This window comes from Vitis vinifera, chromosome 4 (assembly GCF_030704535.1).
Source record: "Vitis vinifera cultivar Pinot Noir 40024 chromosome 4, ASM3070453v1".
Lineage (NCBI taxonomy): Eukaryota > Viridiplantae > Streptophyta > Magnoliopsida > Vitales > Vitaceae > Vitis > Vitis vinifera.
In genome coordinates this window covers 23,425,434-23,497,243 of record NC_081808.1, presented here as the reverse complement: position 1 = coordinate 23,497,243, position 71,810 = coordinate 23,425,434, and the positions used below count along the sequence as shown (strand labels likewise).

The 71,810-nt window shown below is 36.6% G+C and overlaps 6 protein-coding genes across 8 annotated transcripts; 2 read left to right on the top strand and 4 right to left on the bottom strand.

Moving 5' to 3' along the window:
* Positions 1-2,508: 2,508 nt before the first annotated feature.
* Positions 2,509-3,270, bottom strand: LOC132253689 (secreted RxLR effector protein 161-like). Its single transcript, XM_059736607.1, has one exon. The coding sequence runs from the start codon at positions 3,268-3,270 to the stop codon at positions 2,509-2,511; it is 762 nt and encodes a 253-aa protein (XP_059592590.1).
* Positions 3,271-29,687: 26,417 nt separating this feature from the next.
* Positions 29,688-30,454, top strand: LOC100260775 (histone H3-like). Its single transcript, XM_002282570.4, has one exon. It carries the CDS (start codon positions 29,773-29,775, stop codon positions 30,181-30,183), a length of 411 nt encoding a protein of 136 aa, XP_002282606.1. The 5' UTR covers positions 29,688-29,772; the 3' UTR covers positions 30,184-30,454.
* Positions 30,455-30,990: 536 nt separating this feature from the next.
* Positions 30,991-38,180, bottom strand: LOC100255702 (anthranilate synthase 02). 2 transcript variants are annotated; one of them, NM_001281252.1, is given in 10 exon segments: positions 31,248-31,297; positions 31,546-31,711; positions 33,167-33,514; positions 33,620-33,729; positions 33,814-33,942; positions 34,053-34,120; positions 34,207-34,267; positions 34,352-34,440; positions 36,353-36,485; positions 37,804-37,930. In NM_001281252.1, coding segments are annotated over 10 exon segments (1,281 nt in total).
* A 9,909-nt stretch (positions 38,181-48,089) lies between these two features.
* LOC100250525 (pre-mRNA-splicing factor ISY1 homolog-like) lies at positions 48,090-52,124 on the top strand. 2 transcript variants are annotated; one of them, XM_003631871.4, is made up of 2 exons: positions 48,090-49,152; positions 51,570-52,124. In XM_003631871.4, the coding sequence occupies exon 1, from the start codon at positions 48,247-48,249 to the stop codon at positions 49,141-49,143; it is 897 nt and encodes a 298-aa protein (XP_003631919.1). In that variant the 5' UTR covers positions 48,090-48,246; the 3' UTR covers positions 49,144-49,152; positions 51,570-52,124. The 2 variants fall into 2 exon arrangements, with proteins under 2 accessions (XP_003631919.1, XP_019075124.1); XM_019219579.2 differs by lacking the exon at positions 51,570-52,124 and adding an exon at positions 49,728-50,116.
* Positions 52,125-53,628: 1,504 nt separating this feature from the next.
* On the bottom strand, positions 53,629-55,625 carry LOC100267799 (fibrillin-5, chloroplastic). The gene is made up of 7 exons (XM_002276796.5): positions 55,143-55,625; positions 54,933-55,048; positions 54,725-54,847; positions 54,389-54,487; positions 54,244-54,288; positions 54,056-54,129; positions 53,629-53,900 (listed from the first exon to the last, which is right to left on the bottom strand). The coding sequence occupies exons 1-7, from the start codon at positions 55,462-55,464 to the stop codon at positions 53,822-53,824; spliced, it is 858 nt and encodes a 285-aa protein (XP_002276832.1). The 5' UTR covers positions 55,465-55,625; the 3' UTR covers positions 53,629-53,821.
* Positions 55,626-63,749: 8,124 nt separating this feature from the next.
* LOC100245396 (protein BOLA2) lies at positions 63,750-67,894 on the bottom strand. Its single transcript, XM_002282693.4, has 3 exons — positions 67,756-67,894; positions 64,279-64,397; positions 63,750-64,178 (listed from the first exon to the last, which is right to left on the bottom strand). Exons 1-3 carry the CDS (start codon positions 67,816-67,818, stop codon positions 63,983-63,985), a joined length of 378 nt encoding a protein of 125 aa, XP_002282729.1. The 5' UTR covers positions 67,819-67,894; the 3' UTR covers positions 63,750-63,982.
* Between the last annotated feature and the right edge of the window lie 3,916 nt (positions 67,895-71,810).

Below are 71,810 nucleotides of genomic sequence, written 5' to 3'. Positions count from 1 at the left end.
AAATGTGAGCAACAAATGAAATCATTTGTCTTGACGGTTACATGATATATATGTTTTGTATTGGAAGAGGCATTTTATTATTTTAAGGTGGAATTTACTTATTTGTTTTATTAAAATAATGAAAAGCAAGCGACATTAATGTATGATGAATAAAACGTGTGTTGGTATGTGATGTGAAGAGGTCACAAAGGTTGCCTTGTGTATGAAGGTAGAGCCAAATTCAGTTGGTAGTGGTTATAAAATTGATAATGAATGAGATTGTTGGCACAGCTGTGCGCATGCAAACCTTAAAAGTGCTAAAAGATGGTATAACGGAAACTTAAATGGCAAGTGATTTATTATGATAAGTTGGTGTTATGTTATGCATGCCCCCCCACCTCTCTCCATCTCTCAGTGATTTTTTGTCCTTTTCAAAATCCACACAAAACTCGGACTCGAAATCCTCTGTTTCTCTTTCAATGCCAAACCCGCTTCTTTAATTTTTGCTCTTTTCCTTCTCTGGAAAGGATTCCTCTTTATTTTGTTTTAAATTGTTATTGTCATTAGTTGGAAAATGGGTTATTGGAGCAGTTTAGGGAACATGAATAAAAGTTAAAGCCTGTTTTTAGGAAAGGGAAAAGTCTAAAGATTAACCAGTATAAAATGGTAGATATGTGTGATGATATATTTATATGGTTTGTGATGAAATTCACCAAAATAAAAAATAAAAAAAATCACTTAATTTATTTAGACAAAAAAAAAACGGGGGAGAGATTTTGCTTATAACTTAAAACTAAACACGAAAAATGAATTTTCAAATTTTATGATTTTTTTTTATTTCATGTTTATTCTTTTAATAAAACATTTTTTAAATTATTAAATTATTCTATGCCAATACTTATCTTCTTTTTTTTTTCAAATGAAATTTTTTGTTACTAGTTTCTTTATAAAGTAAAAATGTAATTTTGAAAAAATATTCCATTTTAATTTATTTATGAAAATTATGTACGACTATATTTCTTCAAATGGTTTTAATTTATTAATTGCAAAATGCAAGATTCTTCTCTTTCTTATTGTAATTTCTTACTTTAAAATTTACTTTAATCGATTCTTTTTATTAAAATTAACATTACATTTGGTTGTTGAAAAGTTTAAAGAAAAGAAATTAGAAGGAAAAAAATATTAAAGAAAAGTTTTCTTGTTTGGTTATTTGTGGAAGCTTTGCGTGAAAAAGTTAAATGGTTAATAAATGTATTTTTTTTATATTTAAAATTTTGGGTTATTTGATTAAATGGGTCGCTCAAAACCTAATTTTTAATATTTAACATTCCATCTTTTTTTGGTATTATTTGGACAAAAATATCATCATTATTTTCTTGTGAAAATAACTATTTATTTTAAAACCTATATGTAAATATTTAAAATAGAAAAAGACATTTATGTTAAAAATTGGTTATTTTTCTAAAAAAAACATAAGAAGAGTTAAATTTTCGATTTGGGGATTATTTCATCCCTTTCAATCAAATATTTTTAAAAAAAAATTCATAATATATTTTGTTTTCTATCTTATTTTTCATGTCATCTAAGCATAGGAAAACTTTTTAACATTTTCTTTTCCATTTTCGTAACATTTTCCAAACACCAAAGATACCCTAAAAGATTTTTATTATTAACCATTTAGGAGATATTTTCAGTTATGATTATAAATATATAAATTATTTATTATTCATAATTAAATGATATTAATTAATGTGCATAACATAATGCTAAAAGTGATATATTTATAAAAATGCCCGGTTGAATATACAAAAAGAAATATAAAAAGAATAAAATATATTGAAAATTACATTAAAGTTATATGTTATCTTTTCTCATTCATATACAACAATTTTTTTTAATGCTATAAGCAAGTGGTAATAAAGAAAAAATTATAAAAAGTTGTAAGGCTGATAAAACTTAATACTTATTACTTAATAATTTAAGTTGATTTTAAGTTAAACTGTTTTTAAATTATTAACTTAAAACTTATTATTTATTTTTTATAATACTTATTTGATAAAACTAACTTAAAATTTATTTTAAGCTATTGAATTGACATATTTACCCTTACTTGTGATTAATATTTATTATTAAAAATTTGAAATAATATTTATTTTTATTAATTTTAGGTAATAAACTTGTTTATTAAACATTTATAGTTAAAGTAATTGTAAATTTATAAAATAATCTTAAAATATTTACTAGAAAAAATGAATCATGAATATGAAGTTGTTAAATATATTTTTATTAGATGTGTGAAGAAATCTTATTATTGAATAAGAAACTTATCGACTTAAAAATAGCCTTACAAGATAACTCAAATAGAACTGAAAGTAATCCACATTTAATAGTCCTATAAATGTGGTTTATAACTAAAGAATAGATCAACCTAAACAACACATCCCTTATCAATAGGAAATACTAACAAATTAGTAACAAATTACTTAAAACGAATACTTACATCCTCCTTTAAATTGAATGCTTTAGCAATCAGTTTACTCCATGATCCAAACAAACACCCAACAAATCAAGTATTTTCAAAAATGCATCAAGCTTTAGAGGTTTAGTCATTATATTAGCAACTTGTTCCCGCATATGACAATGAACCATCTTTACAATTTCATCTTTTGTAAGCTCACGAAGAAAATGAAAACAAACATCAATGTGTTTGCAGCGACCATGCATCACTAGATTCTTAGAAAGCTTGAATGTTGAACTGTTATCACAATAAACTGTTGTAGAATCATGTTGAGCATGACTGAAACCTTCCAATATCCTTCTTAACCATATTGCTTGACATACACATGAAGTTGTAGCAATAAACTCAGCTTCAGTAGTGGACAAGGAGACCATAGGTTGTTTATTTGAGGACCAAGACAATGCTCCTAAGCCCAACATAAACACATAACTTGAAGTGCTTTTCCTATCGTCTAAATCCCTAGCATAATCACTATCTGTGTAGCCAATCAACTCCTCATTTCCTTCCTTCTTGTAGAACACACCAAAATCAATGGTACCTTTCAAGTACCTTAGTAGTCTCTTTGCTAATTGCAAATGAAGTTCGGTAGGGCAGTCCATAAATCTGCTGATGAGACTCACCACAAACATAACATCCGATTGAGTGGCAGTCAAATACATAAGACTTCCCACAATCTTCTTATAGAAAGTATTGTCAATCCTCATTCCTTCTCCATTTTTTGTAAGCTTGAATCTAGGAACCATAGGGTTGTGAACTGGATTGCACTTGTCCATGCTGAACCTTTCCAACACCTCATGTGTGTATTTCTTCTGACTAATAAAGATGCCATCTTATCTTTGCATCACCTCAATGCCAAGAAAGTATCTCATTTTTCCAAGATTAGTCATATCAAATTCAAGCATCATGGATTTCTTAAACTCAATGAACATAATTTCATCATTCCAAGTAAAAATAAGATCATCCACATAGAAACACACAATCAAGATCTTACCTCATTTTCCAATCTTGATGAATAAAGTATGTTCATAGTGGCATTTTTAAAATCATTCCTTCATAAAATAGGACTCTATACGACTATACCAAGCTTGTGGAGCTTGTTTAAGTCCATACAAAGCCTTTTTCAGTCTGTACACCTTCTGCTCATTGCCCTTCTGTTCATAGCTAGGAGGTTGTTCGAAAAAGACTTCTTCACTTAGTTCATCATGTAAGAAGGCTGACTTTATGTCTAACTAGTAGATTGTCCATTCCTTTAGAGCTGCAAGAGAAATCACCACTCAAATTGTATCTAACCGAGCTACAAGTGCAAAAACCTTAGTATAATCCACCCCATGTTCTTAACTGTAACCCTTTGCTACCAACTGGGCCTTGTATTTATCCACTTCTCCATTCTCATTGAACTTTGTTTTGTAAACCCATTTTACCCCAACTTTCTTTGCTTTAATAGGTAAATCTGTCAACTCCCATGTATTATTCCTCTCTATGGCTTTTATCTCTACATCCATTGTTTTTCTCCATTTCATAATTTTCACAACATCGCCAAATGAGATTGGATCATTGTCGGCAAACAAAGCTTCGTATGCAGCATCTTCTTCCTCAAATAAACCTTTTCCACTTTCGTAATCTCTCATCCAAGTTGGTGGCCTTCTGATTCTTCCTTCATTAGGATTAAGTGGATTTTCTTCATTTGACTCATCTGAATCATTACCCTTCATATTTTCAATTGTGTTGTCATGGTGATTAGCTTCAATATTTCCTCTATTGGTATAAATTGGGACTGCTTCTTTGTCACTTTCTCCCTAGTCTAGATCAGCTATAATGGCTTCTTCATGACTTTTGTTCCAATCCCAACTGTTTTCTTCTTCAAACTTCACATCTTTGCTTACTATTATCTTCTAAGAGACTGGATCATACAATCTATATGCCTTCGACTCCTCATTAACTCCGAGTAGAACACATCTCACACTCTTGTCATCAAGCTTTGTCCTCTTACTATCAGGAATATAAACATGTGATATGCAGCCAAACACCCTTAAGTGATCAACTGATGGTTTAGATCCATTCCAAGCTTTTTCTGGAGTCATGTCTTTTACTACCAAAGTTGGACTTCTATTCAAAACATAGACTGTCACGCCCCAAGACCCACTCCAAGGGAGTGACAGTCATTTCACACCTCAAACCCGAAGGCTTAAAGTATAACTTGACCCAAACAATCATATTGTAACTGGAAGTAACCAATTACCAAATACCTGTTCAGAATAGCGGAACAAAATTCTAAAATCTTCAAACTTAACTATAAAACTAAGCATCCATCAACCAAAATCCATTATCCAAATAGATTGCAAACTTAAAAAAATCAAGTGCTAACAAATTTTCATAATCTCCAAATCTCAACTTCAAACTATCATAAAAAAAATTTGCAAGTTCAAATCTAAATAGCTTCCAAAAACCAAATAATCCAAATGAACATAAACTTATAAGCTAACAATGTCCAAAAATAACATCCTAAGCAAAATCCTAATGATGACCATTCCCTGACCTAGCCATCACTCATCGCCTAAACTAAGGGTACCTGAAAAAAATTATCAACAAGGGGAATGAGCTCAAAGCCCAATAAGGAACATTAATGCAGTTCATGGATCAAATATTTCAAGTTCACTTACAAAATAGGAGATATTATAACCAATTATTTTTATAAACCTTTGAGTCGGTTTTGCCAATACATTCAAAACTTTTAATTGTACACTTTCATTTCTAATTCAAGCATTTTCATATCAAATTCAATCAAAACATTCAAATTATTTATTTACTCTGTCATCAACATCAAATGGTGCCCAATTAGGTGGGACTTTTCAAATAGGTGACTAGCTTCAAATTATTCCTTTAACGTGGACAAAACCAAACATTACTAGTATTAGTAACCTCTAACCAAACCCCTAGAGGCTGGGGGCCAAATCAATTACATTCCCCACCAAGAAATGTAAAGGTCAACTATTATATCCCGTTGACAAGGGTTAAAAAGTCATAAGTCAACTATTAAATCTCATTGACAAGGGCCAAACAAACCAGAGTCAAACACTTATTTCAATTATTCAAAATTTCAAAACATAATATCTCCACATTTCTCTATTGTAAGCAAAATATAAGGTTCTAACATACTTTTCATGCAAAATATATTTGATCCATGCATAAAACGAATAATAACTCAAAATGTTTCCAAATGATGTATATAAAAATTTGTTTCTAAAAAAAATAATAACTGCAGTAATTTCCCTTACCTCAAAAGAAGTCCTCAAAAACTTTGGAGAAAAATAATCCTGAAAATCTACTCTTCACCTAACAAAATATAAAATAAATAATCATTACTATTTATCTAAAATTATAGGTTTGACAATCCTAAAATTTTAGGTATTCAAATTAATGTTTTTTTTTTTTTTAATTATGAAAGATAATTTAATCTATTCCTATTTTAGAAAATTTAATAAATTTCTAATTCATATAAAACTTAAATTTTATTTTCAATTTATTTCTTGGGACACAACATAATTTAATTAAATTGTAATTTATTTCAGTAATTAAATTCTATGCTATTTATTTACTTACACCCATCATTAATATAATTATAATACCAAAAACTTTACTTTCTTTTATTTATAAATTATATTTTCTCACTTTCAAGTTTTTTTTTCATCAAACATAGCCTATACACAACAACTCTTCATCATTGCTAATATATATATATATATATTAACCACCCCAATACCATCTGCATATCTTCTTTTATTAAATAACACAGTACTCAAGTACCCATCAAAGTCTAATAATACGGAGTCCTGCTACTATTAAATATTTCATATCCAAGTATCCATCAAAGTCTAATAATAGAGTATGTGAAAATCCACCAACTAGATTTCAACCATGAAATCCTTACATAATGCTACAAAAAGTGGATGCATAGTTCCACACGCATGCAACCAGTGCACACGCGTTCTTTTTTTTTTTTTTCCTAATCCCTTAAGCCACAATTAATAATATATTTATTTACTTTAAAAAAATAAATAAATTAACCCTAGCCTAAATCGAAATCTTTCAGATAATCTTTTTTTTTTTTTTTCATCTAAAAACTTAAGATTTCCCAATTTCCAACAATAAATCAAAATCTTAAATTTTCACTATTTTGATATTAAAACGAATTAAAAAAAATAAACTAACCCTAATCTAAATTGGGTTTTCCAAAAAAATATCTAATGTGCTTGAAATTAACTAATGAATCTAAAATATTAATTTAGGGGTTAGAATCTTACCAATAGAGATATGTTCTTCAAACCTTGAAATCCGACTCCAACCTTACGTTCTCTGGAATTCTGCGAAGCTATTCAGAAAAGAACAGGAAGAATAAAATTTCTAATTTATACCTAGGGTATTTATTCATAAAATTACATTTTTACCCCTCTTCCATTTTATTAAATTAATTAATTAATTAATTTAATTATTATTAATAATTTCCTAAATTACCCCTAAAAAAAAACTTGGGCGTTACATAAACAGTCCAATTAACAACTTTAGGCCAGGAAGTTTTTGGAATTTTTCTTCCTGAAAGCATGCTTCACACCATATTCATAATAGTTTGGTTCTTTCTCTCTGCAACACCATTTTGTTGTGGAGTATATGCAACTGTCAATTGTCTACGTATGCCATTTTCCTTACAAAAATTTGTGAACTTGTGTGATGTGAATTCTCCTCCACGATCAGTGCGAATGCATCTTATATATGAACTAGTTTCTTTCTCAACACAACTCTTATAATTCTTGAAAGTGATGAAAGCTTTTGACTTCTCTACCAAGAAATAAACCTAAGTTTTTAAGCTAAAATCATCAATGAAAGTGATCAGGTACCTTTTCTTGCTATTTGAAGTGAAGTTGATTGGTCCACAACTGCATGCACCAGTTGAAGAATCTGAGAAGCCCTCCATGTGCTTTCTTTTGGAAATGGATTTCTTCATTGTTTTCCTACCAAGCAGTCTTCACACACCTTAGAAGGAGCTTGAAATTGTGGCAATCCATTCACCAGTCTTTTCTGCTGAAGAGTCTTCAAGCCATTGAAACTTAAATGTCCATATCTAAGGTGCCAAAGCCGAGCTTGATCCACTATAAGAGAAGAAAGACATATTTATTTTTTTAGCAGTTTCTAAGCAAGAAAGATAAACATTCTATTTGAGGACATTACAATCTCCATGATTAATCCTCTCTCTGGATGATGAATCTTACATTTCTCATATTATATGAGAATTGCAAGCCCCTTCTCTTGTAGTTGTCCCACACTTAGCAAATTATTCTGCAATCCCGGGACATAAAACACCTCAATGATGACCTACACAATCCCATTCACAAGTGTTCGTGTATTTCCTTTTCCTATTACTGCCATGCTTGAATTGTCTCCGAGCTTTACAAAAGTGCTGAAACTCTCATCAAGCCTAGAGAAAAGCTCCTTCTTGCCACACATATGGTTGTTGTAACTTGAGTCAAGAAACCATAAATTCTCTTTGCTAGCTTCCTTGACATTTGCACGTGCCATTAATAATATTTCTCCACTAGCTTTTGCATAGTGTGTCTTTGTCTTTGTCTCCTTGTTTGGACATTCATATTGAAAATGTCCAAGCTTATGGCAATTGTAGCATTCAATGGTAGACTTGTCAAAACTTTGTCTACCTCTACCTCTTCCTCTAAATCCACCACGACCTCATCCTTTTCCTCTTGATTGATCTTCATAAGTAACCATCAATGCTTGTTTTTCCACAAAATGACCATTCATACGTTGTTCATGCACCAGAAGATTGCTTTGTAGCACATCAATGGATAAGGTGTCTAGATCATTAGACTCCTTGATAAATCACACAACATAGTCGAATTTAGGAGTCATAGATCTCATAATCTTTTCAATGACCACAACATCCTCCATCTTCTCACCATGAACCCTCATTTTGTTGGCTTTAGTAATGGTTTAAGCAAAATACTCATTCACAGATTCCCCTACCTTCATGTTGAGCATCTCAAATTCCTTTCGAAGAGCTTGTCGTTGTGCGCATTGCACTCGTGTCGTCCCTTGGTACTTCTACTTCAAAAGGTCCCAAATGCTCTTTGTTGTATTGTAGACCCCCATTTGGGGCTCACTTTCTACAGCTAATTTTGGACAGGTGTCACAATCTCAAGGAACCACGTGTCACCTCATAATTGGCCTTCAGTGAATCAGGTAGTGGAGTTGAAGGAGCCAATGAATGGTTGACACCTGGAAGGATCTTCAGAGAGGGCAGATTTTTCTGTTATGAGGAGCGTATGGGAAAGGGGAGGTGGCAGGAAAATCAAGGGAGAAACGAGCTTTTGTGGGATCATTTTGGAAAGGACAAAAAAAAAGAAAGCTGTTTTGGGGGCTGTAGAGAGGATAGGAGAGGTGGTGCGTTTTCTGGAGAGGAGGTTTTTGTTTGGTTATTTTGGGCAGAGAGGATGCAGCTAGACTGGGAGTGAGAGAAAAAGTAAAGGAGTTGCAGAGAGAGCTAGAGAGAGGGAGAGGAGACGATTTTCTGGAGGGTTTTTGAGCTTTGGAGGATTCCGTTGCAAGGAATGAGAGATTTTGGGCAACTGTGAGAGATAGATACTTTTCTGGAGAGAGTGGAGGTGAGGTGCTGGGTTGATGGTCTTGCAGTTATATTTTGAAGGAGTATTTGGAAGCATTTCGAAGCTAAACAAAACTTTACCAAAGTATAGCACTCTCAGGTATGAATGCTACAAGTTTATTGTTGGATTGGAGCTACTTATCATTCTTCTATATATATCCTGCTGGTATTTGAATGTTTGTATATATGTTTGGGGTGGATACTGAAGGCCACTGGTTGCTTTGTTGGGATGAAATCTTGTTTTCACATTTGCTATTGCTGATTTTGGTATGCTATGCTCCCATTATGAATATGCCTCAATGTTGTATTTAAAATGGATTTCCTCACCAAATCAGAGGGTTCATGGATGACTCATGAAGTGAAACCTCTGAAAATCATTTCTACTCGTTTCCTTTGGTGTTTTCTACTTCCTCTATTCTTTTCTCTGTTTCCTGGGCCTTGAGCAATGCAAGAGCTGTGGAAAGCGAATCCAGGTTTGAACTGTGTGCTCCTTCAAAGATTTGACATGGTGAAAAGGGTTATGTCCGACTGGTGCAGTTCTGTTATGAAGCTTAAAGGAGGTTCAGTTGGTTCAATGACACCATTCTGGGTTTGTGGGTATCTTATGCGTATCGGCGCAAATGATGGCATCCAGCTCCCGGCTATACTCTTTTCATCCTTGGTCTCCTTAGTTGTCCTGGTTACACAAGCTGGTCTTCATTTTCTTCAAGAGTCCAAGCTTGTGATGCACCTCACCATATACAGAGAGTATTATGTTTGACGAGTTCAGTGAGGCTCATGCACTGCATGGTCATGGAGTTGGATCACTACAAGGAATCTGGTTGATTCTTTCATCAGTTCAACCATCTTTTGAGAGATTTGCTCGTTCAAGAGAGCCAATGCTGAAATCTATTCCGGTTTGGAGGCAAGAGACTATGAATCCCAATGGTGGAAGCTGTAGGCTCTTTGATGCCCCTTTAATCAATAGTCTGGTTATTTTCAGAACCATCAATGCCATATAGAGGCATGGCAAACGAGTCAACAGTGAAGAGGAGAAACCGGGATAGACTAGGGAAAATCCAAAGTGTTTCTACGAAGAGGTCCCATGTCAACGAGGAGGTTGTTAAGTTGCTGGAATCCCATCTGCAAGATATTTGACACGAATATCATCTGTCATCGCCATGGGTATAATGGGTCGTAGTGCAATTTGAAGTTCTATGGGGGTAATCAAGCACGTCAGAGCATTTGGTTTCCCCAACTTGTCACTGAAATAGTTCCCAGGGAAATGAGATTCCCACTAGCATCATGGGCTGACCGTACCTGTGCTTTTCATACTCAGCTCGCTGCTGGTGCCCCTTGCTTGCCCGTGATGCATGCATGCATGGCCACATGAGACATTCCAACCTTCACACCCAGTCATGTTAACCACCGTCCCACCTTTTGTGCCTCAATACACCTTTCATACCCATTTCTATTATCACCATTCTCTCTCTACACCACCATGCATCATGTCATTCCTCATCTCCTCATCTCTCCATATTGCCTGTCCACTCATTTTTATCATCACATTCATTTCCCTCATGTCCTCATGCCCATATTCACCATCCATACCTCTTCATGCTCTCCATTATTCATACACCCGTCACTTCCTTTCCATCATGTTCTTGCATGGCCATTGCATGGCTATGCATAACCATGTCATATTCATTTCACCTTATACCCAGGTCTCATACCCCATGCAAACAGGCCCATTTCTTCACTACATTTCTCTCTCTACACCACAATCCTTCCCATACCCATTCCCCATCCACCCCACACTACATCGTGCCCATCATTTGCAGTTCACCTCTCACTATATCCACGGGCATGGGACTCATTCATACCCTTGTCACACTACCATCATACCCATAACCCTATACCCATTATACCCCCATGCATATCCGTTTCTCACCACCTTCTCTCTCTCGATATCCCATCTTTTCTAAGCATCCATGGTCGATCCGCGCATCACTCCCAGTATCTTAATCCCTTTCATGTTATCATGCTGCGGCGGTTGGAGAGGGATTCTCCTTCAAGTGATTTCTTTGTCACAGGTGCTTTCAAGGAGATACAATTGACTGAAGGAAAATTGACCCAAGGAGAAGCTCCGCGGCATCACTATGCAAACAGGTCACCAGTTTGTTCTTAACTCCTGTCATCATTTACAGTAGGGGGTTTCGAGGTCACCTACCTTCCCATAGGGTTTGGTGAGATTGTTGATATCAATCTAGTGTGGTCCGTGATTTGGCGAGATATACAAGCTGAAGAATGAAAAGTAGCAGCCCCTATTCACCGAATGGATTTACGGATTGAGCGGAATATAGAAATCCATGCTCAAATGTCATCAGAAGCAGTCCCGTCAAGCATTTTTGACTGTTTCTGGCCAACTGCAAGTTGAGGCTCCATGCTTGTGCCCATTTTCAATTCCTCATTCTCTCGTTTCCATACCCAATACCACACTTTTGGAGTTAGTTCATGCTGCGGGTTCTTCTTGGATTTTCTGGATGGCAAGCTCTTGATGACCTATAGGAATGCAAGTTGTTTCCACATTGTGGGGTTTGTCTCTAAGCTCACTCTCGGGTTTTTATTTCAAGCTTGGTACAAATGGGTCATAGTGCGCTCCCCAATAGTGCACATAAATCCAGAATCAAGGGGAATAATGGGTCTTCGGGAACAAATGATAAAGTGCAACCCAAGAGAGTGCTGGGCTGAATTCAACAATGTGAGCAGTATTTCAGGAAACCCGGTTGAAGACTCGAGTTTGTGGATCCCCATGCAATGTCGAGAAAGTCAAAACTGGTCAGGTGACTAAAGGACATGTTACAGGCTGTATAGATGGGGTCTCGTTATGTATCCCTGTGGTTCCCTTCGTTTATTATTTTTTTTGTTTTGCTGGTATCACAATAGAGTGTTGATAACCCGTAACCAGGGGTGAGATACACATCCAGATAATTTAAGGTATTGGTGAGAGGGACGAGTAAGTAGGGAATTGATTTCATTGCTATTTGTACCTACTTCTCCAGCTGTTCAGCTTTGATGTAGAGGCTTCGAATACCCCTTAATCCCTGTGTATTTCTTTGAGAGAGCATGTGGAATTGAAGGGTTTGGAACACGGAATGAGTAGTTTGGAGTGGGGTTACGAGACCTTTTCACCCTTTACAGAACCTGACTTTCAGGCATTTTTGAGAGTACAGTACCAAAGGAAGCCATGGGGAATGACCCACTTGACTGAGTTGGATTCTCGGATTCAGGCGTGGAAGCTTGAAGGCTTCTTCACCCACGGCATATTGGAAATGCATTCTTCAGTCGAATCCGAGATCAAGGAGCCTTAACATCATCAGTATTCAACTCCATGTCTCAATGGTACAAGCTCCGAATACAACCAGGACCAACCCAACATCAGTAGATAACAGTTGCTTAGACACAAATTCAGGCTTTTCCCTGGCATGGGTTCAGTCATAAATCAGGCAAAAACAGGCCTCTTGTCCTATCCTAACACTCAAATCCTGGGCCCGCTCATATGACTGGTGGTTATCATGGTTACCTTTTGGCATGCTACCGAGGAGTCACGTGTCATCTCCTCTCATTCCCTCTTCTTTGATTTTGAAAATAAATTTCCTGAATTTCACTTTGTGAATAGTTAGATAAATTCTGACTTTCAAATAATTTCAAATGACCCAGGCTTCTCATCCCGAAAGCCTCTTTAGGTTCTAAGGTTCCATTTTTAATAAAATTTTGGTTGCCATTTTCCTTCCGGCAAACCACTTTTGCGTTTTCCCTGTTTTTAAAACATTTTTAAAATAAGCAAAGAATTAAATTCCGTAATTCCGAATAATGGTTTTATTGGAATTAATTCATGCAAAATAAAACGGGCTTTGGTGGGGGCCCCACATAGGTGATTTTATAATTGATTGATTGATTGATTGATTTAATCGCCATTCATATCTGATTTATTCTGTTCCTTTACATGCGTATAAGTACATGTACATATTCATTTGTTCACTGATCCTGCTTTCATGATAGCGCATTTGTCACTGGAGGTCCAGGTACGCACTCATTCTCATTTTGATTATTCTCCATGCATGCTCTTATTTTCATATGTGCAAGCTTGATTTAAGTATCCCCTGATTTCCTCATTGATTACCACGTCAGCTTCATTCTATTAGTAGAGACCCGACATTAGGGACTTAGAGGTGTGCTACGGTCCGTATCGTACCTTCCCGATAAGTAACCTGACCCCCGAACCCGATCCAGTTTTTCACAGACCGCCTTTTCCAAAATAAGGAGTCACACTTAGGGTTTTTCTTTCTTATTTTGTTTACCCTTTAAAAAATAAAACAAAAATAAGTGGCGACTCCAAGTCATTTTTGAATAAATAAAATCAAATTTTCAAATAAAAATCGAGTTTCGCCATCGAGTGGGAAACGTATTCGAGCGATCGAAATGCGGGGTCCACAAAATGGCGACTCCACTGGGGATCATTAGAGGGTCAAGCTTGAACTTAGGATGAAGCAAATGTGGCTTTTGACGAGTCGATTAGTGGATACTCACTTCTTGATTGCACATTGAGGGTTCCCGAGTTTTCACTTGGGACATTGACATGATTGATCGTATCAGTCGATTATCTTGATTGGGGATTTTGATACAGTGATTTTCTTTGTGCTTCATTGATATATTTGTTTGAGATATTTGACATGCTGATTATGATGATTGATTCGTATTGATAGAGGATTCCGAGATAGCTTTTTTCTCTGTGCTTCATTGATATATTCACTTGAGATTTTGACATGCTGATTATATTGATTGATCATTTCGTATTGCTTAGCGCATTGATCCTGATTTTGCCATGATTATTCTGATCACTTCACATGCATACACTCACCATTGTACATCACTCAGCTTGTTGTGTTGTTTCTCTGGCTTGTATACTATTTTGATCGTCTTTTGAGCATAATGTTTGTATCACTATTCATCTTGATCGTCATAGTTTGTGTGGACTTGAGTGATATATCTTGTACTCTGCCTGACCGCATGTCGCATGATTGTCCTTCCTCTGTATGATTGCATGTTGCTTGTCTATGTGGGTCTCACTTCTATCCCCCTACCTCCAACTCTCTTGGTGTCGGTCATTCATTTCATCTCGGTTCTCACTATTGCAAGTGTGAGACCTTCTATGTGCTTGTTCTCTGACCGAGCCAGAGGTTAGGAGTAGGGTCTAGCGACGGGCTATATCGATGTACGGGAGCACTCTGGAGGAGAGCGACACTTTGGTGTCAATTGGAGTCTGATCATTGAAGACCTGTATAGCCCGGAGCTAGATTTCATGGATATTTGTGTGGCCAGTGTGTTTCATTTTCTGTTTTAGCTTCTTAGGGTTTTCGGATGCACCCACACCGTTCACTGTGCACTTTAGTCGACTATTGAGTGTTGAGAGATGTGAGAGCTTTCACTATAGGAGCCCCCTGGGATGCGAGGTAGTGCATGTGTGGAGGTGATGACCACTTTGCATGGAAGCGCCCCGTTTCTTCGGAGACGTGCAGAGGGTTGCGTACCGCCAGAGGGTATGATCGCTTCTGCTAGGGATATTTTAAAGTCCACCCTTATCCATTTAGAGTCACCTTCACCTTGTAGGTTGAGCCGTAGATCCTTCGATTAGGACTCCCTCCCTACACGTGGGTGCATCTGAGGGCTTTCAGAGCCTTTGTGGTTACAGTTCGGATCCAGTATTCCCTCTTTTTAGTCTCCAGTTGAGAGTGCTTGGAGATCAGTTTGAGTTTGAGTATCGGTTGGGTCACCTTTCGTCTTGTCGCCTTAGTTTGTGTTTTTCATTTGATGAGTTTCTCTCTTTAGGGCTTTCGTTCTCATTTCTTGGCTCGGCACACCTCTTCACTTTGTCGTCACTTCTCGATACTTTGGGATATGTTCATTGACCATCTTTTTGCGCTGTACACCTATCACGGGCTCAGTACCTCATTCTTTGTTTGATCCTTGGTTCGATTTTCGACTCGATGCTCATATTTTCATTACAGAAAGGTGAAAGACATATTTTCATATTCACACAAGTTTCGAGAGATTCGCCTTGATCACCTTATCATTTTTTTTTCTCTCTTATGGAGCTCGAGTTGAGGGTTGAATCAAGGATATTTTGGTCTATATTGAGTATCAATCTCGTGATAGTGTTCTTCACACCCCATTCACTTTCTTCACACCTCGATCATTTTTTTTGGATCGTCGATAGAAATTCTTTAGTCATATTTGTAGTTGTCTCACACTGGACACTCATGTGACTCTAGAGATTCTATCGTATATCCAAATTTTGATTGTCACCATATGATTATGTATCGCACCCTATCATATGTTGAGTTGTGTTGTATCATGCATTGGTCATTGTTCGTTACATCTCGTGTCGTTGCATGGGTCGTGTTTGAGTCGTTTTGTTCGATTCTTTTGTAGGAGTCTATTTGTAGTCCCAGTCTTGGTTCAGTGCCCTGGGTTGAGTGGGAGGTTGATTCGTATTGCTGAGCTGCTATAGACGGATTCACAGTCAGTTTCGATTGGTTAGCTTATTGTTTCTGTGGTTTCGATTCGGGGGGCATTGGCCAGTTTGAGTTAGAGGATGGATACTCAGCAGAGTAGACATGTAGTGCTCGAGGACACACCATCTGATTTAGTGACACCACCTGTTCTACCTGTTCAGATGCTAGCTACACAGACGTTGCCTACTGTTTCACATGATCATGCTGCTGTCATTCCACCTATGGTCACACCAGTTACCGTTATTGAGGATCCTCATTCTCGTATGGACAGACTCGAGCAGAGGATTAGACGGATGAGAGATCTTGATGAGATGATTTCGTGGGATGATCTTGACGATGTGCCAGTGGCCACTTTGCCAGTCGGTTTCAGGATGCATGATATAGAGAGATATACGGGTGTCGGATGTCCTCGTATTCATCTCAGACTTTATAGCACGGTTATGAGAGCTCTTGGTCTAGATGAGGCACAGTTGCTCACTTTGTTCCCATTGTCATTGAGCGGCATGACGCAGAGATGGTACGCTTCATTAGAGTCATCTCGTCGGAGAACTTGGGAGGACTTAGCACAGGAGTTTCTGAGACAGTATTCCTTCAGTGGTGATACGAGCGTTACACGTAGAGAGCTTGAGTTTCTTCGACAGGGACCAGATGAGTCTGTTTCTTCTTTTATCTCCCGCTGGAGGGAGAAGGCTGCGGAGATGATTGAGCGACCTAGCGAGAGAGATCAGATGAGCATGTTTTTGAGGAGTTTGCACCCTAGGTTTGCTCGGCATCTGACAGGAGTCCCATTCCAGGATTTCAGATCATTGGTTCAGGCTTTGTTCGATGTAGATGATGGCATCTCTAGAGGATTATGGTCAGATATTATTCCTTCTCCGGATACTGAGGGGAAGGGAATTGGTGGATCATCTGAGGGCTATGGAGACATATGTTCTGCGGACTTTCAGCATCGACGACCTGGTTATCATTCCTATGCGAGATCATTGCAGATACCCAGGAGTGATTTCCCACCTTTACAGCATCGTCATCCTCATCCAGTTCAGTTGTACCCTTCTACGCATCCTCATACTTTCACAGTACGACCTTCATTCCAGTTTCAGCGTCCACAGACTAGTATCCCACGGCATGAGCAGTCTCGTCCCCATCGGCGACGTCAGAGGACTTATTCTGATTTGGGGATGCCTTTGGATAGAGCTTTTGAGCGACTCCGATCTACTGGTGTTTTAGTACCATTGGTCCCTAGGCCACTCCCGAGTACCTTGCCTCCGCGTTTTCATGCTCATGAGTTCTGTGCATTTCACCAGATGGCAGGCCACCGTACTGATTATTGTGCTTCTCTACGTCATACCATACAGGATCTTATTGACAGTGGTGCGGTTAGCTTTCCCATATCGACTACAGACACTGATCTTGGTCTAGATATGACTGCTGATTCCTTTCCAGCTTAGTCCACGCATGCGGTTCCTCCTCCTTCGGGCTTATACCATCACGTTTTGGACACCCAGGGCACTGATATTCACAGGACACTTTGATACCTTGTTGGTGTATTTTGGGACTACATTGTTAGTTGGTCGTTTGAGTCTTTGTTCTCTTTTATTTTATATTTGAGTCTTGTTTTGTAGTTAGTGATTCGAGTTGTACCCTGTGTTTCGAGAGTGGACCTTTGTTGTCCTATTATTTTGCATGATGTACTCTCATTTCACTTAGTGATATTGTTGTTTTCTTGGGCATGTGTTTCTATCTTCTTTTTATTGTTATCATTGTTTCGTATCATGTATTTTATGTGTTGTTGTTTTGAGTAGCATCGTGTGTTGTTTTGTTTTGTCTCTTGCATGTGTTTGTTTTAGAGTCTTGGACAGTTTTAGTATCGTGACTGGTCCCCGAGCAGAGATTGATGGCATGATGGTTATGATACAGAGTACATCGAGATTAAACTTCTTCAGTTGAGGTTCACCATGTCGGACGAGATCACACCCATTACTCTTACTGCTCTTTATGAGATGATGGTGGATTTGACGCGGAGGGTTGAGAGGATTGAGCTTATTTTGTCAGAGCATCCATCGTCATCGAGAGGAGCTCCAGGAGTAGCGATGCCTTCATTGCCACACTTGACTTCACCGACACCTGTTACTTTGGGTGCCTCGCATCCACGACCTCGCCCACATTTAGTACTCCAGCAGCATTCCTCATCCATTTCATTGGCTACGTCGACACAACCTCCATCCCGGGTTCGGGGCCCTCCGGTCGTTACAGTTCCTCAGGAGCGATTTCACCCCCATCGACGATGTCGGAGACACTTTTCAGGTTTGAGCGCACCCCTGAGCAGAGTTTTTGAGGCGTTCCAGGCCATGGGACTTTTGGCTCCTCTGGTTCCTAGGGCACTTCCAGATCCTGTGCCTCCACAGTTTCGACTTGATTTATATTGTATGTACCATCAGTCAGTAGGACATCACACTGATCGTTGCACTGCTTTACGACATGCCATACAGGACATTGTTGATTTTGGGACGTTTGGGCATCCTCAGTCCGATATGTTTCCTATTCCTGCCTCAGCTCAGGCCATGCATGCAGATACCCCTTCACCAGCAGTCCCTGATCTTATTGACTTGGGCGATTGACTCATGATTGGCTTAACTTGGTGTGGTGGCACTCAGATTTTGTTCCTTCTGTGGCCAGAGATGTGATGACAGGACCAGTCACTGTTTTTGGTTTTGTTTGTTTAGTCTTGTTTTACTTTTGACATTTAGAGACTATAACTCGATTCTTGAGTATTGTCTTTGTTGTCTTTCTTTTACATGATGTACTCATCGGATTATCCATTGTATGCATTTTCCTTTATGGACGTATGCTTGTGTTTTATGATGTGTTGTACTTTTGGCTTGAGGCATCTCTTCACTTGCACATTATGATCTTGGGGATTTACCTATCATGGGAGATATTGAGCCTATTAGCTTAGGATCGGAGATTTGAGTTAGGGAGTTCGAGACTGTGACACATCTTCTTATGATCAGAGCCGTACCTTGCTCACTTCCCACACCTTGACTCTTGTTTTGACCTACATCCATCCATTGTGAGCTTTGCACAGCATCACCATTGAGACCATTATATGACCTTTCCATCATTTTCCAGCTTTGCACCTCCCCTCTCTGATTCGACTAGGTAGAGTGTGAGGAGTTTGAGCCCAGGGTTTGATCTCGCATGGCGAGGATTAGCTCATGATCTTTGGATGATTTATGATATGAGGATTGGTCGATTGCTTGACGGGACTGTTACTTATTTTGCCATGAGTATAGAGATTGATATTGTATGATGAGAGTTGGCTTGTGATGGGCACTCGTGCCTGATGAGATCACCGTTCACTTTGCTTTGAGAGGATCACTTTGAGATTATTATAGAGCATTTGGAGTACGATTTGATGCATGATTCTAGAGGTTTGACGTGGTTATATCAGATGGACATCGATCTTTAGTATTGATCATTTGAGGGCTTGATAGCATGATGTTTGAGACCGTGGTCGCAGGATGGGTGGCCTTCATTTCGGTTAGCTCACACCCTATTACCTTTATTGACATATAGTCTATTGCTAGCCCTTTGAGCCTCGCATGGGCATCATAGCCTTTTATTTCTTATAGCCTTGCTCACCTTCTACACCGGGATAGGGGTCCTTCAGTGTATGCATGCATTGTTTAGGAGTTTCATGAGCCTTGGACCTAGGGGCGCATCTTTCTCATTATCTTTTCCTATCATTGCGTCATTGCATTTCGTCACATCTCGTTGGTTCTTCATCCTCTTCTTTATTATATCTATCGTTTGTTCCGCTTCATCTTCTCCCACCCCGAGTGGTGATCATCCTCAGTTCATTACATGGAAGGTAGTCATGTCATTTTCCACTATCTATCCTACGGACGTTGATCCAGGGATCCTTGGCTTGAGAGGGTCACATCATTAGAGAGAGTTTGTGATATATTGATATTTGAGAGCATGTTTATTCATTTTTGATCCCGTCTTTGGGTCTTTCTTGGTTTGCGTTCAGAGCATGTATATTTGTATATATGTAAAAAAAAAAAAAAAAAAAAAAAAAAAAAAATGAAAAGAAAAATGAAAAGAAAAAAAAAAAAAGAAAAAAAAAAGGGAAAAAAAAAAAAAAAAAAAAGGGCACATGTGTGTATTATTCTCTATCATTGAGTATGTGTATATTAGTGTTCGAGGGTCGCTTTGTTGGATATGTCTTGTTGACGAGAGTTTGTATGAGAGCTTTTCGAGACCCTTCATTCTTTGTATTCATTTTGTTGTATGTTTTGAGAGCAAGATGAGTGGCTTTCTCTTAGGAGCTCTGGGTCATTGTCCATTCCATCATTGTGTTCGTTATTGACGTGACCTCCTTTCATATTTGATTTGAGCAGATCATCACTTGTTCTCGTATTCTATGCTTCATCATCATCCTCGTTTTCACTTCTGTTTTATCATTTTTCATTCCACCCCTTATTCCATTCTTACAGTGACCTCATTTTCGGGTTTGATACCCTCTTCGCGCCATCATTATACATCTCGTCATTAGTTCGATTTTTCTTCATTGCATCATCATTGTTACCATGTTCACAGTAGTCATCTTCAGGTCCATGGCTCACGATATTTTCTATACATGTTGCATTTTATACATGAGGGCATGGGTTTTGATCATTGGGTATTTGGGCCTAGTTTCCCTTCATTTCTATCACCCTATCACCCTAGCTTACGTTACGTCCCGTGTCTTAAGACCACCCTGAGGCCATGACATCACACATTATGTTTGATAGCTCTTATGTGAGCGATACTTGAGATTGATTCGAGAGCATTCTGATTGTGACAGACCGGGAGTTATGGTATGACCTTACACTGGAGCATAGCCATCTCAGAGAGTTTTATTATCGGATGACCATTGTGTCGAGGCATGCCCTTCTCAGTTGATGACGGATTTTTGAGCCATGTCCATTCCTCAGAGGATATCAGATGTCCTTTTTTTCACATTGGAGCATGAGACATGATTGGCGCATTTCATCTGGTGTACTTTACACAGGGGCATACCCCTTTCGGTTGATGATGGTTTTTAGGCATAGATGTTCCTTGGAGGCGATTAGATTCATTTCACATTGGAGTATGGGATATGATTGGTTGATTTCTTTGATGTGATCACAGGAGCATAGCCCTCTCATCATTGTTGACATATTTTTTGAGATGATTGGATCAGGACACGGGCACTTATGAGAGCATGCAGCGGAGTTTAGTTATTTCAGGGTTCGCCCTATACTGGGGCATAACCCTTTCATTGGCGGTTGATCTTAGAGATACCAGTTCACATTGGGACATGCTCTTTCTTTAGAGGAGATCAAATACTCTCTTCATGTTACCACGATGACTTTGAGGAGCGGAGGTTCATTTTGATCAGATGATGTATGATTGGTTACACTCCTCTCATCGACGTTTGATTTGGAGATACTTACACTGGGGCATGGCCCGCTCGTCTTGGTGATGATTTTTGTGAGATGACAGTTTACACCAGACACTTACTTTCCAGAGATCATTCTGCATTGAGAGCTTACCCATTCTGAGATTATGCATTCACACTAGGGCATAGCCACCTTGCTGATTTCGACATTGAGACTCCATTTCGTGTTTATGATTGCTGCTTTCGATGGATCATAGAGTCATTGACACCCTGGGCTCAGTCTTCTCATCATACCTAGTTTGATTTGGATATTCACCTATCTTTGTTACACACCCATCCATCCTACATTGGACTCTGTTATACCTGCACCCATCTTATCAGTGCTTTACATCTTTTGAGCCCACATATTTCATCGTCTTACATGACCTTGTCCCTTTCTTTGGTGATCAGAGGAGGCTGTAGACCAGTCTCGGGTTTTCTGGTTGAGTTTTCACATGCCTTTGGACATTAGGTTCAACATCTTCCGTGATGGTAGGGCTTGTTAGATTGTTGATGTATTTGTGATGATATTCTCATGATTGACAGTCGACATGTCGTGTTTTGATTTGCTTACATTTCAGACCTAGAGTTTTAGTCAGCATTTGTTTGGGGCCATTATTTTAGTTTTGCTTCGTCAGCATAGTTTCGGTGATGTTTGGACTTGTTTTAGCATTTGTTCATTGGGGCTTTATATGTGTTTTTTCATTGCATCATCATTGAGCATATCCCGGAGTGTCTTGTATGGTGAGTTCCATGTCTTATGTTAGTTACTATCCTACACTGGGGCATACCCCCATCCTTGAGTTCATCGGATTTTTTTTGCAGATTCTCTCACTACTCGATCTACTTCTTGATCTTCATGGGTCATCGCACTAGGGCATACCCCCTATCCTTGAGTTTATCAGATCTTTGGCGTACTTTCCCACTGCTTGATCTATTTCTTGATCTTTGCGAGTCGTCATACTGGGGCATACCCCTTTAGCGCTTGACTTGGGGCATTCCCCTCTCTTTGGGTTTGCCATGTCTCGTGCTGATTTCATGATTGTCAGATGCATTTGTCGATCTTTATGAGTTATCACCTAGGGCGTCCCCCTACTGTCATCTTGTTTAGGGCATCCCCCTACTGTCATCTTGTTTAGGGCATCCCCCTTCTGTCATCTTGTATAGGGCATCCCCCTATTGTCATCTTGTTTAGGACATCCCCCTACCATTAGTTTGTCTAGGGCATCCCCCTTTAGTCAGTTATCACCACCATGGATTTTCATCCTTGGGCTTTCGGGATTATCACCACCATAGATCAGACATCTATGGGCATTTGGAGATTATATCACCACCATGGATTTTCATCCTTGGGCTTTTCAGTTATATCACCACCATGGATTTTCATCCTTGGGCTTTTGAGATTATATCACCACCATAGATCTTCATCTATGGGCATTTCAGGTTTATCACCACCATGGATTTTCATCCCTGGGCTTTTGAGATTATCACCACCATGGATTTTCATCCTTGGGCTTTTGAGATTTTCACCACCATAGATCAGACATCTATGGTCATTTCAGATTCACCATCATGGATTTTCATCCATGAGCCTTTGTTTCAGTTATTATCACCACCGTAGGTCTTCACCTATGGGCCTTCTAGTTTAGTGTTTAGGGTTAGTTTTTTTGGTTTGGCTTGCAGAGCTTTATTTTCTTATTTTCTAGTTTAGTGCTTAGGGTTAGTTTTTTTGGTTTGGCTTGCAGAGCTTTATTTTCTTATTTTCTAGTTTAGCGTTTAGAGTCAGTCTTGTCATGCAGAGTCACAGCTCCTAGCGTTCATATTTTCTGGCATTGCATGTCTCACCTTCATGGATTTGCGCTTATTCTCACTCTCCTCACCTCGTTACCCTGTGCTTATCGCCTACTCATCTTGTAGTCCACATAGGGCAGTCTCCTTTAGACGCATTCTTGTTCGTACTCCAGGGTGGTTCGACCGTTACTCACCTTTGACATCGATCTTCGGGTCACTTTTGGAGACGTTTTAGAGGGAGCTTGGATCCTTAGTGTGGCTTCAGAGGCATTTTGAGGCACCCATCTTTCTCTTTTAGGATTAGAGCCTTTCTGTTTGTCTTTTGGCCTGAGTGAGTTCACATCTCACTACTGTCCCTATGGGGGTCTCCTTGGTTCTTCGGTAGAGTTCACTTCATTGCACTCACTATTCACACTTACTTTTCACTCCAGTGTTCATGATCCTTACACTCGTGAACTCTACCGAAGAGGGGCATATTTGTAGACCCTCATTTTGGTCTATAAGTTTTTAGGGTATTTTCAGGGCATATTTTCACCACTTTGAGGAGCTTTTTGGCAGCTGGCATGAGAGGAGTGATCCTAGAAGTAAGAAATCAGGGATTGACACGTTGCATGGGGATATTCTGGCAGTAGTGAGGCACGTATTTTTTCTGTTAGAGGAGGTAGGTGCTGATTGGTGCAAAGGAACCTTTGGCCAGAGGTAGGGTGCTTTTCAGAAGCTGCTGCAGGGTAGTGGTGGTCGGGGGGAGGCTGTCGTTGGAGAGATATTTTTAGAAGGTGGCAGAAAATCAGTTCAGGGAGAGGAGTTTTGGTTGGGTTACTTTGGGTAGAGAGAGGGCAGCTGCATTGAGGGGTGAGAGAAGAAGGAAGAGAAAGCTGCAGAGAGAGAAAGAGAGAAGGATCCCAGAGAGCTGTGAGTGAGAAAAAGGGAGATTCCGAGGGGGTTTTTCATCTGAGGGAGACTGAGTTTTTGAGGAGGAGGAGGATTTTTTGCTGCGAGTTGATGGTAGTGAAGGGGGAGAGAGATATTTTTGAGGGCATTGCTTAGCTTGAGAAAGAGAGGGAGAGGAAGGCTCTTCATGGTTTTTTTTGGGTAGAAACATTGGAGCTGGAGAGGAGCAAGCAGAGGGAGCTTGAAGGGCAAGTTTTCTGGAAGTGAAGACACCAAACAGGAGTGACGGGAGAGAGCTTTTGGGAGAAGAAAAGAGAGGTATGGATACCATAAATCCTGAGATTTACTTTATCAGTATATAGTATTGTTATTTTTATCTCAACAGTGGTGGTTGATTGTTTGATTTATGTGTTTGATTTCATGATTCATGTTTGAGTTAATGGTTTACCACTGCTACATTCTTCACTTCTCTGGTTGGTTTTGAGAGTGGCTCTGTTTTAGCTTCACCATATATCCTATAGAAATCTTTGTTTTGTTTTGTTTTGTTTGCAACTCCAAGGGATATTTGGTTTGATTTCACCCACCCTCATATGAGCTCATTGATTAATATATGAAATGAGGCTTGTATGAATTCATGTCGTTCCTGTTGCTTGCACTCTGTTTTTTTTGTTGTCTGCCCTGTTTCTGGTACCCGTACCTGGGGTGCATTTTTCTTCTCATCTCTGCCTATGGAAGCAAGGAATTACAGAGGACAGATTCTCAGTTGGGAGAGCTACCTAGACCTCGTTAATAGATGTGGGAAGGTATCAACAGCGTCAGAGTTGTTTGTCAAACGGATGGTGTTGCTGCAGGAGCTTTAATGCTCATCTTCAAGGAAATTCTGATCAAAGGGAAGGGTCTCAAATTGAACCCTGTATCTATCACATACTTTGTCAGTCCCTGCAGTGCTCTTTGTCTCTTCATTCGGCAGATCTTGCTGAATAAGCCGAAGATGGATGTTGTAGGAGTATTTATGGAAAACAGGTTTATGGATGAGGCTCCGTGTTTGTTTTATGAGATGGTATCAGTTGATATGAAACCCCAATCACATTCTCAAGTCTCCTTCCATTGACTTCTGAAGAGGCAACTCTTAGACAATGGATGTGGAGGTGGCACACTAGGTTTTTATCAAAGAACCCCTGTATTGTTATGGTATGTGCAACTATGATGTCAGGTTATGTATGAGGTAAGATGAATAACAATGTCTCGGGAAGTTCTCGGTGGCTGCTTTAAGAGAAAATGAGACTCAGTTCAGTAACATTGACAAAAAGGCCTTACCTACTGACGCTGGTCTGGCTGATTTGAAAAGGGGAAGGAGTTGCATGGTCACATACTTGAGGATGGGCACAGAGGAAGCTGCCATGTAGGAAGTGCGAGGATGGACATGCATGCAAACTGTGGAGAAAGAGTTAGATTCAAATTCCTAATGCCTTGATGTTAGAAATGAAGATCTTCTGCTCGAATTGAGGAAAGAAGGACTTCTGTATCCTGAGTTTCATTTTCTGCCAGCCATACTTGAAAGCTTGCATCCAGTGTTGAACTTCAGCGCAGGTCCTGATGAAATTATGCGTTGAAGGTGATGAAATTATGGTTTCCCTCATGGCTGCTAGAACTTAGAAGTAATGCAGGAAAGGGTCTGTCAGTCCAAAATGCAAACCCTGCAAGAGATGGAAGCACAAACGCCTCAGCAACAGTAATGGATACATTCCATGCCATGCATGCCGCCACCTATTTTTAAGCCCATTGAACCCTTTTCCTTCCCACTGATCTTATCCTTTATCACCCATACCCCATGCGTATACCCATTATTTCATACCCATTGTCACCCACCAAACCCATCATCCATAATCCGTCTTCTCTCTTGCCATCCTTCATACTCATTTCCTCTTACTAACCTTCATACCTCAATACACATATCACCATGCCAACTTGCTCACTTCCTGTCAAATCACCATTCATCTCCCTCTTAGACCTATCTTTCTCTTCGCTACAAACTGCCCAAAACCCACATTGGGTTTGTTCCGAAGCACATCCCAGCCCAATAAGCAGAAACGAGGAAGAATCTCTTCCTATTTTCCATACAATGATCTGGTTTTTTTTTCTGTTTATGTGCATCCGTGAGGGTAATGATGGCGTCGAAGAGGGTGAGAGAAGTGAAATCTGTGCTATAATTTTGGGACTGTGCTGCTGAATCAGTTCAGGGAGGGAATCCGAGAAGATGCGCATGTACAGGAGTGGACCTTTAGGTTCAATAATCAATCTAAACCCAAGCAAAATACGGCATGCACTGTTGCTACACTTGTTGCTGAGTTGGGTGGCTGTGTACCAGATAGGGCTGGGGTTGGTGGTTTCGTCACTGGCGCTGAGCCTCTCAGGATGGATAATTGTGGTGGCTCAGTCCTTCTATAACGTAAAGAGCGAGAAGTGTAAGTACACGTGGAGCAGAACTGGTGTCTTCTGGTGGCCCTGCTTCTAATTCGTTAAGTTCCGATCTGCACCAAACAACACAAGCGATGTCCTACCAGGAGATGACTTCACCCCAAAGGTTTCAGATTTTGGGTTGACAAGGAGAAGATTTGATATAAAGATAGATAGAGCAGTCGCCAGAGAAGCAAATTAATCATCCGTTACAGCAGAAGACAATTCCGAAACACCGGTTGCACTTGACACATTTGCTGAAACTGATGGTGGATCACATAGTCATCTCGAGCTGAATATATGCAAGCCTCTGATTGTCAATGGTTTCCTGTGTTCGATCAGATTGTTAGATCATGCATCTGTTTCGCTCGAAAAGAACTGTGAGAGGAAAATTTCTGAAATAGTTGAAAAGCTTGTGACTTTGAAACTACTCAGTGGGGTCCATGTGTTTCTTTGTTGTGATCATTGGGAATGAAGCCATTGAAGACGAGATTTGTCTTCACGGCCTTGGTATTACCTTTGTCTTCATTCTCGTGCACAGTTTGGTTCGCAAAGAGAAAGATGCAGAAAATGCCAATTGTGGTGATTCTGATAGTGAAAACAGTGGGATTCCCTGAGTTCTTCTGGGTGGTTGCCCTAGTCACTTCATCATGAAGAAGAAGACACCTAAACATAGCTGCTCCAGCTACCCTGCAGCCACGTGTTTCATGCAGAATGCTCGGAGCAAATGACTCCAAATCAAGCCTCCACCCTTGCCTGAACTATGTATGACCACCCTTGGCCACGTGCCACCTTCCATTTCTTCTTTTTGGTTTTATAAATAGTTTTTCTAAATCCCTTTCTTTAAATAATCCAGGCTTTTCATCCTTAGAGTCTTAGGTATCAAAAATCCCATTTTTAATAAAACTTTGCCGTCATTTTCTTTTCTGGCGAGCAATCCTCACATCTCCTCTATTTAAAAAGTGTTTTTTTTTTAAAAATAAGCTAGAATAAAATTCCGTAATTCCAAGCAAGGGAATTTAGGGAATTAATTCATGCAAAAATAAACGGGTTTTGGTGGGGGCCCGACATATGTGACTTCATGATTGATTGACTGATTGATTCATTTGACTGTCATGCATAATTGATTTATTCTGATCTATGACATGCATGAGATTATTTCTTAACTGTGCTCTAACCCTATTTCTTGATAGCGCATGGTGGCTCGTCACCTAGGTACGTGTCCGCTCCCAGTCTTGTAATTCTCTATGCATGTACTGATTCTCATATGTGCGATCATGTTGAGTATTCATTGATTTCCTCATCATTGCTACGTCAGCTTCATTTTATTAGTAGAGACCCGAATTTAGGGACTTAGAGGGGTGCTACGGTCTTTACCGTACCTTCCCGATAAGTAACCTGACCCCCGAACCCGATCCGGTTTTTCGTAGATCACCTTTTCCCAAAATAAGGAGTCACACTTAGGGTTTTTCTTTCTTATTTTGTTTACCCTTTAAAAATAAAACAAAAATAAGTGGCGACTCCAAGTCATTTTCTTAATCAATAAAAATCAATTTTCAGATAAAAATCGAGTTTCGCCATCGAGTGGGAAACGCATTCGAGCGATCGAAAATGCGGGGTCCACATGTATCTTTGTTCAAAATGGTCTCTAGGACTGATCGATCAATGGCTTGGAATAGATAATTTTTAACTTCAAATCCTTCTGTTTTGCATCTTCAATTACCTTCTTTTGTCTTTCAGTGAGTTCTGCCCTGCTCTGCTATAGGGATCCCTTGTTCTATCAAGTTCCAATATTCCTTCGAGCGTAGAAAATTCTCCGTAAGCATACACTAGTGATCATAGTGTGTTTTGGAATTGTTGGTTGCACAAAGTTATTTTCAGTTGCCATCCTTACTGCTACACTCTTAGAAGACTATTGCTTCTCAGGTTTTGATTAGGCCCAATGATTGTTGGTTTCTGTTGCTTTTGCTTTGATACCAAATGTGAAGAAATCTTACTATTGAATAAGAAATTTACTGGCTTATAAATAGCCTTACAAGATAACTCAAATAGCATTGAAAGTAATCCACATTTAACCGTCTTAGAAACGTGGTTTATGACTAAAGAATAGATCAACCTAAACAACACATCCCTTATCAATAGGAAATACTAACAAATCAGTAACAAACTACCTAAAACGATCTTAAAACTAAGGGAAATCAATCTAAGGGAAATCAATCTGTAGTATTGGATGAATGTTAGACGTGCTTACCTTGAGTTATACAAGTTGACTTAAAGAACGATCTTAAAACTCTACTATCTAATTTTTATACAAAATATCGAGGGATAATTCAATATATATTTAGGGTTCTAACGAGGAAATGACAATTCACCCTACTTTATTTATTTATTTCTTATTATTTTCTAAGAGCCCAAAATCAATTTATACAACTCAAACCCAATGCCCAAAAATTTAGTTTCTTAAATAATAAAATTATGCACTTACCCCAACTTTCCTTTTGTTATAATTAGTTTTAGGTTTTTTAGATTAAGGAAATATAGTGGTTGTTCTTGTAGCAAAATCAAAGAATATCTTGTTCTTGCTTCCTCTCTAACCAAGTATTTATTTTAATTTTATTTATCCAATAAATACTTGTCCTATTCAAATATATATATATATATATATATATATATGTTATATTATATTATGCACATTATATGTCACCTTATTATTATATATATATATATATATATATATATGTTATATTATATTATGCACATTATATGTCACCTTATTATTATATTTTATTTGTTCATTATCTTTCTTATTTATTTTATAATATTAAATAATATTTTATTCTCATTAATATTTTTTATATTTGTAATATTCATCTTAGTGTTCTTTTTCTCATGATTTTCCCAATAGTATTTCACTTTTTTTTAATGAATGGTAGATTATGAAATAATTTCTTGCTCATTTGGATTCAAAATTTAATAATGATAATAAGGATGATGATGATAATAATAATAATAATTTTTTTTTAAATGGAAATTTTTTAGTTAAAATAATCAATTTATTCAAAATTAAATTGATTATATTTAATAAAAATTACCAGACGATTAATGAACTTTCCGAAAACTATTAAAAGTGAAATAATTTCTTCGAAAGCAAAACGACATCGTACTCAGCAAGGAGGCACCAAAAGGAAGAAATTGGAGCTTCCCACGGATGGTGATCCGGGTGCTCCCTCAAAATATAATCCTGACCGTTGATTGAAACGCAATCCAACGCACGAAAATCACGGCACAGGGCACCCGCCAAAATTTAAAAAATTTTCAAAATTTCAAATTTGCCCCACCCGCCCTTAGATTTATATAAATAACCCCAAATCCTCTTTGAATGTCACTCGATTTCAAAACTCAAACCTAGCCCTAACCATAGCAGTAAGATCTTACTTACCTCGGTTCATCGATGGCGCGAACCAAGCAAACAGCCAGAAAGTCCACCGGCGGAAAGGCTCCACGCAAGCAACTGGCGACAAAGGCTGCCAGGAAGTCGGCTCCGGCGACCGGAGGAGTAAAGAAGCCTCACAGGTTCAGGCCAGGGACGGTGGCTCTGAGGGAGATAAGGAAGTACCAGAAGAGCACGGAGCTACTGATTCGGAAGCTGCCGTTCCAGCGACTGGTTCGTGAGATTGCTCAGGACTTCAAGACGGATCTGAGGTTCCAGAGCAGCGCTGTGGCGGCTCTGCAGGAGGCCGCAGAGGCCTACTTGGTGGGGCTCTTCGAGGACACCAACTTGTGTGCGATTCACGCCAAAAGAGTCACTATTATGCCCAAAGATATTCAGCTGGCCAGGAGGATTAGAGGCGAGAGGGCTTGATGTGGTTCTTTGTGATATCTTCGGCCCTTGCTTAGTGCGACGTAGTTGTCTTTGGTCTTGTGATGTGTTGTAGGAGTCCGCGAATCGATTCAATTCTGAGATTTTCTAATCTGTCAAAGCCAACAAAAATCCCCAAGCTAATGTATTGACTCTTGAGATAGCTTATTGTAATGCAAAGCTTTTAAGCGTTGAAGGTTGCTTGTGGTTGGTGAGATGTTCGAGTGGAAAACTATGAATATTGAATCAATCACATGATTCATTTTTTTTAGCATGCTCAAATGTTGCTGTTTAAAGCATTGAATCCTGTAAAAGAAGCAATTAAGAGGTTTTGTTTTGTGTTCTTTTGTCATGAATGGTAAGATGCTCGTGGAGCCGCCGCTCTGAGTGCGTTGACGTCATCCAAAATGAGATCGGGTTGGTCAAAATTTTGATAGTAAAAAAACTGGGTTGCTTTTTAAAAAAAAGATCAGAATTTTATTAATTTTTTTTTTAAAACATTTCATTTTATAAGCTAATAAGGTGTTGGGTAGTTGAAATTTTTTAACAAAACCATAATAAAAAGATAGAATAGAAAACCAATTTAATATTAATAAATTATTTTTACTTTTTTTTAAAAAAAAATTATTTCATTTATTTATCTTTTTCCACACTAAAATTTAATAATAAAAAAATGTGTAAATTTTTTAACTATTTTTTGTTTTTTCATAATAAATAATATATATATTTTAAAAAAATAAATAAAAAACAAAAAAGGGGCAAAAGTTATGAAAAGGCGTGGAGGCGATCACAGCTAGTTTAATACGATACTAAGCTACAAATATGGCTTATTGCGTTTTTTTTCAACCTTAGACCAACGACATGCAGAATCCAAACAAATGAAAAAGAAAAAAAGGCCAGCATTTAAGGTGATTTGATCATTCAAGAACAGCTTAAATCATGAAACTTATGAATTAAGATACAAATTTCCTTCTGCTTGCAGAAGTCATCAACCTCAAGTACAGAGTCAAGACTCATTCTCCGCAAAACCCCACCTGATTGTATACGGAACCTGGTGAAGATTTTGGTCAGGCATTTTGCTTTACTTGCTTCATCAACTGGATGAATTCCCTGAAGGCTGCAGCAATAATGTCTTAATATCGGTTTCTTTACAATATCACTATTAGTATATAATGAAGCAATAATAGAAACTGCTTTCCTAGGCTGTGTGAGGACTCAACTTTTAGGCTATCAACACAATTCACCAATCCTATTATCATACAACTACTTGAGATTTTGCTTTTGTTTCTTTTGATGCAGGCGTCAAGCTCAGTGTGTGAATTGATATCTAAATCTACGTGCTCGTGTAAAGAATGTTTCAATTACCAGGATCCGAATCATGAGGCCCTGGAGAAGCTTCAGGGTGGTATTGAAGAGACATGATATTCAGAGCAGGATAGGCAAGGCCTGCACAACTTCCATCATTAAGGTTGACATGCGTCACTTCCACACCCTCAGGCAGTGATGCAGGGTCTACTGCATAGTTATGATTCTGCCACACAATGAATTAAAAGTGAAAACATGAAAAGAAAAAAAAGAAAAGTGAATGCATAGACATGATTCAAATTACTGAAATCAACCAAACGGTATCATCCAAGGTCTTAAATTAGAAGAGACAATGATGGTACATCAACTTCCCCCTCATAATTTAGATGCCAATCCGGTAACCCTCATTACTGATTACCATACCCTAGTGTATAATTCATGCATGTCCCCTCTATTTCGGCCTCTGTATTCCTTTTACCATTTTACCACTTTGACTGAATAGCACCCACCAATTGTGAGTTTGGAACAATTTGAGATGTGATGCTAAAAGTTAATATTTGCCTCCTACCAAATGGGAATTTGAGACAATTGAGGATCAATCTTAAATACTCCAAAAAATTGGAACATGATCAATTTTGAAATAATTCCTTCCATCTGGATTTACATAAATGGGTGAGTGACACTTCTCAATCATTAAAAATCCAAGGCAGACCTAATAAATACCTACAGCAGGCTATTTAGCACACTCTCAATCATAGACAATTGACAATTTGCTGAACAACCATCCAGGCAATGATCTTGATTGAACTGAATCCTTTGATTCAGAATAGTTATCTTCCTAATGCCAGAAGGAAATACTATGAAACTGAAGCAATTCTGATCAAAATTTGGTTGTCCAGAAACCAGCAGTCAATTCAGCCTCCAACTACCCAAATGCATGAGAAACCAGATGAGTAACAGAAGAAAACTACAGCTCCTGTGATATAAAGGTTGCTCCAGAGGATCCCCACATAACCGGAAACAACCACGATATACAGTGGGGTGGAAAGCATCCCCAGGCCACTCTTTCAGGCAGATAAAAATGCATACTAGAAAGTCTGAACTGGGGCATGCATGGGGGGGGGGGGGGGGGGGGGAGAAGAGTCTGAACAAATGTTCCTCACAGAATGTTACATGCATGAACAGAGGCAAACCTTAACAAATGAATTATTAAATCCACATCAGCTACAAGAAAGCTTTCAATGCAGCATAAAGTATCATCTCAAAACATCTCCACTTCAACCAAGCTGAGTTGATGTGAAGCATAACCAAACAAGAAAGAGGCATCTGATTTAGTTTATGATCTGCTTTGAAGTTTTAACCTCTTCTATACAAAATTCTACTACTTATAATTTTATTTTTTTACAATAAAATAGAAATGCCAAGTTTTAATTTGATTCCTAACAGGTTATATTCAATGGCAAGATTCAAGAAAAGCTCGAGAACATCATAAATATCGATTAAAACACATCTCCTGTAAGATAATTAGAGAATGAAACACTTCAATCAAATAGACAAAAAAATAAAGAGGGTAAATGCCCAACAGAAGAATCAATTTACAGGGAACTGAAGAAAGTAAAATTAGAGGAATTAGATGTTCTTGCAAACATTAATAGCTAAACAGAGGTCTAGGTGAACACACCTGAGCACTGATCTCAACGCGACCACTCCGAAGGTTACGAACTGGATGATTTCCACCATGGTGACCAAACTTCATTTTAAAGGTTTTACCACCCAATGCCTGGCCAAGCAACTGATGTCCCATACAAATGCCAAAAACAGGAACCTTTCCCAATATTTCTTTAACTGTTTCAACAGCATATGGAACTGCAGATGGGTCTCCTGGGCCATTGCTGAAAAGAACTCCATCAGGCTTCATCTTTAAGGTCTCTGAAGCTGGCCATGTTGATGGGACAACTGTGATTTTACAGCCATAGGATGCCAAACGTCTTAATATATTATGCTTGATCCCAAAATCATATGCGATAACCTTCATCCAAACAAGGATAGATAGAACAAAGAATTATCGAGACTGAAATTCAAATTGTAAGCAATTTTCTGGTATTAGCATAAACTTTGAACGAGTAATACTAACACGAAAAGTTTCTCCAGCTGTCTCATTAGAGTTAAAATCCCATTCTGAGCCTGTTTTATCAACCCACTCATATGGAGAATTGCATGAAACACCACTTATTAAATCAACACCTGAAAAAATGAGCCACGAAAATTAAGGGTTAAATTCTGTACAAAATTCCCAAACCCCTTATACCAAATATATCAAATGCTTACCCACAATGTCCCATGAGCAAGAAATTTTCAGTAGTTCCTCATCTGTTTTAGAGTCTTCTGTGCTCAGTACACCTATAAGGCTTCCATCTTGTCTTAATCTACGGGTAATGGCCCGGGTATCGACATCATCTATTGTATAACATAAAAAGCAATGGGAGGTTAAATGTGACATGAGAATTTATTTCAAATGAGGTATGACAATCTACAAAATTGATGATACAGAGCAGAATATAGCTTACATATGCCCATAATGTTCCTTTCTGCTAAATAGTCACCAAGTGTCTCTGCACATCTCCAATTTGAAGTACTGCAGAACATTATTTGGAATGTATTAGCAATGTTCAAAAATGAAAAACCAAGAAGCAGGATGATCATGGATAGAAACCAGTGTACCCGATACTTAGACTTCTGATCACTAAACCAGCAAGAAAGCATTGACTTGATTCTTCGTCATCTGGGCAGGGAAGCGATCTGTATTTAGTTTTAAATAGTTTACCAACACAAGGTTGCAAATATTAGAATTAAGAAATTCCCCTACCAAAATTTACCCCCGTGTTGCCAATATGTGGATTTGTCATTAAGACGAACTGACCAGCATAACTAGGGTCTGTAAGAATTTCCTGATATCTGCAATATGACAACCACATATCAACTTCCATATATGGATCATGAACAAAATATCAACTCCTCAATCAGGTCATTTTAACTTTGCAGATAAGCAGAGCCACTATATTTCCTTTTCTAAGATCGGAATGCTTTTGTTTCTGATGAGTAAAGTTTAGTAACCCATTTTTAATTCCCATCTTTACAAGTAACTTACAAATTCATGTTGGTAAATGATTTTCCAGCAGTGTTAAAATAAATTGAATGTATAACATCAACCTTCATTTTAAAATAATTAAAATGGGAGATACAACAAGATTCAGCAGAACTGCAATGCATCATCCACCCAGAAAACAAAGGCTATATTAATTTCTATAGGGCTCAATGTGACTTTAATCATGAGAACACAACTATGGAGTTGCACAGCTTGACATAAACTAGTAGAGCTCATCAGTCACAGTATACATAAATTACTCTAATTTAGTTTAAAATTGTAAAATTATGCCGACACGTATAGGAGTTTTAATTAAGCTAGTCTTAGTTAAGAAGTTTATATGTTAAATAGAAATCAAAGGAGCCCCAAAGCACTTTCTTCAATATATTTAGTTTTATTGCCAATCAATAAAAATCAACTCCATTGCATCATCAAGTTTATCTAGTTTATGTTTTAACTTTTCACATGCACCTTAACATTAGGAAATTGAACATTTATCCTGAAGAAAATGAATGTCAGAGTCACTTGGTTTTCAAACAGCTTGAGAATTCTCAGATCATTTTAAGAATTTCCTAAACTATTCTTGACCTTTTTCTTCCAGTAATGCAACCAGCCTTTTCATCAAGTGACGGAAACTGGAACATTTCACCCACAATCCGATAATTATCAGATTAGCTACCACTATCCTTACTGAGAAAAGCTTCTTAATTGCTCGCTTCCTGAACCAGTCAGAACAATTAAGAATGAAAGCCATCTATCTTATTTGTTAATAAGGATTTATTTTTTCATTCTTCAATCTATTTTTGGATTTTGTCACAATTATTTCCAATGTTTTGTGTCCCAGAGTTTGAATTATTGTAATGCCTAATAATTTCCAGCCCTTGAATTTTCTGGCCATTTTAGTTACACCCCTCTAACAATAATAAACATATACACACTTCAGCAGCATAGGGTGCGAATCTAGTATAATACCAATTTGGACAAGCATAGACATGTAAACAATCTATCCTTATTTGTCTGTGACATTTGCAAAGGGTCCTCCATTTCATACAGTTCTATCACAATATTCCCTATAAAGTTACTTTCTATCTTCATTTTCCCATAATTTATGATGCATTGATGGCCTGGAAGTGTTAAGAGTCCCATCTTAAGCCCAACAATATTTCACTTAACCATGTGCTCATGTCCAAATTTCAAGAACTTGACATGTGGAGAACCTCACGTTCATGACAATTTGTGACACTCCTATACCAACTCCTCAAGTCAGAGAGGTTTGTCTGCAGGACTATAGCTAGAATCATGTAAAATCAATACATACATATAGGTCTTCATATAACTTTATAAATGACACAAATTTTAATCAAACCAAACCACCAAAAAATTGTTGATCTGGCTTATATAGGAATATTACTGTAGCAACCATAATATTTTTCATTAGTGGAGTTATAATATCTTCTATTGTCAAAGAGAGAGTATTTCCTATCAACAGATTCAACACTACACGTCAATGCATGGATAAGCAGTGGAAAATTGAGAATCCTGAATCTAGAAAATGGAATATGTAGGATAACCAAACTTTTTGGGAAGTAGCTAGTAGAGATAACCAGATGCTTAAGAAACATAATTAATGAGAAAGCAATTCTTATCCTATTATGTTTTATCCTTCAGAAACAAGAGGTCTAGCTCCACTTTCTAATTAAAAGAAATTTAACGTCATCTAACCCTGTTAAAGATGTATTGAAAACCACTTCTCCAACTTGAGTTCCTGAAGCACCAAATGACTTTGCCTTCCAGACTGAGCCATCTTCAAGAACAAGTCTAGCATCGGATGTTTTCCAGGGTCTTTCACCCAAACCTAAGGTTCAACAAAAAGACTATCAATTCAAACTACATATGTATGTTTCTAAACAATAATGCGTTAGAAAGGGAGTGAAAATTGAAAAATAAGGTGATCTTTAAGCAGTACTTTTTTTTTTTTGTGTCCGTATTATCTGAAATCAAACTGTTGCAAGCATTAAGATCGCTAAAACCAAAACCATGCAATGCAGAAGGAAAGAAATAGTTAGATTAAACAATTATCCTAGACCTTCCTACAAATAAAGGATAGAAGTGCCAAAGCCAATATAGGAGTATGGAAATTGTCCTAGTTTCCTTCACTATAGCAGCAGCATACACAAGGAAAGAACCCATATATATTTTCTTTTCCACACAAACAAATAAACTTACATGCGATATGAATATCACAAACAAAATTTAACCTCAAAAGTGATGAAGAGCATGTTCAGATTCTGATAGAGAATCACCCCCAAATTTCTTCTACAGTTCAAAACAGAGGGGCTTGTATGGTACATGGATGGAAGATTTGGGTATGTCAGATCACCAAAATGTATATAAGAAGCAGTGCCCCTTTATCCACAAGATAGAGGGTATAAGAGGCTATTTTTCTAATTTTGTTTCCTTTTTTTAAAAAAAATTATTATTTTTCCTTCTAGGAGTTCCTTGTAGGCTTCTCTTATTGAGGCATTCCCTGCCTTCTTTGCAACATTTCATTCCTCTTTTAGTAATTCTATCATGCAATCATAAAAGCATATATTCTTTTTTTTTTTTGATAGATATAAAAGCATATATTCTGAAGTCCAGGAGACTAATATTTCCTTGATTTTATACAACAATCTAAGTGCCCCCAATCTGGACTGTTCAATTACCAGCAACTTGTTCTATTTACATGCCAGATTGACCACAATTCATGTTGTTGTATTGTTCACTAAATAATGCATGTTTAGAAATGTCCATCACTACAACATGCTGGCATCACTCTAATTTGCTTGTATATACACAAATCTCAAACCCTCAAATTGATTTGTTTTCTACAAGAACTATTACTCAGTGAATTTTCAACTCAATGAACTAACTCTTCAATCTCAACAATATACTAAAATCTGTAAATGAAGTTATCAAGATGCATATAAACAAAAGAACCAAACAAACAGAAATTTGGAAAAGAAAGAAGAAAGTGAGGCCTATTTTTCAAATCAAAAAATAAATATGGCACTGAAATTTGTTTCCTCCAATTTCCTCGGGAGCAAAACATCGTCATTCAATCATGAAAAAAGAAAATTTAACCATTGGAATAAACAAAAAGAAGAAGGGAGATGAGAAAATTAGAGTGGTACCGACGGCGGTGGCAGCGGCACCTGAGGAGCATCTGATGGTGAAAATCCTAACATTTATCGAAGCATAATTTCTAGGGTTGGAAGCAAACCAACTTTTCACCCCGAAATCCGTACATCTTATCGCCATTCTCTCTCTCTCTCTCTCTCTAAGATTCCCTGAAACAAGGTGGTGAGACTGGCAGCGCCGGTGAAGTAGCTTACTTTGGCGTTGAGAAGATGGCTATATGGTATGCAGCTAGTGGCTGTCCAGCGGGATTGAGAAGATGGCGGCCGTGGGTAAATCCTAGTGGCTGTGCCGCTCAGCTCTACACTCTCCCTCACCACAAAATCAACAACTAAGATGAAAGCACAGGGTGGCGACAAAAATCTCCACCCGCTTCAAAAGAATTTGTCCTTAGGGTTTCAAAATGGACACGTGGGGTATGCTTGCCTGGAAAAAAGTACAGGTGAAATTTGGGCGCCCCACGGCCCAAAGATTCGGGTTAAGTAGGGCTTTCCGGATCGACGAAAGGGAGTGGAGCCGGGCCTCGGGCTCTTTGATGTTGGCGTTGACCTTTGGACTCGATTCATATTTTTTAATTTTAATAAAATTAAGCAATAACTTAAAATCTGTAATAGACAAAAGGTACCATCTATAATTCATGAAATATAAATTTCAATAAGTTAGCAAAATTTATCGAGGACGTGTTTATTAATATTTTTATTCGAAGTGTTTTAATTGGATATGTTTTTTTAAAATGTATTTTAAAAAAAATTATTTATCAAATGTTTCTTTAAAATACATTATAAGTTTGTTTGTTTTTAAAAAAATATTATATATGATTTTTTTTTTAGATTTTTAAAAGTATTTTTTAAAATTTTATTCAACACCTAATTTGTTTTTTAAAAACATTTTTTTAAAGTAAAAGCACTTATTAAAATAATTGTTAAATGAACTCTATGCATAATTTCTCATTATAATTCATAAACTTTATAAGTTCTTAATTCCAACTTATAAAAAATTTTGAACATGAAAAAGATTTATACAACATAAAATGTCCTTCTATGATTTTATTGAATATCGAGCAATTATTAAATATATTCACCTTATTTTTAAAAAAATAAATTATAAATATAAAAAATACAAAACTACCTTTTTTCTTCACCCTTGTAAATCATCTATTCAAATCCTAACTTTTTCTTCTTCTTCCATTACCACTCCTAACTCTTTTTATTTCTCCTTTCTTTTTCCTTCCTTTTTCTTCTTCTCCTTTTCATTTTCATTTTGAATATATAACTTTTATTTAACTAAAAAAAGAAAGAAACAGCTATGGCATGCCACTAATCTTGGCAGTGATTAGAGGTCATGCAATGGCTGCCTCCCTCTCTCCCTAGTTAAATTTTTAGTTGAATTAAGAAAAAAAATAATTGAAAAGGGAGAAAAGATGATCAAGAAGATGTAAAAAAGGGAAATTGGAAAAAGAAAAGGAGGAATCACAATTAGGAGTTTGAGTAGGAAAAGGAAGAAGAAAATGACAATATTGCACTTTTGCATTTGCTTTTATTTTTATTTTTCTCATAGAGATTGATGTAAAGAGAGGAATCACAAAAAGTGCTTAAAATTTATCTTGAATGTTTCATGTTCTAGCCTTGGAATCCCAAAAAAAATGCCCTTTTATGTTTCTGAAGGCCCATGGAGTGCAACCAAACCACCTATGAGTTACATGGTCCATTGTCCTCACAATGAAACGTGTACCGACATCTTGATTAGATGCCCGTATGAAGGATAATATGACACTAAATAAAAAATTTGATAGACACAAATTTGATTCACTTTGTCTCCTCTCTCTCTCTTATTCGCTAAACTCTCATGGAACCCCTTTATCTAATGAGAAAATTCAAGAAAGGTAGTAAAGTTATTGCAAAAGTTATCTGCTTTTTCTATGCAAATAATTTCAACAGTATCTGCAGTAGTTCTTCTATGATCCTGAATTCCAATCCTATGTTAAGCCCTCTTCTCTTGATTCTCCTCGTGGCTCTTCTTTCATTTTTTCTAACGAGATAATGCTCCTCCCTATTTCTCTTTTATCTTTCTCTTCCTCCGCTTCTTTCAAATAAGTTAATCAAGAAGACATTCAATTTATAAAAAAATAATTTTCAAATAAGTTTTTTTGTTTTATTTATTTTTAAATATTGTTTTTATTAACTTAATTAAATATGTTTTTTTTAACAAAGAAAAAATTTTTAGAATTCAATTTTTAAATGTAATTTTGTTTTCAAATATATATATATATATATATACATATATTTTGATAAGTAAAAAGAAAATTCATTAAAGAAGAGGCAAAAAGCCATAAAGCATACATGAGGTATACAAGGCGGCTAAGACCTCTAATAACAACAAAACCAAAAAGGATTCACCTCCCCTTAAGTGTATGTTACCCACTCCAAAAAGCCTATTAGAGAGAGACTCCTCACCTAAATACAATTTGGCTCAACTCCATAAATTACAAACAAAAAAATTATTTAGTTTTTGGATATTCAATACCCCCCCCCCCCCCCCCCCCTCCTTAAAAGCTAATCTATTCATCTCATTCCAAATTGGCCAGAAAATACACAACGGGATGGATTTCCAAACTTTTTTCCTTTTCTTCCCTACAAAGGGGCATCTCCAGCTAGTTAAGACATTTTTTACAGTTTCCGGAAAGACCCATTTTACATCTACTAACCCAAGAACAATATCCCACAAAGCTCTAACCACTATACAGTATATAAGAATATGATTTACATTTTCTTCTTCACAACCACATAAAAAACAACAATTAGGAAGTTGCAACCCTCTTATATGGAGCCTATCCAAAGTAAACACCTTCCCCCACGTCGCCTCCTAAGCAAAGAAAGCGACTTTAGTTGACACCTTATCTACCCAAATACACCTTGAAGGAAAAACGGTGTCATTAGGATTGGCCAACAAACTATAAGCTTCCTTAACCCTGAACTGACCATTTCTTCCTTCTCTCCAATGAATTGAGTCTTCCTCCAAAGTAGGCCTATGACCCCTCAAAACATAGAGCAAATCCCTAACCATATCCAACTCCCAATCATTAAAGTCCCTCCAAAAGTTTAAATTCCAACCTCCTTAACCAGAATTTTGATCCCACATATCCTCAAACATTGCATTCTTATGAACCATCATGACAAATAGGTGAGGGAAACAGTGGGACAACGCTGTATCAGTACACCAAATATCTGTCCAAAATCTGATTGTGGTGTAGAAACACTATGTTATCCCAACACCAAACAGATTCTTTCAAAATCTCCTTCCAAACCCTTCCTCCAACTGCCCCATTAGCTTTCTTTGACCTCCATCCAAGGCCCTCTTGCCCATACTTCGTCATGATCACTTGTTTCCAAAGATTATCTTTGTCGCAAGCATACCTCCATATCCACTTACTAAGCAAGGCTTTGTTCAACAGGGCTAGCTTCCTTAGGCCTAGCCTACCCTTGTTTTTGTCCGTACAAACCACTTCCCATTTAACTAGATGAGTTTTCCCCTCCAAGTTCCTCCTCCTTCCCACAGGAAGTCCCTTTGCACTTTATTTAGCCTTTTAGCAACAATCTTGGGCATTCGGAAAATAGAACTTTGATAGATGGGCATGCTAGCCAAAGTGCTTTTCATGAGGGTGATTCTCCCCCATTTGGAAATATACCACCGTTTCCAAAACGCAAGCCTCCTCCTTGCTCTCTCTTCCACCCCATCCCACATAGAAGGAGCCCTATTAGGAGCCCCTATTGGAAGACCCAAATACTGAGAGGGCAAGGATCCCACCCTACAGTCTAACTCTACTACCAACTCTTCAATCTCATCCACCTCACCAACTAGGATAATTTAACTTTTGGCTAAGTTAATCCTTAGACCTGAAGCAGCTTCAAACCAGAGGAGAATCCAACTTAAGTGAGTTAGGTGCTCTTTGCTTGCTTCACATAACACAATTGTGTCATCAACAAATAATAAATGGGAGATATTCAAAGTGGATCTACTACCACCCCGAATGCTATACACCCTGATAAGAAACCCTCCTCCACAGTTCTCCTAATGAGAACATCCAACACTCCCATTCCCATAACAAAGAGATAGAGAGATAAGGGATCTCATTGTCTAAGCCCCTTAGTGCTTGGGAAAAAGCCCGCTGACACCCCATTAACCAGAATTGAGAATTTGGTTGAAGACAAGCAACTCCACATCCATCCCAACCATGTAGACCCAAAACCCATTTTTTGCAAGATCTTCAACAAAAACTTCCAGTTGATGTTGTCATAAGCTTTCTCAATGTCCAATTTGCAGATAAGCTCTTTCTCTTTCCTTTTCTGCCACGAGTCTATCACCTCATTTGCAATTAAGGATGCATCAAGAATTTGTCTCCCCATCACAAAGGCATTCCGGGCAATCGAAACCACATTTCCTACCACTTTCTTAAACTTGTTGGCTAGCACTTTAACCAACAATTTATAAAGCCCCCTTAAAAGGCTAATAGGTCTAAAGTCTCTAAGATCCTCAACCCCACTTTTCTTAGGAATCAATACCAGAAAAGTATTATTGAGGCTCTTAAGAAAATAGCTATGCTCGTGGAACTCCTTAAACATTTCCAAAATATTCTCTTTAGCAAAGTCCCAACAGTTTTACCAAAAGGCCACAGTAAAGCCATCCGAACCAGGGGCTTTGTCCCCATTCATCTCCATCAAAGCCTAATGTACCTCAGTCTCTAAAAAATGAATCTCCTAGTTTTCCACTTCTTGCTGATTGATTTGATCAAGCTGAAGCCTCCCAATATCCGCCTTCGATCCTGTATCTTCTGAAAGTAGCTACTAGAAAGCGTTAGCAATTCCTTCCCTCACTTCTTGTTCCTCTGAAAGCCACTCCTCATTAATCTTAACTCTATCCAGGGAATTGTTTCTATGATGAGCATTTGCCATACAATGGAAAAAAACCCGTGTTTCTGTCCTTCTCCCTTAGCCAGATCTCCCTTGAAAGTTGTCTCCAATGAATTTCCTTCAGAAGCACCCACTTTTTATAACTTTCTTTTGCTTCTTTTTTTAACTATGTTTCCTCTATAGTCAGGCTTCTCTCGCTTTCCACCCGGTCCCAGAAATCCACTTGTTGCAGGGCTGAAGATTTGTTACAGTCCGACCTCCCAAACACTTCTCTATTCCATACTTTCAACTTCTGTTTGATTTCCTTCATCTTAGCAACCAATCTAAAGCCAGCACTACCCCTAACCTTAATCTCTCACCACCAGCTTTGAATAAGGTCTTTGAATTCCTCAACCTTAAGCCACATGTTTTCGAACCTAAAAGAAGAAAGGTTTCTTCTTATCCCATCCCTACTAGAAGGATTGGGAAGTGGTCAGAAACTGGCCGAGGCAGCCTGCTTTCGATAACTCCACTAAATTAGTCTAACCAGCTAGGAGACACAAGAAATTTGTCCAGTCTAGCCCATGACTGGTTATTGTGGCCCCCATTCCAGGTGAACTCTCCCTCTTGTAAAGAAAGATCCACCAGCCTTAGTTCATCAACAATCTCAGCAAATCTCCTCATCACTGAATTTATTCTCCTCTGACTGTTCCTTTCACTTTGGAAGAGGGTGATGTTAAAATCCCCCCTAGGCACCAGGGATCTTCCCAAAGGCCTCTAATCACCCTAAATTCTTCCCACAGACCATCCCTCTCCACTTTGGTGAACGGACCATAAACTTCTTTAAACACCTAGACAACCTCATTTTTTACATTCCTAAATTTGTAGGATAGTATGAAATGACCCTCCTCCCAGTCCAGAATGTCCAGAGACCTTTTTTCCCAACAAATCAGATACTTCCAACAGCGTCCTCCGCATCTAGAGCTCTCCAATCTAAAAATCTCCCAAAGCTTAAACTTCTCACAACACCCTCCGACATAGGTTGAATTTTTATCTCCTGGATACATAGTAAACCCATCATCTGGTTCCTTATAAAAGACTTAATAATTTTCCTTTTGGAGCTATTGTTTGCTCCCCTAACATTCCAACTCAGGACTTTTAACTTCATTGGACAACTGCAATTTGACTCCCTTTGCCCTGTGATGGGCCTTTTTGCTTATTTCCCCCCTCATAGTTTACAGAACACTCCAACCTCTTTAACTCCCTTTCGAATTTTGACTTCTCTAAAAGCTCTTTGCTATGTATATTCTCCCGTCTCTTTATGATTTTAAACAAAAGGCTCAAGATTTCCTTTTCCAATTCCTCCGTCAGGAATCCCAAAAAATGGTTGAATTTTGCCAGATTACTTTCCTCCAATTTTTTCTCATTCTCATTGCTCACAGCTTGGGTCTCAAGTGTGCCAAAATCCTCCTTCGTACCCTTGACTTTATCGCTGATTCTATTAGCTTCTCCCAAGTCCCAGTAGCCATTGTCATTCTCATTGGACCCCTCATCCACTGTTAACCACGTTGTGTTCTCAACCCGAAATTCCTCCTCTATAACCCCAGAACGATTGTAAAACTCCCCATCCGGAGTCCGATCAAAATAAAAAGAGTTAAGATGAGAAACCCCCAAAGCCCTTTTTCCCCTAGAGAAGAGAATCGACCCATACCTCAGAGCTTTCTCTTCAAGAGCCCGGTCTGTCGTTGAGCAGCTAATAATCGTTTGCTGCTTCCTGAAATCCTCTATTTCCCCAGGTGACAAAGGGTTCCGTCTCTAAAAGATTCACACTTCTGGAGATATTGCAATCCAGAAGGCAAGCCTTCTCCCGAGGGTCTTTGCTTAAGGCTTGGGTTATTAGCGTGACTGGACCGACCTTTTCCATACCTTCAAGCCCAATCAGCTTTTGGCAATCCATTTCTATAGCCCATCTCCTAGACGATGGGCTTGCTTCTGATCTATCATCATCGGTCGCCACTTCTTTTGACTTTGAGCCCAAAGAACTACTAAGCAAGATAGGTTCACCCGCCATCTTCAGCTCTTTAAGGTCCACGATTGGGTCTGATTTAATCGACCTAGACACCAGCCCATCGATGGAGGCCTAGTCCTGGATCGTTGGACCTTGGGCTCGGTTTACTATCTCCCGGCCCGACCCACTCTCTTGCGCACTCCTCACATCAGTTGACAGGTTCAGCGTCTCGAGTTTCGCACTTACCAACTCTTCCTTCACGCGCAACCCCGAGTGTGAAACAACATCACCCCTAACCTCGTCACTCTTTCTTCTAGACGTTTCACTACAAACCATCTGTTTCTTCCTCACCACCGGTCTGAAATCCCACCAGAGTGACATGAAATAGACGTCCTCTTCCACTTCGATTTCCAACACACTTAGCATAAAACTCCTATCGTTTTAACCAAGATTCGAGCCCATTGAATCTCCCCCAACGTCTTTGTCTGATCATCGACTGCAATGAAATCCCCACACTCTTCCCCCACTCTTCTCAAAATCGTCGGGCTCCATAGCGAGATTGGAAGCCCAACGATTTTGACCCAGACTTCATTTCTTACCTCATTCTCTATCCAGCAGCCAATCCTAGGGTTCCATTGCTCTAGCCCCAACTAGCGCCTTCCCAACAATCGATTCCCTAAGGATACGACACATCTTGCTTCTTTCAAATCTTCAAACTCCAACAAAACTCTATTCTTCTCCAATCTAGCCAACCCTAATTTTCCTTTCAGGCCCCAAGAGTTTGCCCATAATCTTCCTAGTCTCACCAGGTCCTCTTCTCCTGCTGTTATGGACTTCCAGTTCGCAACAAGGCAATGTTTCAATTTCTACAAGTTTCCTAGTGTTTCCTCACTTTTAACCTTCACTTTGATTGAGTTTGTAATTCTCCAACTTGGTCGCTTCACTACTTCCGCATACGATCTCTTCAAGGTAGATTTCCCCTCGACCCTTACTTCCTGCTTATTTGCTTTTCTGCCAATAGCTCATTCCATTTGATGTAGTTTCTCTGCCATAATCACCCATCCCCCTTTGTCCCCTCTGCCTCTCGGAATGAAGATACTGAAGTTCTTCCTTTCCAAATCGACAACCCCTAGTCGGAGAAACCACCTCACTCTATTTATCCTTCACGTCAGGGAGTACGATCTCCTCTTATCCTTCCACCCTCTTCCCTATTTTCCTTCTTTCTCGTCCTTAATGTAGTGGATTAAGCCCTCCATGAAAAACCTTAGACTCTCCGGTCCCAATCGGACCCATGACGAAACCCTTCTCTTCTTCTTCACGATGAGTACTTGGGGTTTTCCTTTTCTTTCATCTAATAATATTTCAAACATCTTGGATTCCACTGCAAAGCTGCTCTCCTTCCTTCTTCATCGAATCGTTGCATTGTCTTCTCCCTCCTCACCATCGCACTCTCTTTCACTCTCTCCCATCGCACGATGGATTGTGCTCTCTACTCCCATCTTAACGAAACCCCCACACTCTTCCCCTACTCTTCTCAACATCGTCAGGCTCCATAGCGAGATTGGAAGCCTAACGATTTTGACCCAGACTTCATTTCTTACCTCTTCCTCTACCCAGCAGCCAATCCTAGGGTTCCATTGCTCCAGCCCCAATTGGAGCCCTCCCAACGATCGATTCCCTGAGGATACGACGCGTCTTGCTTCTTCCAAATCTTCAAACTCCAGCAAAGCTCTATCCTTCTCCAATCTAGCCAACCCTAATTTCCCTTTCAGGTCCTAAGAGTTTGCCCATAATCTTCCCAGTCTCTCTAGGTCCTCTTCTCCTGCTGTTATGGACTTCCAGCTCGCAACAAGGCAATGTTCCAATTTCTACAAGTTTCCTAGTGTTTCCTCCCTTTTAACCTTCACTCTGATTGGGTTTGTAATTCTCCAGCTTGGTCGCTTCACTACTTCCACATACGATCTCTCCAAGGCAGATTTCCCCTCGACCCTTACTTCCTATTTATTTGTTTTTATGCCAATAGCTCATTCCATTTGATGTAGTTTCTCCGCCATAATCACCCATCCCCCTTTGTCCCCTTTACCTCTCGGAATGAAGATACTGAAACTCTTCATTTCCGAATCGATAACCCTTAGCCTAAGAAACCACCCGCTCTGTTTATTCCTTGCGTCAGGGAGTACGATATCCCCTTGTCCTTCCACTCCCTTCCCCATTTTCCTTCTTTCTCGTCCTTAATGTAGTGGATTAGGCCTTCTATGAAAAACCCTAGACTCTCCGGTCCTAATCGGACCCATGATGAAACCCCTCTCTTCTTCTCCACGATGAGTACTTGGGGTTTTCCTTTTCTTTCATCTAATACGATTTCAAACACCTTGGATTCCACTGCAAAGCTGCTCTCATTCCTTCTTCTTCAAATCGCTACACTGTTTTCTCCCTCCTCACTCTCTCCCATCGCACGATGTTTTAAAAAATATGAAAAATTATTCTTAAAAACTCTTCTAAAAAACTATTTTGTTTAACTATTTTGAAAAATCCTTTCCAAAATAGACCCTTACGATTTTTTTAGGAACTGTTTTTGAGAACAGTTTTTGACTTTTTTCTGTTCTCCAAACAAAACATACAAAAAATATGACAAACAACTAAAAACTGTTTTTTGTTTTTTTTATTCTTAACAATAAAAAACATGATGTTTTCACATAACATCTTTTTAGTTATTTTATACTGTTTTCATTTATTTTTTGAAAACTGTTTTAAGAAGTAATTATATAAATATGTAGAATAATTTAAAATAAAAAATTAGATTTAATTTTTTTTTGAAATGTATTTAAAAAAAATTTAAAATAGGTTAAAAATATTTTAATTTTTTAAATAGATTTTTATTCTATAAAAATCAGATAACAATTTTTAAAAACAGTTACCAAATCGACCTTAAGTTATCAAGTTCTTTTAGTAAACAATATAAATAATTTTTCAAAAATTTTAAAATGTTATTTAAATTTTACCAAACACCTAATTTTTCTTTAAAAATATTTTTTATTTATTCTACAAGTCTATTTTAAAAAGTACTATCAAATGAACTCTTAAATCTAGGTCGTGGGTTGCCCAATCACGTAAATAAAAAAAATATAAAAAGAAAAAAATGAAGTAATAATTTTATATCCATATAACATTTATAACATTTTAAATCAAATTTAATTAACTGAAAGTTATAGATTTTCATCTCATATCTGAAAATATTTTATATGTTTTAACTTAAAAGAAACAGAAAAAAGGGACTTGTAGTAGTTTGCAGTTTAGATTAGATCCACCATCTTCCGACATGTCCCAGCCCAATAGCTGAAAAGCCCGGCCCACGGTTTGCCCTCCTTCCCAAATCTGGATTTAATTCTTCAATAACCATCACTGGCCACACTACACACTCGTTGCAGATCCTCCAAAGTCCAAAGGAATACGAAGTAGGATATTAGGGTTTATCAGATACCTGGAGTTTCTGTTGTAGAGTAGAGTTTCATCACGGAAATTTAGGGTCAGGGTTTCGCTATCAAATGGCTCGAAATGAAGAGAAAGCGCAGTCGATGCTCAATAGATTCATCACGCTCAAGAACGAAGAAAAGAAGAAGCCCAAAGAGCGCCGCCCCTACCTCGCCTCCGAGTGTCGTGACCTCGCCGAGGCCGACAAATGGCGCCAACAGATCATGCGCGAGATTGGCCGGAAAGTCGCCGAGATCCAGAACGAAGGCCTAGGCGAGCACCGCCTCCGAGATCTCAACGACGAGATCAACAAACTCATCCGCGAAAAGTCCCATTGGGAGCGCCGAATAATCGAATTGGGCGGCCCCAATTACACGAAACACTCCGCCAAAATGACTGATTTGGAAGGCAATATTGTCGATGTTCCTAACCCTAGCGGCCGCGGCCCCGGCTACCGTTACTTCGGTGCGGCGAAGAAACTCCCCGGAGTTCGAGAGTTGTTCGAGAAGCCGCCGGAGTTGAGGAAGAGAAAGTCACGGTACGATATATACAAGCGAATTGATGCGAGCTATTATGGGTACAGGGATGATGAGGATGGTGTGTTGGAGAAGGTGGAGGGACCGGCGGAGGAGCGGATGAGGGCAGCCAAGTTGGCAGAGTGGGAGGCATTGGAGGAGATAAAGAGGGAGGCGCGGAGGGCGGTGAAGAGCGGTGAGGTGGCGAGTGTGGCACCGGCAGGGATATTGTTTGAGGAGGAGGAGGATGTGGTGGAGGAGGAGAGGCAGGCGGCCAGGGAAAAGGAAAACGAGAAAGAGAGAGAGTTTGTGGTGCACGTACCCCTGCCTGATGAGAAGGAAATTGAGAGGATGGTGGTGGAGAAGAAGAAGATGGAGCTCTTGAGCAAGTATACCAGCGAGGGGCTTTTGGAGGAGCAGACCGAGGCTAAAGCTATGCTTAATATTCAGCGATAATGATAATAGGTGCTCTTCAATATATCTTTCTGTAAGATCCAAAGAAATGCTGGTTTTGCTAAATTAGCTATGTTGGCTATCCTGTATGAGCTTGAGCAAAAATCCATTAGGGAACCTTTTTTCTGGATGGCATTAGGGACTCTAAAGATAGACTTCTTCTCTAAGATAAGCTTCTTGTATTCAGTGAATGTTCTCTTAAAACCTCCACATTCCATTGATCATTACTTTGCTGATTATTTCTTTTTATGAGGCTAACATTATCATCTGCTCCTGGAAACTAAGGAAACGAGGAGTTTTTATTTTTCCTTCATATTGTATCTGGCTCTGGCTGATGGGTTGAATGAATTTATAGTGCAAATGTTCTCTTACCTGAAGTTCTTATACTATGCATACACTGGTACATGTATTCATATGTACGGATATATTTTTTGTTTCCTAATTTTTGTTGCCATCTATAGTCTGTTGCTTAAATTAATTTCTGTGCGGTGTTAGAGCTGGTAGAGTTTGCATTTAGCAGTGATCAGAGATGATGAATGGTTCTTGATTTAAATCTTGGTTCCTTATTGTTTTTGGATCGTATCCAGTTCATAAGATAGTGGATGCAAGGAAGTAAAGGCTGCTATTATAGCGAGCAAGTTCTGCATAGTGTTGGGGTACTTCTATTTTCAAGAGTGGTGCTATGTCTTTGAGTTTTCCAGCTAAGCCGGCATATGGATCAGCTCACAGATCTTCATTCTTCTTAGCTTTAGAAGCCAAAATGGTTGTGAGATTGATTATCAAGAGAGCCTATTCTTTCCTAGTGGGTTATAGAGTTAAATTTGATATAATGTCAAATTTGACCTGAATGGTGGTATTGTTCATACTTATTTTCAGGTTCAATCATCCTGTGATTGAGTTGGAGTTCATCCTTGTTTCCTTCTTCTATTCAATAAAGTTTTTACTTAGACCCAAAATAAAAATCCATTCACTGGCAGAACTATATTGCATGAGAACTGACTATGCTTACCTTTCCTCTTTTGTTGTTCATTTAAATGCTATTGAGATTTGAGAATGATAAGAATGATTTTTGTTCACTCCCATATTGTCTCAGCTTATCATGATATGTTTTAATTTGTTTTTGACAATCCTTCCTTTTCTTTTCATGTTACTAATGCAATGAAGAGCTTGATAGCAGTTTTGCAGAAAATTCATGGGATTAGCTAGAACTTAACAGTTCACACTTTTAAAGAAGAGAAAACATTAAACCATTTTCCCATTTTTGAAAATGGAGAAAACAAAAATCATAATATAAAACATGTGGTTGTATCTTTTGAAAAAATAAAACAATTTTTTCTTTTTTGGAGAATGATAGCAGAATGATCCCTTTTTTGAAAATTCCTATGAGATATTTTGCCTGCTCTTCCTAGCATTTTCCAAAGATCAGAGCAGACACAGAGAACATCCCTTCCACTTAAGTGGGAGTTGGAGTTCATGACAGCTGGGGCCCATTACCCTGATTTGTCTTCCATGTTATTTGTAAACGCAGCTGCATCTTCCTTTCCCCAAATGAGCAAGATCAGCCCCATCCCTTTTTTGTTGGTGAAGAATCTAACCCCTAGTTGTTACAGTCTGACAGTTGCAAAACTCAACTGTTTATCTCTCTCTCTCTCTCTCTCTCTCTCTGATTGTTTCTTACATAGATAAAATCCTTATATGTATGGTTGATTTCTAGGTTGCTAGTTTGTAGATATATGGGATTTGGTTCATATTCATACAGGTAAGTTATATCTATCTATATATATGTATATATATTAAAGTTAGTCTGCTGTTAACAATCTGAAATAAATCCTTCTGCTTTGCAAATGTGTCATTCTGCAATTTATGAATCTATTGTGAAATTGGGGGACTGAAGATATATGTGTTTGTGTTTATATGATTGAGATTTAAGTTTGTGAAATGTAGATCTTTATAGTGAATCAAATCTTAGCTTAGATGTCCTTGAATTGGATTTTATGAATCCACAGATTGAACCTTCAGCCCCTTCATAAATTTATTTCATTGGAAAAAGTTGTTACTAAAATGTCCCACACCACAAGTATCTCTCAATCTATTGGAGTTGAAATTTTGTGGAATTTTGTACTCGGGAGCTTCCTGATCTACACTGCACCCTGTTTATAGGCTAGGTGAAACCCAAAATGTGTGGGTTAAATGGAGCCAGAGTGATGTTACTTGAAGAATGCTTAATAACTAATTTGCTGGTTGTTGAGTGGTGTACTTGTGGATACTTTACCCCATTTTGGATTTATATAGACTTACTTGTGTTCAATTTGATTCCTGAAATATATGGCCTTGCTGTGCTTTTTGTGTGTTGGTGATGGACTTGGACAGTATACTGAGCTAACATTCACTAACTTGTTTTTATTTGTGTTTTTTTTTCTCCATCTTAGGGAGAGAGTAGAGCAAATCTGGAACTGGTGGTTGCTGGGGAAAGTCTATATGCAGCGTTACTTTGCCATCAATTTGACCTGCTTCCACCTATTACTTTGTTGCTTCTAATAGATCTATTGGTTGCACTCATAGGCAGCTAGTGCAGTCTGGTTATTGCATTCTGAGGTCATGTTGGGCATCTTCGATATACTCTGTTTGAGTTACATGTTATTATTTGCAGAGTTAGGTTCATCCGTATCTTAGATGAACACATGAAAGAAAAAAAAAATGACATAGAAGGGTTAACATTTAATTGGAAAACTTGAGCTGCCATAGACAACAAGCTGATTGCAGACCTATGGAAGAGATATATCATGCTCAATGTGGGTGGAAAGAAAGGAAAAAAAAAAGATATACTGTAGGATTCATATCTCTATCTCCTTCATGCAGAATTCTGACTACAGTTTCATTTATTGTCCCTAATTCATCTGTATTCTAGCTGAATTAATTAGTTGGGTTTCATTGTTCATGTTTGTTCTATCATAATTGATGTTGGAATGCCCTTTTTCTAGTCATGATGAAGGCACTCTCTCTGTCCATCTTCCTAATCTTTCTCTTGTTCTCTCTCACGTATGTGGGAGAGGTGCTTGTATTGATATTTTCCTATTGTCTTGAATGAATAGGTCATTTGTGTTAAAGAAAATTAGTTATACCGACTGTTGGGTACCATTGGTAAATTCTTATTTCAACCAGGACTTACCTATGCCCTTTACTAGAAAACTTAAGCATTAACTCTGAAATCAAGGGCAATTTAGCTGAAAATGAATTCATATAATTGTAACGGTAAAAGTTGGAGGAAAAGAGGGGAGTGACATGGGGATTAAAATGAGTTGATATGAAATCAAGCTTAGCAAACTATAAACATGCAGAGCCTAATTGTAATGAGCTGATATAGCAGTATTGGGTGGGTTCTCTGATATTATTAAAAAAAGGAAAAGGAGAAAACAAAAGGCCAAAAACTAAAAATCCCAACAACAGAAACTAAAGCAAGCAAACAAACGAGGTGGTACAGCTGCTGTGTCATTCTGTTGCTTGCTTTTAAGGCTGTTAAAAGATTGGATGTTGACATATGGAAATTGGAGATTTTATGGAGTGGTTGTAGGAAGAGGTGGGGTTAGGTGAACTCTGATTTCTGATTCTCCATTATTGGGTTCATGCATGTCTGCCGTCTCATGTTTGAAACCAAAATGAAATGTGATTATGGCTGTCCATAGTGTTTTCTTTCACACATTTCCCCTTTGTGCATGTGAGTTGTTTTATGGTTTTATATTAGATTTGGTTGCTTGTGGCATATCTTTCCTGATCATTATGGCTGATTATGGAAATTTTTTCATATATGCTAGACATTTCATGGATGATTGTGTCAATAAGCATGGGCATTCGTTGGAGGTGGTTTGGGTGCTGGATGATTTGGATCTTATAATTAGCAAAACTTGCGTGTCTTAAGATGGGGAATGGTGAATGGATGCCTAGTTTCTTTTTGAAGATATGTTTACTACAGTATTTTTATGTTATAGATCAAAATGGTAGTTATTTGAACGTATTGAATGTTTGTTGCAGGGCGGTCAACACCTCGAGGTTTGGGTCCTCATGAATAATCCTAAGGGCTTAGTCATGGAAGGTTCCTCGGTTATAAAAAAAGGAGAAAAAAAAAAGTTATTTGTAATGCATTGAATAGGTAGATCTAGAAAACTAGGTTACCACTATTCATTTGATTGATCTTAATTTAAGGTTCCTAGGAAATACATTAGAGGCTTGAATCTAAGATTTTGAATGTGATAGAATTGTGTATTGGGTTGTAGATTAATTTTTAATAATAAGATTCTTAATCACGGTTGTCCCAACTTTTATAGCCCTTTTGCTCTATCGAGTGGTTGAATGCTCTTACTCCTTTTTGTTGCATGCATTGTTATGATCTTAATAGAAAGAAACAATCTTCCAAGCTCCATTTGGATCTTGAAAATTTTGAGAAAAAGTGGGAGAAAATTAAATAAAATAGAGAATGGAAGGTAAGAAAAATACAAGGAAAATAAAAAATAAATTTAAATAAAACAAAATTTTCCTTTATCATGCCTTTTGTCTTCAGGGAGGCAACACATGACTTTGTCCTTACATCTTAGAAATTCGACAGAAATGATAGAAAATTATATAATCTTTGAATATTTGTCATGAAATACTTGTAATGAGCCTTCAACTGGTATGAAGTGGAGTGTCAGGTTGCCTCTGATCTTTCTAATATGAAGAGATTACCTTTATCATCCCTCCCTATCCTCATGCTGTCATCTAGGTATCTGTGACGGTGGAATCAAGGAACAACTTGTTCTGATTCAGAACCTGTTGGAGGAACTATTCTTTAAAATACAGGGAAAAAAAAAAAAAGAAACAGTTTTATAGGAGGGTCTCAAATAGGTCGCCTCAATTACTCCCAAAGTGATAGAAAGGATACGTGATCTCAAGCCAACCCTCTGGGTTGAAGATGCCCAGCAGAAGATCATAGTTTTGCTTGAACACATTCATCAACTATTTGTTCTCCCCACCAAAAAAAAATCATAGTTAGATTCAGGAGGATGGCATTTTATCCGTCCATGTTCATGGGTATCTGATTTCCATACCCCACATCTCAAATTTGCTTACCTTGTCAGGAGTGATGGTGGAGCTGTCATACTTAATGTCAACCCTCTGTAGAATTCCAAAACCAAAAACAGTCGATTCAAAAAGGGAAACTTATAAATAAGCTCAGTGGATTTGGAAACAGAAACAGAAAAGTAGAGCTTTTAACTGATTTGGAAGCAATCTTGAAGGAGGCCTCAATTTTCAGCTCCCCATTCAGGAAATTGAATCCCCTTGCGTTGAACTTGATCACATTAACTGCTTTGGCCTCCATTTTAGCATCACCAAATGTTTACAACTTGGTTAAAAGAAGCATCAAAAGAAGCTTGAACAAGAAAGAAGGACATTCCAAGCTAAATGCAGATATATAGGCTTCTTACTGATTTCAATCATATGTAGCTCTTTAAACGAGCAATTTCCATGTTTTTTTCAATCCTATCAAAACCATTGAGATATCTGAAGAAATTATAAGTGAGATGTTATTACAAGGCGAGAGAAGTTGTACCTCTTCCACATCAATAATCTGCAAAAAGTCCCCCAGAGTGATGAAATTTCTCAATCCTAGCTTCGTTCTCTTGGAACCCAATATTGTTATTGTGCTGTAAACAAGCTTCCACCATCCATTTACCTTCCAATTTGTAGAAAAACATCTTACAACACCGTTGCCTGTCAATCTCAAGTCAAAAAACAAGTACTCGTTCTGGTTGTTTTACCTTGTCTAGATTTAGAGTAGGTTCCGGAGTTGGATTTTGAGACTCTAGCAGCTTGACCAGAGCTTCAATCTCAGATTTCTTTGCAGATGGTACTCCAAAAACCCCCCTATTGATGCCTTGTCAAAGTGTTGAAATCAAACTCATTTCAATCTTCGTTTCATCTATATGAAATTTATATGAATAGCAAGTTGAGAATTGAAGTGGGTATACCTTGAACTGCCTGGTATAGATCTGCTTTTACATTGGCAATCGTCCTATCATCCGATGATGCTCCTTCTTGTTCGTCTTCTTCTTCTTCTTCCTTCACTACAATATCCTGGTCATCCCCAACTAGGCCGGGGCTCTGCTCTGCAACTCTAATGGCGTAGAAGGGTCTAGACCCAGATGGGAACTCTCCAAATATGGACCTCCTCCGGGACCCTGAATGAGTGGCTGAAACCGGTCTGTGAGCTCTCATCATTTTTGTGAGTCTGGGTATTGGAGGAGCCACGTGGGAAGCAGGGACTGGTGGTTGAACAAGCTTAGTGGCCATGAATCCAATCACAACTACTAAAAGGTTGTGGCCTTTTTCCTCCTTTTGATGATGTGTTTATAGTCGAGGAAGAAGATGATTAAAAGCTCTTGCTCATGGCCTGGATGCCGCTCTTATACCATTTCATCTCTATTCCTTTAATAATTGAACTATTTCTGTCTGTTCTGTTATTTATTTTGAATTTGTTGCATTCATTTATCATATTAGGAAAAGTGGAAAGCACAAGGTCTCGAAAAGATACCGACCGGGCAATTTTCACTGGTAAAAGTATATGTATTTTCCATCTCTAACACTCAAAAGGATGTTAAGAATATGTTTAGTTTTCGAATAATTTAAGAAAAGATATAGGAGAAAAAAAATTGAAAAGAAAAGTGAGGGAGAATAAATAATATATTTAAAATATAAATAATTTAAAAATTACATAAGTTTTTTATTGGTTTTAATTCTATTTGATTTTTAGATATGTTTTTTTATTTTAATAATAATTTTACTTAATAGTTTTTTATTTTTTAAATTAATTTTTGAGAACCAAATATATATATATATATATATATATATATATATATATATATATATATATATATATATATTAGAATATTAGATGAAAGATATAAATAATGAGATTAAGGTAGAAAGAATGAATAATATATAAATGAATGAAATCAAAATATAAAGTAATAAGTAGAAAATAATAAAAGTTAAGGGTTCGTTTGGTAATTGTTTTTGAAAACTATTTTAAAAAATAGGTTTTAAAAATAATTTTTTAAACCGTTTTATAATGTTTTGTAAAATAAAAGTCAGTTTGAAAATTTAAAATATTTTTATCATATTTTTAATATTTTTAAATATATTTTAAAAATTATTTTTACATCTAACATTTTATTTTAAATTATTTTACATATTTATATAATTATTTTTTAAAACAATTATAAAAAAATAAGTGAAAATAATATAAAACAATTAAAAGAGATTATCTAAAAATATATTGTTTTCTACACAAAACTATTATTGAAAACGAATACCAACCAAAGTCCTAAACTTCTATTTGTGAATTGTTTTTAAAAATAATTTGTTATTATTAAAAAAATATTAATTATTAATAAAAATTGTTTTTCTTTATAAAAAAATATGGTATTTTTATAATATATTTAAAATTTTTGTAATCTATTTCCATTTATTTTTATGGATAATTTCAAAACTAATGGTAAAAATATGAAAAATGATAGAAAATAAAGAACTATAAATAATTTTTTTTTTTTTTTTTTAAATTTAGCAACGCAGAAAACAGGTTAAAAAATCTTTCAATTTCTCGTATGAACTTTTATTCTAGAACACATAAAAAGAAAAAAAAAATGTTTTTAAAAATTATTTTTGAAAACGTTTTGAAACAAGCCCTTGATCTCTCGTTTATCGATAGATGCTTCTTCCCTTCACCACCAAACTTATTCATGTTGATTGAAGTGTGAAGATAGAATTAAAGCACATGTGGCAGAGAGTACCTATGTAAACCTAACCACATTGATGGCATCTTCTACCCAAAATAGCATCGGTTTTGTAGGGCTAAAATGAGACGTATGCAGGTGATTGTTCTAGAACATGGGCAAGGTGGTTGTCTTTTTCCCGAGAAAATTCAAAATCTTGGGTGATCATGGAAGCCTCTTTTTCATTGTGACATTACTCGGACCATTCTTTTTATGTTGGTTTTAAATTAGCTTATAAATCATTGTTAACTACTTTCGTATTAATGTAATAAATAGACTATAATTAAACACAAATTAGGTTTCTTAATCACCTTAAATTAAACTCTAAATTAGTCCTAGTTTTGGCACGAGGGATCTTCCTCAGTTTTAGAATCTTAGGTATTGTTTGATTTTTTGAATTTTTTATGTAAAATAATTTGTTTTCAGATTTTAAGTTATTTGTTTTTTTTTTTAATTATTCTAACTTATTAATTATTTTTTAATTTTTTAATTAAATAAAAAATCAAAATATTTCATTTTTTTCTAAATGTTTAAAATAACATTTTGATTTTTTAAATTTCTTAGTACTTAATATAAAAAATTATTAAATAAAACTTAATACTTAATATTGTTAAATACTATTTAACTTTAAGTTCAATTTAAAATTAAATCTAAAAAACAAATATTACCTTAAAACTTATTTGAAAAGTGTTTTTAAAAATAGTTTCATGTTATAAGGGATAAAAAGTAATTTCTTTTTTTTTAATTTAAATCATGGCAACTTTCTTATTGGAAACAATTTTTTAATATTTTATTATAAAAATAGATTATTTTTAGAGAAATTATCAACTATTTTAAGTGTTTTTTTATAGTGTTAGAAGAAATAATTGAAAATATAAAGAATACTTTATAAACTTTTATATTATACATGGATGCATAATGTCTTTATAGAGAATAAATTAAGAAAACTATTTTCGGTGTTTGAGTTTTCAAACATAATTTTACTCTTAAAAATAATTAATAACTTTAAAAATATCTTAAAAACTATTTTTGTGAACCAATTTTGAACACGTTTCTAAACAAATCCTTAAATATCTAAATTTAACTAATGATAATTTTTTTTCTAATCCTCATTTCTTTTACAATTTTTTTTTTTTCATCTTTGACTATGGTCTATGAAAGTTGAACTTCTTAGTGTTCTTGGTTTTTTTTTTTTCCTTAATTTTTTGGTATTAGCATGGATTAGTGGTTTCATCTCCTCAATCTTGTAACTTCCTTTTCTTTCCTTAGACTTTATTTATTTATTTTTTCTAAAGGAGGTTATGATTTTGGAAAAATATTCCCTTACCTAGGGACATTGCATTTGTATGACCACGTTTGGAGGCTAAAACAAATCGAACACTATCCTCAAAGCCTAAAAACTAAACCAAAAATTACATAAAATTACACAATCCCCTATAAATTGCATGAGTTGATAATCTCCTATATCCTAATTTTCTATGAACCAAAGATTCTCATTGTGGATTAAAGAACCACCAACCATGTTATTTTGTTTATTAATAGATGCATAAACAAGTCAACACAAATAGTTCATGTACCTTACCCATATATTCATAAGAGTTTTATAGAACCTACCTAAGTTCTCATAAGAAGCCGCCCTCACTTCCATTCTTATATAGACAAATCCATCAAGTGCATCCTACAAATAAACACCCGGCCCACCCATAAGGGATATGGTATTCATTAAAAATATATATTAATCCTCAATCATTACATAATATGCGCCATCCATATTATCTAATGGACTCACATATAAATGACAATGTATCTCATAGTTAACAAGAAACTTGTTATTAACCATATAAACCCACTCATTAGAATTTTCATTCATGTAAATTAAGTTACAATCACTCATGATTTTGTACTAAGCAAAACCTTATCTCCCTCATGTTTCTTCTATTAGCTTTCTATTTAGTGGTTTGGTTTAAGGATTGACCAAATTCAACTTTGACCTAATAAGATTTATGGATATGATCCTTGTCTTAAACATTTACAACACAATCTAGCTATCACAAAACATACATACAAATGATGTTGGTCTCATGCACAAAGAGATATTTTCTAAGAGGTTTCTAAGCCACTCAACCTAAAAACTAGCCTTCTCTAAGGTAATTAACTTACCTTCCATAGTGACTAAGGTAAGTTTATTTTGAAGACTTTCAAGACATATTTACTAATAGATTTCATCTCATCTAAATCCAATATCTAGTTGGCATCATTGTATCTTTGTAGTATATCAAGAAATCCATTATAGCACAAATGATAATCAATGGAGCATTTCAGGTACTTAAGTACTCTATAAATAACGTTTCAATGGTCTTTGATAGGGCTTTGAGTGAACCAACTCAATCTATGCACTATATAAGCAATGCTAGTTTGATCTAGTTAGTTAAGTGCATTAGGCAACCTATAATTTGAGTATACTTCGGCTAGGATACATTATATTATTTATTTTTCTTCAACCTACAACTAGAATTATTAGGAATTGACACTGATTTACAATAGTGTTTAAACTTATTTATGATTTTCTTAACATGGTGTTCTCATGTGAGTTTAATCCTATTAAATGTTCTAATTATTTTCATTCCTCCAGTTATCTTTGTCTCTCATAGGTCTTTCATATTAAATTTAGGCTCTTGGAATCTTTTAGTTTCACATACGACCTTTAGGCTAGTCCTAAAAATTAACATATTATCTACATATAAGCATATGATGACATATGTTTTCTTCCCAATTTTGCTATAAATATATTTTTCAATATCATTAATGAAAAATCCATTAGATACCAACACATAGTTGATTTTGTTTTGTTAATGTTTAGGTAATTGTTTTAATCCATATAAGGATTTGACTAACTTACACACCTTTTGCTCCTCTTTAGGGAATAGACAACCATCTGTTAGTCCATATAGATTTCCTCTTTCAACTCCTATTTAAGAATGGAGTCTACACATTCATATAGTAAATCCCCATGTTATAACTAGAAGCTAGAGCTCCCAATAATTTAATGGAGGAAATCCTAGTCAATCCTAGTCACAAGCGCAAAAGTATAAAAGTAATTTACATATTCCCTTTGTTTATATCCTTTGGTCACCAACCTTATCCTTTTCCCCCTATTAACCTATTTGATTTTAATATCTTTTCAAATATCCATGTTTACTACTTAAAAAAACATATTTTAGATAGTAATTTTTCATGACTTTTACATATTTTGAATAGTAATTATATATAATATATTCAATTAACATATAGTTCCCCTCGCAATGATTACTAACCCTTTTTTTGTGAGTTGTGGAATGATTTCAAAGTGTGAATGATGAATTTAATTGATTATGGAAGAAAGAAGATTGAAAAGTGTTGAAAAGGAAAAAAAATGTGAGATTCACAGTCATGTGAAATTTGGCACAAGCATGCTAAATGAGCCAGAAGAGTGACAGTTGTAGGTAAGTTGAATAATGGATTTTGCATGAACAAGCAAAATTTTGCACATACATGCCAATTGGTTCAAAGAGTACTTCAATGTTGCAACTAACCAACTTTAGTTTTTGCATGTTCATGCGGAAATGCCAGTATTCATGCAAATTTGATAATTTAGGTGCCAAATCTTAGATTTTTGAATTTGGAAGATTCCAAAAGGCTAATGAGATGTTGTTAGTGTCTACTTGACCTTGGTCCACTTGTCAACTTCTTTATAAGTTCATCATCTGCTAGGAAAGTGTCGAAGTCACTCCAAAAGTTTATTTTTCCCTAGCTCATTTACTTATTCTTAACTCAATTTCAAAGTGTTCATTAGAATTGCATCTAATTGTTATTTGGATTTGATTTTCCTTATTAGTTTTCATAAGGAAAGATCATTTTAAAGAAGCTAGCATTCTTTGTTTCCATTTTAGTGTTCATTTCCATTAGGTCATTCTCAAAATTAATCGGGAGGCACTTGTATGTTGCACTATTTTTAGCATATCCAATGGACATCACATCAAAACTTTTAAGACTTAAAAGGGTATTTAGTAAATAAAATTAATAACTTAATTTAAATTATTAAGTAGATTAAGCATGTTTGGTAACTTAATATCATAACTTAAAGTAAAAAATAACTTTTAAGTATTAAGTTAAAATAATTAATTTTTTTTTAATCTCAAATCTCTTTTGTCTCATTTGTCCATGTTTATTGAGAGTATGTTTTATAAACATGACTTTACACTCACAACTTATTTTTTACAGTAAATATTTTTATAGTTATGTTATGAATCTATTATACATTAAATATGAATGTTTAACAAATAAATTTATTCATTTGGATCAGTAAAAGAATAAATATTAGTTAAAATTAATGAGGATAAATATATCAATTTAATGATTTAGAATAAATTTTAAGCTAATTTTATCAAACAACCTTAATACTTGAAGTAAAAATTAGGAAATAAGTTTTAAATTAACAACTTATGAATAATTTAATTTAAAGTTAATTTAAATCATTAAGTAATAAATATTAAGTTTTACTAAATGTTCACTTAACTTTTCTTAGGATTAGAAAAAACAACATTCTCAAGACACCCCCATACTTTGAGGTATGCTAGGTTAGGGCATAGCCTTTCTGTAGCTCATATGGTGTTGTATTTTTTTTTCTTTTTCTTTTTTGTATCTTATTTTGAATGTGATATGTAGAGATGATAACTTTCTCTCACAAGTTCAAGGGTCCTCCTAAACTTACTAATATTGCATATATCATATTTAAGGTCTTATTCTTCTTTTCCATGACAATTTGATTCAAGGGAGTGACAGAGGGTTATCTCATGAATGATCGTATGATCTTCACAAAAGTTGTTGATCATACTTTCCTCCTCTATCTATTACATTCTTAGCCTCTTATTAATTTATTAGTTGGTTTCTATTTTAATTTTATATTTTATGAAAGCTTCTTTGATTTTTATCTTTGTTCCTTAAAAGATATACTTTTGTATATATTGAATAATAATCTATAAAGATTATACAAGATCTTTTATCAGCTTTACTCATTGTATTATTAAAGTCTCCTAGGTCATTGTGAATAAGACTCTAGTTTTGATTGGTTTTTTTTTATTTATTTATTATTATCTTGCAATTTTTCTTAGTGATTTTAAATTCTACATAATTTTCACATTTTTCATACTTTTCTAATAAAATTTTATGTATTAACTTAATATCTACCTTTTAAATTCTATATGTAAGAATAATTTATATGTCCTAATATATCATGTCACAAATAACAAGAGGTAATAAAAGAAGCAAAAGAACTAAAAGTAATCTTATTAATAACTTAAAAAATGTTTGACATGAACAAGCCTTGATTATAATAACCTTCGTTATATATACATCAAATCTTTGGCAGACTCAAACATGATCTTGACCATAATTACCTTCCAAAGTAAGAAAATATACACTAAGCTAGAAAGCAAGTTTGACATATGAAGAATGTCATTGAAAGCAACCTCTTTGCCTAAAGTTAGTTTGGGAAGCACCTTTTCTTTGTCAATCATGTGAAAGAAGAGCTTCTAATCACCTATGGATGCCTCTTCTTCACCTTTCCCTATTATAGTGTAGGGGGTAAATGCACTCTAATTGCAATAAATATGTTTGATAACCTCAAAATCTACCACTCAATTGTTGAATGGGTTATCTTCGTGTTTGATAGTGTGAAAATAACCTACTTAAGACTCAACTCCTTTATGACGTATTTAACCAATTTAAATGTCAAAATAATTTGTTTACAATACAATCTATTTATGACCTTTTTAATCCATAAAAATTCATTAATTTTATATTTTTAAAATTATAAAAATATTTTTTTGCTATAAATATCATATAGTTAAAAAATTAAATAATTAAGTAAAAAAAATTCTATATTTCATTATAAAGATTAAAAATATTCTATAGCTAAAACATTAAACAAAATAATAAAAAATATAAATTTAAAATTTTAATAGATTTTCTATATTCTAACCATATTATAATTAAAATCAAATACACTATTTCTTACCTTAACACGACACAAACTCAATTCATTGCCACCTCTACTCTTGATAGGGCTTTGGCCTCTACTCCTTAAAGAATACGACAATCTCTCTCTCAATTTTAGGAGCATTTTCTTTGCTTCTCGTCAAGGAAGGCTTCATTTGATCGTTGACCAGATCGTTCAAAGAGGCGGCCTAATGGAAGATTTGGGTCCGCTGTTATCGCATGGGTAGTTGGGAAGATGGTGCAGAAAAGGGGCCGTTCCTTGAGGTGGCGGATTTTGCATTTTTTAATTAGGACTACCTACATGTCATTATGTTTATATTTGAATACCCATTTCAAGCACATGGGTGAGAGTCCCCATGTGAACCTAACAACATCCCAACAAAACAATGGCTTTGTTTGGCTACATCCAGAAACATGTGGGGAAGTGGAACTTCATCAGAAAGCTGGGATTTTCCTGGGAAATTTCAGAAAACTGATGCCATCACCTAGAGAAAACTGAGAAGTCTAGTGCAAAGTTTTTGCCGGTAGTTTAAGCCCAGTCGGGAATACAAGGATTCCTCCTCCAACAGTAAAAATTGCATAATGAAATGATTGGTTTCCCGAGAAATCACAATCCGGAAAAGAATTTGAAAGAAATAATTAAGAAATACAAGGCCCAACAGTCCATGACTGGTATGATATCAGAGGTCACAATGCATATAATTTTAGAGTAGAGATTGCAGCTCAGGAGCAAGAATATGAGAAGAAAATTTTGAAGTTAAAAAATGATTGAAGTCCAACTCTGAATCTCTTCCATTTCAATAAGTTACAATCCAAACCAACATTCAACCACACCCAAAAGGCAAAGTTTTCAAAGATATGATGAAGCATTACTATGCAACTCTGGGGTAAGTATTTCTACTCCAGATCCAACGTGTCCACAGCCATTTTTTGATATGAATGTATTATTAACGAGATACAGAACATATTGTCTGAAACATCTGAAATATTGCAGCATCCATTTAAGCAGCAGGCTGAGAATTTTCAGCTTCTTGCTGTTGTTTCCACTGCTCTGGGGTCAGAGCTTTCTTTATCGACAGAGCATGGATTTGTTTCAACTCCTCTTGCAGTGCAGCATTCACCATCCGATGCCTCTCCAGCAACCTCTTCCCTTCAAACTGTTCTGACACAATTTCAATTGCAAAGCTTGCACCACACCTGCTCACCACATGCACTTCAATCGTGTTAAGGAACTGAGAGAGAAGCTTAAAGATATTTCTTAAGCTCAAAGTGAATCTGTTTAAAAGAAGAAACTTACCCACCAGATGTATCAATCACTTCCTGAAACACAAAAAAACTAAGAATATTAATCCATATGAGAATCAAATTTATGGCACTCAGAGAATATGAAAAGGAGAAGGGAGTTATTGAGAATGCCTGTGGATGCAGAAATGAAAATTTTATACTAAAAGCAGTGAATAATCATAAATTGCAAACGATAGAAGACAAAAAGGCAAAAAGGCCTGAAATCGTGTGTATGAACAAAACCAAACACTTTCCAAAAAAAATATTACTACTCTTTCCCATTCCCAAGACAAAGGAGGCCATTTTAACCACAGGCAGGTCATGCAACTTGGGCCACTTATAATTTTCCACACTGAACCTTGGGCAGCATTGTAAAACTCTTCAATTCAATGCTCCTCACATCAAATTTCAGTGCAGGATGGTTCAATAAGAACCACCCATAATTGTAACTAGCAATAGTAAAAGGAACTAAAACAGAAACTATTAGTGGAGGCATAAAAAAGGAGAAAAAATCTGAGATTAATCATGATAGAACTTTGGAGGAAGAATAGGATGACCTTGGACATCTGTCAGCACCTTGACTCAAACAATGTGGCACCAAGGCCTCATGGGGTGGCGCCTTGCAACCATGAGTGTCTATCAAGGCAGGCAACATAGTAACTGAGGCTTACGAGGGATCATGTGGAGCCTTGGTGGTGGCTTGAGGTACAACATACGTTGCTAGAACTTGGGGCAGCACACAGCACGCGGGCTACCACGGCGATGCGCCTCGACAAGGCTATAATTCAAGTGTGAAATTTTGGGTTGTCAGTATTTTTCTTTTTCCAAGTAGAATTTTGATTTTTTATTTTTAGAAAAATCATCATGTTTCCCATGATGTCTCCTTCAAGCACTTTGGAAATGGCCTATAATGCTCTTTAGGAAGAGGGGTGCATGTCTCAAAGGAGGTGATAGTGGCATGAGCTAAGCCACCCCAAAGGCACAACATAAGGGGCCTCAGACATGAGCAAGGTAGATGAATGAGCCTTGCTAGCACACATTGGTGAAATGCCATGATGTGTCATGCAACCTATTGGCACAATGACATGGGGCACGACTATGGCACATGGATGAGCATGGTTGCCTCGGTTTAGAAGGATCAATTAGGTTGGGGCACACAAGGACTAACATAAAACCACGAGACATGAGCTAAAAGAGGGCTTAGCACCAAGGCAAGTTGGAAGCATCTGGGCCAAGAGAGCACATGAGCTGTTTAGATAGACAAGCAACAAACTGGACACACAAGGGGTTGACTAGACACTTGAGTAGGTTGATGCTCATGTTGTGAGCTTAAAAACAAGCATCGGTTGACACTAACACATGGAGGTTCTTTTGCATCAGGACAAGCTTAAGCAAGGGCCTGTTAACAAGGGCTTGACATGCGATTGGTCGACATGTGAGCTAAGGTAGGTAGGAAAACACTTGACACGAGCCAAGCCAACCTCCCCAATAAGCACTAGGTGGTAAGCATATGTGCATGCAAGTAATTCCTAACATGGTAACATGGGTTGTTGAGCTTGAGGACATGTGACATATATTAAGAGGCAAACATTGCATGTTGCAAACAAGTGGCAGCAGTAGAGGGGCTTTGAATCAGTTCAATGGCTGAAGCAGGGAGATGGGTGAAAACATTTCAAATTGAAATTTGAGTTTGAATTTGAACTCAAAAATGTTGTTCCTCTATATGTGGAAAGTTGTTAGTTGATAAAACCTATAAATATGTGTGCCCACAAACCATTTAAAGCATGAACTCACCAAGAGAGAGTGTGAGAGTCTTACTTGAGAGAAGGCTAAGTGTTCTCGTGAACTTTGTGTAGAAGTAACACAAGTTGGGGAAGAGTTTCCTATAACATTGTGTTAGCTTGGCCCTTTTTTTTTTTGCTTGTTGCAATTTTGTGTGGGTGAACATTGGCTAGCTAAGAGGACTTATAACTGCTGCAAAACGAGAAAAACTTGTGGAGGAAAGTCGTGCTTGTGACAACATCCAACAATGCATTGGCCTAAGACTTCCCCATGAAAATTAAATTATATTAATTAACATATATAGTCTTTTTTTCTTTTTCACTATATCACGGAGCTATGAATATCTAAACCAATATAATGCCAAGTTATTAAAATTGAACTCATTGGTAAAAAGAATGTTATATTAAGAATACTAAAAATGAAGCAGATATCTCCAAAACAGGCCAAGTCACGCAGTTAAAGCAATTATCATAACAAAATTAAAATACCTACAACAGTTCAACTCTTCAGATCAAAAACCAAAACACAACATTATAGAAGACCTGGACAAGAAAAATCTGGTTAAAACCTACCTAACTCGGGGAACACAATACATTAAAAAATGACACTGAAGTTCAATTGCGGGACAAAAGAAGAAGAAGGTATAATCGACCTGATAAGAGAAGTTAAAAAGGATAAATGCATAGCAGCATCTGTAACAGGTTGCTCAGCATCAAAAGTACTCCAGACTTGACTCTGTCACTACCACTAAGCTATACTAAGTGAGAATAAAAAATATATAAAAAACTGAAAGGGAAAAGACATATTGGATGCTTATTCGTGGTCTGTGCAAAGTAGCCCAATCTAGAGATATTTATCAGATAAAACTGCAATCTGACCTCATACAAATGGATCAAGAAAAAAAAAATCCAAAAAGGAAACTTAGATAAGTCCTGTATACTCTCCAAACAGGATTCGAGGGTATGGATGATCTTATGTTTCCTCTCCTTCCTAATGATCTAGCAAACCACCACCAGGAAAAATTTTCAACTAAACCAGATATATCCCCTCCATGCTGCCATGATCCATCAACTTATTTTTTACCTTCCTGATTCAACAGAATCTAACCACAAATGAGAGCAAACCCAAAAAGAGCCATCAAGTAAAAGGGCGTTTCACTCTTCCCTGACTCAGTTCATAGTTAAACTTGTTCAGAATTGCCACTTCCTCAATCTCGGTCAATCAACTGTTACAACTCTGTGCAATGTGATGTCTATAGACAAAAAGCTTCAGCGAGAAAATTCAATTCTTCTTAGATGAGAAGTATAAAATCAATGGATAAAATTGATACAAAAATCAGCCACATGGTCAGTTGCCAACATCAATGCACTCATTACCAAACATCAAATTAATCTCATTTTACTTCACAAAAACTAATTTTCCCAATCCTTTTCAACCCAAATCATATTCTCATATACAAGAAGCGAAACCCTAATAGAAACTGAAGTTATGAACATTAAAATTTCATCTATGAAAAACCCAGATTCATTCCACCGCGGTCAACTATCTACTTACCTCAGTGGCAAGATTACCTCTGTTTGGCTACCAGAAAACGAGGGAAAACTTGGACTAAAAACAAATAGCATATATTTTTTTCTCCTGGTGTTTCTAAGAAACCAAACAGAGGGCATAGGAAAATGAAAAGAAAGATAAAAGGATAGAGTATTACCAGATGAGAAGGGTTCATTACAGAGGTCAATGAAGATTCCACGTCTTCCTTTGTCACTCCCATCCTCTCTCTCTCCTTTCTCCCCCAACACCCTTTTCTCTTATTTCTGTGGTGCTTATGTTCTTGGAACTATATTTCTATCATGTCGGTTTTGTCAAGGAGGAAAATGTAGGGATATGTCAGCCATATATCCGATATATCGTGCATCGGAGAAGTAGAAACGATATTTTGTGGAGAAAAATCGCTGAAAATGGGCAAAAAACAGCCGATATATCGGCATCAGGCGATTTATCTCCGATTTAATGGAAAAAGGGTCTAAAAGGAAGAAAATCACCGATATTTCGGCCGATCAATGCGCTACAGTGCTTCTGCTACAGTAAGCTCTCAAAAATGAAAAAGGCCTCTTTTTTGTGCCGCCGAGAGGATTCGAACCCAATCAAAAAGGTGCTCAACTTTTGAGACCACCAGGACAAGCTTGTTCTTCGATAAAGTATTGCACTAAAAATATATATTCAAAGCTATCAAGTAAAGAAAATCTTAAAAGAAAATTTTAGAGAGAAAATTAATTATAATTATTTTATAATTAAATACAAAAATCTCTTTTAATTTATTACCAAAAATATAAAAATTATCATAATAATTTTTTTCATAATGTTTTTAATATCATTAATAAATTAATTAAATATTAAAAAATTGTACATATATCATAATTTATTTTATATCATTCAATACAATTGAATTAAATGAGTCATAATTTTAATATTAATATATATTTTTAAGTTAGACATATTTTAATCAAATATCATAATATTATTATGAAATAATATTTGATGTAATTTAATAATAAATGTATACTTATAAAATTCATATTTTTATCGATGCATACGATATTATTATCAAATATGATAAATCATATTATATATATATCAAATTCTTTAATAAAACAACTTTAAAATATTTATTATACTTCTAATTACATTTTTATAAAGTTTTTCTTGTATTTTTATAAATTTTGATCAATTTTAGGCTTATCAATATTTTTTTCCAAAATATTCGTCTATCTCCGATATATTCATAAAATCGAAGTACCGATATATCCGTGATTACCGATATTTTTATCATTGGTTTTTATTCATTCTTTATTTTATTTTTATTTTTATTAATATTAGTGTGAATTTTTTTTTTTTCGATTTCCTTTTTTGCTTTCTTTCTAATGTTTGGTTCCTTGTTCCTGTAATGGAAAAATTAAAAATAAATTATTTTGTTCCATTAAACTATTTTTTCCCAATATTTCACAATTATAATTTCAACAAGTGGTCTTTAATTTTAAATTTTTTTATACCTATAATAATTTATCTCTTTATAAATTAAGTTGTGATTGATTTACTTATTAAAAAGAAATTAAAATTTTATTTATCCTTCGTAGAAATTGAAATTAATTTATCTTTTTGTCGAGCCAAACCCTACATAAATTAAGTTATGATTGATTTATTTATTAAAAAAATTTACAATCTTTCTCATCCCTCATTGAATTTGAAATTAATTTATCTTCTTACATATAATATTAGGATCCAATTGAAGTAGCAAAAGGTTTTGTGAATATTGAAAAAACATAACCCGAGAATTAGTATCATGTGTGTATAACTCAAGTCCTTTAGTTTTACACGCAAGTCTCATTCGATTGTACTACTGTAGACCCCCTGTTTTAAACCAAGTGTATTGGTTCAATGATATGATTTTTATCATTATTACCTCATTTTATTATTTTGATAAGTTGAAGCAAGGTGGCATTTCAAGAGGGATCCGGGAGTGGAATTCAGTGAGGAGTGGGGGGGACCCCTTTCTGCAAAGAGAACAGCTTCATAGACACGGCAAGAGACGTGGGCAGCCAGGGGAGTGGTTGCAAGCCCATGCTTGCTGATGTGATGAACAGGAAATGGGGGGTTGGCTTGCTGAAGAAGACACCAACAGAGGGTCTGGAAAGGAAAAAGAGGGGGAAACAAAGTAAGCTATACGGGGTATTCCTTAGGAGGAAGCTAGAGGAGTTTCCTTCCAGGAGGTGGTGCCTTTGCTGTCACGCAGAGGAAAGTCTCCAGATTCCTAGGTACGTTTTATTCTCTGTTGATTGGTTTGGGCATCAAAGACTACTGATTTGTTTTGCTAAGGTTGTTTGTGTATATATATGCTCTGTTTATTTTTTCTTTGGCTCCCTGGGTTTTCCCTGCAAATATTTGACGCATGGCTTCATTCATGAACTTGATATGGATAAAAGAAAACATGCTTCTGTCCCTTGTTTATGATACCTGCCCCTAGCTTCTTTGATTACCCATAAAATAGAGCTAGGTTCATATTATATCTCCATGTTTTGCTTCCTCTCTTTATCACTTTGTTTCTTGTTGATTGGGGCTCCGGGGCATGCTTGTTTTTGCTCGCCTGCTGAGAAGCTACTTGAGCCAGTTTGTAGTTACACCAGGTTTTGATGAGCATGACATGAGGCGCTGATTTCTTCCAACCGAGAACGTGGTGACCAGCTATCCGTTTGACAACCCAATGACCCATGAGGCCACTAATTCCTACAGTTTCTATACGCTATCCTCGTTCATCCTTGGTCCTCAAGATTACCCCACTTTTAAAAGCAACTTATTCCTACCAAGATGCCTCGACAAAGACTCTCTTGCTTCAGCTGGTGAACGATGCACTTACCCTTATAAAGCAAGTGGACTGTGGCATTTTCAATGCACTGGATGTCTTGCATGAATGGGGTCATTCATCCACCTCCCATCCTCTCAAGGGTCTTCACGCCCATCAGCACATCACTTACCTCATCGCTTCCACCTTTGCATGGCCATATCCTACCCATCCCATGCTCATTCCCAACACCATAGTCAAGCCCTCTTACATCCTCATACCCATTGTCGTCCACTATACCCATCAAGATACCCCGCTAAACCCATCTCTTCCCATCTTGGCATGGCCATGCATGGCCACATTGTACCCATTCCATGCATGCCGCATGCATGTATATACTCATCCCACCAACACCGCAACTCTCGAGATTGTTAGGGTTAGAAAATGGAACCTGGTAACGAAGTAAAGGATGACATACTTCTTCCCCTCGATGCAAAAAGTGGAGATTCTTCTCTTATATCCAGAACCGTGTCAAAGGAAGAGGATGCAGAACAAGTAGTATCTCAGGAGGCCCCCCACTCGAATGACAGCCAGTTCACTAAATTGGATGAGCTTCTAACATAGACCCAGCTGTACTTAGAGTTTATATTAAAAAAAAAAATGGATTCCATCGTATTTAATCGTGTGGAGGAGAAAGGGAGTGAAATTGTTAAAGTAAAAAAAGAGGGGTGCCAAGAGAGCAGTTGCAGCCATGCTAATATCTTGTGGTTGATGGTGGGGCCCAGATGTAAATTCATGATGTACACGTTGCAAGACTTTGCTTTATTTTTCCTTGGGCTGCTAGGATGGTCAAACATCATTTGAAAAATTCCCACATTGGCCACCTCTAAGTGTGGTCACTTTGGCATATGGCCCAGTAGGCTTTTGACTTTTTATTTATCTTCTTATTATTTTAACAATTTTCCTAACTCTAGGTCTCCAAAATTCCATTCATGATTCCATTTCTCAAATACTTTTTAAAGCTTTCATTTTAGAATAGTCTTCCGGAATTCCCATTTCCGTATTTATTTATTTAATCCTTATTCTTTTTATTATTATTATTTTATTTATTTATTTTTTAAAAAATTCTATTTTTGAGTAATTCTTAAAATTCCGATTCCCAAATTTAATTTTCAATCTAAAAAAATTCTACTATTCACGTTCATTCGTTTAAATATTATTTTCGTTATTATTATCATTATTTTCATTTATTTATTTGTTTATTTCCTTTAAAAATTCCAATAATTAAAGTTCAATTTTTCAAAATTCCATTTTTCAAATTTAATTTTTCACTATTGACATTCATTTATTTAAGTATTATTTTCGTTATTACTTCCAAATCTAATTTCCAATCTCAAAAATTTTATTATTATTTCATTCATTTACTT

Bases quoted from the DNA above. Each gene is read 5' to 3' on its own strand.
- LOC100250525 (XM_003631871.4), top strand. From the start codon at position 48,247: ATGGCTCGAAATGAAGAGAAAGCGCAGTCGATGCTCAATAGATTCATC.
- LOC132253689 (XM_059736607.1), bottom strand. From the start codon at position 3,270: ATGGACAAGTGCAATCCAGTTCACAACCCTATGGTTCCTAGATTCAAG.
- LOC100245396 (XM_002282693.4), bottom strand. From the start codon at position 67,818: ATGGGAGTGACAAAGGAAGACGTGGAATCTTCATTGACCTCTGTAATG. The intron at 64,398-67,755 runs GTAATACTCTAT...CTGCATCCACAG, and splicing joins TAATGAACCCTTCTCATCTG to GCATTCTCAATAACTCCCTT. The intron at 64,179-64,278 runs GTAAGTTTCTTC...TGTGGTGAGCAG, and splicing joins GTGATTGATACATCTGGTGG to GTGTGGTGCAAGCTTTGCAA.
- LOC100267799 (XM_002276796.5), bottom strand. From the start codon at position 55,464: ATGGCCACTAAGCTTGTTCAACCACCAGTCCCTGCTTCCCACGTGGCT. The intron at 54,289-54,388 runs GTTAAAAGCTCT...GGAATTCTACAG, and splicing joins TCAAGATTGCTTCCAAATCA to AGGGTTGACATTAAGTATGA. The intron at 54,130-54,243 runs GTAAGCAAATTT...GAGAACAAATAG, and splicing joins CCACCATCACTCCTGACAAG to TTGATGAATGTGTTCAAGCA.
- LOC100255702 (XM_019219158.2), bottom strand. From the start codon at position 37,835: ATGCTCCTCAGGTGCCGCTGCCACCGCCGTCG. The intron at 34,268-34,351 runs GTAGGGGAATTT...TTCCCTGCCCAG, and splicing joins CAACACGGGGGTAAATTTTG to ATGACGAAGAATCAAGTCAA. The intron at 33,943-34,052 runs GTAAGCTATATT...GTTATACAATAG, and splicing joins AAGGAACATTATGGGCATAT to ATGATGTCGATACCCGGGCC.
- LOC100260775 (XM_002282570.4), top strand. From the start codon at position 29,773: ATGGCGCGAACCAAGCAAACAGCCAGAAAGTCCACCGGCGGAAAGGCT.